This window comes from Macadamia integrifolia, chromosome 9 (assembly GCF_013358625.1).
Source record: "Macadamia integrifolia cultivar HAES 741 chromosome 9, SCU_Mint_v3, whole genome shotgun sequence".
NCBI classification, from domain to species: Eukaryota; Viridiplantae; Streptophyta; class Magnoliopsida; order Proteales; family Proteaceae; genus Macadamia; species Macadamia integrifolia.
This window is the reverse complement of record NC_056565.1, coordinates 20,157,103-20,228,401: the sequence shown is the minus strand read 5'-3', so window position 1 is coordinate 20,228,401 and position 71,299 is coordinate 20,157,103. Positions and strand designations below refer to the sequence as shown.

Here is a 71,299-nt window from a genome sequence, read left to right as displayed (position 1 = left end):
GACAGCTACAGCACCCCAACAAACCCTCTTCCACCCTACAGCCTCTGCGAGGGGTTTGGGTTTTATCTGTGGGAGAGAAGAGAGGAGAAGAAGAATTAGAAGATGACCAGAAAAAGCGACTGGGAGAGAAAGGGCATTTAGGGGTTATTAATTATCGTTGTTTAACTTCTGCTTTACAGTAAATGAAAGGGTAAAATAGGAATTAAAACTCATTTCGGCGGTAAAGTTAACAGGAACAACTCCGTTGCAAATTGTTTCACCATAATTATACTACACAACGTATGAGTGGCCCAAGAATTGCCTAATGGGAATCAAACTTAGCACGTTCGTACTAAATTCGTTGCTCACCAACTACGTTACCCCTTAGATTATATATATATATATATATATATGCTTGCTCTAATTAATCCATTTCTTTGAGATATTCTTTCAAAAGCTCATTCACACTTTCATCCTATTTGATGTTTGATATAGCCAAATTGACCTCTCGGTGGGGGCAATGACACGTGTCGCCTCTGAGACACGTGTCCTCCGCCGGACGAAGGTTCCAAGAAATCACTCACGCTCAAGCACGCTCACAAGATCACGCGGGATCACGTCGTCTGCATGAAGGGAATATTCCCCCCCAGAAGGATGGACGTATTCGAGTGGGACTCTAAGAGGGAAGAAGGTGGACCCGAGAAGGACGCGGGGAAGGAAAGGGAAAACCCTAAACCCTATGAGCTATATAAGGGGGGCTGAGAAGAAGGAAGAGGGTAAGATCTGATACCCTCACCATTACTCCCTTATTGAACTGTGCGGCCGACCCTGACTTGAGCGTCGGAGGACTAACCCCGGACAAAGTTCTGGGCCTCCGTCGTCTGTGTTTGTGTAAGTTCGACTAGCGGGGTTTTTTGGCAGCAACAGATTGGCGTCGTCCGTGGGAAGCGACGGTAATGGTGGGGAGAACCTACAACCGAAGGAGGACAAGAGCGACGTCCAACATAGACATGGGGGAAGAACCTTCAGGGGAGCTTCCTCCCTCGGCAGAGATAGGACGAGAAAGGGGCCATGATGACCGGGAAGTGTCCGTCAGATACCAGCGTTCGGCTGGATATTCAGTACGTGAAGGCAGTGACCATCAGCCTCCTGCAGCCCAAGAGTACGTGACGAGGCAGCAGTTCAAAGACCTCCAGGACAAATATAACCGGATGGCCGAGACTATGAGGGAGGTCTCTAAAGCTGTCTCCCATAGGACCGGTGGAGCACCCCCAGGTCCCCACTTCCAGTTTGAGAGAGCTCGAGATGAAGATCAAAGCAATACGGGATCGACAAGGGCCGATCGTGACCCTCGAAGCCGAGTAAGGAAGAGTCCCGCGCCCTAAAGTAGGACGCGACGCGCCGCCAGAGACCCACATGAGGATCCCCACCAAGGAGACAGACAGAGGTCCGAGGACTCGGGATTAAAGAGGATGATCCTAGACCTGAAGGACGAGATCAGAAAGGTGGCAGAAAACCAGACGGGAAACCGCGAGCCCGACCTCACCAATGACACGGCCTTAGCTAATGAGGTCATGAGGGACCTGCTCCCGGTCGGCTTTCGTCTGCCCAAGTATGACACTTATGACGGGTCAGGGGACCCCGTCGATCACCTGGAAGGCTTTAAGGTCACCATGCAATTCCATCGGGTCTCAGAAAATATCATGTGTCGTGCCCTTCCATTGACGTTCAGAGGAGCGGTGAGGCTGTGGTACAACCGACTGCCGACGAAGTCGATCCACAGCTTCAGCGACCTGAGTTATTTCTTCGTGAAGGGATTCTCTAGTAGCCAGCCCCTCCAGAAGACTACGTTGAACCTAACCAACGTCAAACAGCAAGAAGGGGAATCGCTGCGGAACTACATGAAGCGATTCCAACAAGAAAAGATCACAATCAGAGGCCTAGACCCAAAGGAGGAGTTCACGGACCTGTTAGGAGGCGTCAAGGACAAGGAGTTGAAGAGGTCCCTGGCAAAGCATACACCTAGGGACCTGACCGAGCTGAGGGCACGATGCGATAAGTACATCCAGATGGAAAAAACCCTCCAGGCTGATGAAGAAGCCGAAAGGAAGGCGGTGAGGAAGAGGCCCTCAAGGGTTGATGATAAACGCGTCGAAGAAGGAAAAAGACGAAAGTCCAAGCGCAGTCGGACCCCCAGCCCACCAAGGAAGTTTGAGAAGTACGCACCCTTGAACCGAAGGCGAACAGAGGTGTTAATGCAGATAAAAGATTCCCCAGATGCCAGAGCCATGAAGTGGCCAAGAAAGATGGGGCGACACCCCGAGAGACGCAATGTGGATAGATATTGCCACTTCCACAGAGACCATGGCCATGATACCGAGGACTGTCGGCATCTCAAGGGGGAGATAGAAGGAATGATCAGAAGGGGATACCTAGGCAGATTTGTAGACCGGGAAAAAGAGGTGGCTCCAGATGGCAATGGCCGAAGGGAAAACCGTTGGAGAGATGGCGGAGGTCGTTATGAGAGAAGGGGGCTCGCCCGCAGAGGCAATCAAGAACAGCGAAGGAACCAGACACCCGAGGAAGATGAGCGCCGACCCCGAGAGGAGAATAAGAGCCCGACCAGAGTTATACCGATCATCTGTGGAGGCCCAGCCGCAGGAGAGAGTTTGGTCTCTGCCAGGAAGGTGAAGGCCTACGCTAGGAGCGTACATGTGGCAGAATGGCCGAACAAGAAGGCGAAGACGGGGACGGTTATCTCCTTCTCAGAAGTGATCTGGAAGGGGTACATACCCCGCATGACGTTGCCTTGGTTATTACCATGACCATAGCAGATTGCAAAGTGAAGAGGATCTTAGTGGATAACGGCAGTTCAACTGATATCCTGTTCCTTGAAGCTTTCCGGAAGATGGGCCTAGACGAGGGAAAATTAAAGAAGGTCGAACACCCGTTGCAGGGATTCTTCGACGTCCCGGTGAAGGTGGAAGGGTCGATTGAGTTACCGGTAAGAGTTGGCACCGGAGATCGCCAGGCGACGGTCATGATTAACTTCCTGGTGGTGAGCATTACATCGGCATACAATGTCATACTAGGAAGGGTCGGGTTGAACCTGTTAAAGGCTGTCGTCTCCACTCCCCATCTCAAAATGAAGTTCCCTACCAAGAATGGTGTCGGGGAGTGTCGGGGCGATCAGGAGACGTCCTAAAGGTGTTACGCCACTACTCTATGGGGAAAAGAAAAGGCGGGCGAGGCGCTCCCGATAGAGGATCTACGTGATGATGCCAGTTATCAACAGGGGGAGCCGGTAGAAGATTTGGTGCAAGTTGGAGCTGAAGAAGGGGATGACACCCGGCAATTCCAGATTGGGGCTACCATACCGAGGTTGCAGCGAGAAAGACTCGTCTCATTCCTACGGAACAACGCTGACGTATTCTCCTGGTCGGCATCTGACATGCCTGGGATAGATCGAGAGGTGATAGAACATCATCTGAATGTTAGCCCAATGAAGAAGCCGGTGCAGCAGAAGAAGAGGACGTTTGCCCCCGAAAGACAAAAGAAGATAGACGAGGAAGTGGAGAAGTTACTGAAGGCCCAGTTCATCCGCGAGATCCAGTACCCGGAGTGGATATCTAACGTGGTAATGGTCCCGAAGGTAAACGGGAAGTGGAGGATCTACATCAACTTCACCGACCTGAATAAGGCCTGCCCGAAGGATGCATACCCCCTGCCGAAGATAGACCTCCTCATCGACGCCACGACGGGATACGAGGCGCTGAGTTTCATGGATGCATACTCGGGGTACAACCAAATCAAAATGTCTGAGGCCGATGTCCTGAAAACATCCTTCATAACCGAGGGTGGGCTGTACTACTATGAGGTCATGCCTTTCGGACTAAAGAATGCAGGGGCCACCTATCAAAGATTGGTGAATAAAATTTTCAAAGGGATGATCGGCAAAACCATGGAAGTATATGTGGACGACATGCTCGTGAAAAGCCTGAAGGGGGAAAGACACATCTAAGACTTGGAAGAGGCGTTCCAGGTGCTGCGACGGTACGGCATGAAGCTGAACCCAACAAAATGTGCATTCGGAGTAGCCTCGGGAAAGTTCCTCGGCTTCATCGTCTCGGAGAGAGAAATCGAAGCCAACCCAGTCAAAATACAAGCCATTCGGGACATGAGGTCACCCCAGAACGTGAAGCAAGTCCAGGAGCTGACGGGTCGGGTCACCGCCCTCGGAAGATTCATGTCTCGATCTGCAGATAGATGCCTCCCCTTCTTCAAAGCGCTGAAAGGGACCAAAAAGTTCGAGTGGACGGAGGAGTGCGAAAAGTCTTTTGAACAATTGAAGGTATACTTGGCCGCACCCCCGCTGCTGACAAAGGCGAACACCGGGGATGCCTTGCAGCTGTACCTTGCTGTATCGGCAGTTGCTGTAAGCGCAGTATTGACGAAAGAGGAAGGAAGGCAACAACGGCCAATATACTACGTCAGCCGAACCCTTCTAGATGCCGAGACAAGATACTGAAAGGAGGAGAAAGTGGCGTACGCCCTCGTGACGGCGGCAAGAAAGCTGAGACCATATTTTCAGTCACATACGGTATGCGTACTCACCGACCAGCCCCTGAAGAAGATACTGCAGCTACCAGATATGTCCAATCGCCTGGTAAATTGGGCCATAGAGTTGGGAGAGTTCGACATCCAGCACAAGTCGAGAACAACAATTAAAGCACAGGCCCTCGCAGACTTCATAGCGGAGACGACGATCCCCGATGACCCACGGGAATCTACCGAGGAACGAGGAGATGAGGCTTGGACATTGTATGTGGATGGGGCTTTCAACAGCGATGGAAGCGACGCAGGAATCGTGTTGGTAAGCCCCGAGGGTTTCAAAGTAGAATACGCCCTACGGTTCGACTTCGACGCCTCCAACAACGAAGCGGAATACGAAGCGATAATAGCCGGAATTAATCTGGCTCGGGCTTTGATGGTGAAGGAACTGGTAGTGCATAGCGACTCCCAACTCGTGGTACGGTAAGTGAATGGTGAATACGAGGCCAAAGAGCAAAGGATGGCCGAATAATTGAACACGGTGCGAGACAGGTTAGCGGCTTTCAAGGAATTTGAGGTAAAGCAGGTGTCACGAGAAGAGAATGCTAGCACAGACGCACTATCACAGCTGGCCACATCTGACTTCGTAGAACTTGGACGAGCGGTGTATTTCGAAGTACTACCACAACCAAGCATCGAAAAACCTCGCGAGGTATTACCCGTAGGTGAAAACGGCCAAAGCTGGATGGACACCATAACAGAATACCTCAAAGAAGGAAAGCTCCCAGAGAATAGGGACGAAGCAAGAAAAGTAAGAATGAGGTTAGCGCGCTTCTTCCTGAAGGACGACACGCTGTACAAGATAGGGTTCACCTCGCCATACCTCAAGTGCTTGGATTCTTTCGACAGCGAGTACGCACTCTGGGAAGTGCATGAAGGGATATGTGGCCAACACCTTGGAGCCCGGGCTCTGGCGCATAAAGTACTAAGGCAGGGCCTGTACTGGCCGACAATGAGGAAGGACGTAGAATCACTGGTCAGGAAATGTGTCAAGTGCCAAATGTTCGCCCCCGTGCCTAGGCTACATTCTACCGAGCTCTCGTCCTTATCTAGCCCAGTACCGTTCGCCATGTGGGGGATGGACATCCTAAGCCCGTTCCCCCTGGCCACGAGACAAAGGAAGTTTACCATGGTGGCAGTCAACTACTTCATGAAGTGGGCGGAAGCCGAAGCCCTAGCGACGATAACCGAAAAGAACATAAGGGACTTCTTCCAAAGGGCGGTAGTATACAGATTTGGAATCCCCCAGGTTGTGGTAACGGACAATGAAACTCAATTTGCCAATCCAACCTTTGACGCGTTCTGTGAGGCCCTCGGAATCAACCACAGGAAAACCTCCGTCGGGTATCCACCGACCAACGGGCAAACAGAAGTAACCAACCGTATGCTACTCCAAGGGATAAAAAAGAGGCTAGATGATGCCAAAGGACTATGGGCAGACGAGTTGCACCACATTCTCTGGGCTTACCGCACTACTGAGAGGTTAGCTACCGGAGAAACACCCTTCATGTTAACATACGACATTGAAGCTGTACTCCCAATAAAGATAGGGGCCATTACCCATCGGATTCGGTACTACAACGAAGACGAAAATGACAGAGGGCTCCCGGCGAATCTAGACCTCTTGGCAGAAACCAAAGAGGCTTCGCAAGAAAGGGTCGTTGCCTACCAACAGAGGGTCGCGAGGCACTACAACACCAAAGTTCGGAAGAACGAGTTCAGGCAGGGCGACCTTGTCCTGAGAAGGGCGGAAGTGTCAGACCCAAGACATCAAGGGAAGCTAGATCCAAACTGGGAAGGTCCCTACAGAGTCTCGAGGGTAATACGACCAGGGTCCTATCACCTAGAGACTACGGGGGGAGGAAGGGTACCCCGATCGTGGAACTCTCAGAATTTAAGAAAATTCCACCAGTAGTGAAGTGGCGGGCACGCACTCTTGTCGTTTGTAGTTTTTCCGTTTGTAGTTCTTTGTAATTATCGCCCTTGTGCACCTTTAAGTTGTAATTCATCTTAAAATCCGGAAGATTTCATTCATGGATAATACGAGAGCTGGTTTACGGTAATTGAGACATTCTCCAGGCTGATAACCTTTTACCCTGCTGAACGGATGACTGAAGGTCCACACCTCGGTCGAGGCACAAACAAGGCTGGGCTGACCTGGCCGAGTCCCCCCGTCGGTTGGGAGTTCGGTCAAAGCCGAACGGACCTGACCGAAGGTCACCGTTGACCTAACCTGACTCGGGGTCGAGGGAACTTACCAAAGGAACAGACCCTTTGGCTGGAGCCGAGGGTGCACACTTGGTAATTGCTTGGTGATTGCAGGGTCGGCCTCCGTCTGACTATCGAAGGGTCGGCCTTCAGCCAAGACTTAGATCCATGCGTCTAACAGACCCTTCGGCTGGAGCCGAGGGTGCACACTTGGTAATTGCTTGGTGATTGCAGGGTCGGCCTCCGTCTGACAGACCCTTCGGCTGGAGCTGAGAGGGAAAACACTTAGAAAGAGTTGCTTGGTGATTGCAGGGTCGGCCTCCGTCTGACAGACCCTTCGACTGGAGATAAGAGGGAAAACACTTAGAAAAAGTTGCTTGGCGATTGCAGGGTCGGCCTTCGTCTGACCCTTCGGTCAAGTCTCGGGGCCATGCGCCTAAGAAGGTCAACTAGGGTTTCGGCTCTTTGCACCTATCTACGAATTAAAGACAACATTAAAGGGACAGAAGAGATGAAAAAAGACTTATGCATTCATAAAGCCCGAAGGCAAGGATTACATTAAAAGCCCGAAGGCTAATTACATAAGGCATAATGCCCGAAGCTACAAGAAGCCCAAAGGCTGGTTATATAACAAAATGGGGGGCGGTCTGAGCTGAGGCCCGAGGTGACCTCAAGGGGTGTCCATCGGGTTCGCGGCCTCGTCTTCGGCTGGGAGGGTCTCCTGATCAGAACCTCCATGGCCGGGAGTCGGGGGGACTTCTCGATGCAGTTGGACCTCACCTTCCTCGCTGCAGCCTCCGCCATCGGTAACCTCGATGGCCGACGAGGCCACCTCCACATCGTTGTCCTCGAAGATGAGGTCGCTATCCTCAAAGGAGACCCCGGGGTAGCGCTCGAGGACCCAATCTCGGACCTCGGTGGCGCCCATTGTGTACCCCGGGGCGATGGCGCGTTTTATCTCCTCCTTAAAGTCCTCGGAGGACCGATACTCCTCGACCCCTCGGGCCATGACTTCCTGAATTCGGGCCTTCACCTGCGACTTCAGCTCCGAGAGCTTCCGATCGCACTCTCGGCGCTCGAAGACTAGTTCTTTCTCCAAGTGCTCCACCTTCTCGAGGAGGAGGGTGCGCTCGTTGTCCAGGGAGACCTTCTCCCTCTCGGTGACCTCAAGGTCTCGACACATAGCCTCGGCTTGAGCTGCCAGCTGACCCATCTGATTCTGAGCCTGCACGAAATACCGAAGGTCAGAATGCAAAAAAAAAAAAAAAAAAAAAAAAAAGAACAATAGAAGAAGAAGGTAGGGGGACCGAAGCTTACCCCCGCCATGAAGATGCATGCGGACGTGATCATCGCCGCCGTCCCTTGCTTCTGGGCCTCGGTGGCATCTCGGGGAAGACTCCCCTTCATCACCAACTCTCGAGCGACCCGTCTGACGGCCAGCGTGTCGTCTTCCTTCACTGACCATTGGGGGACGAACCCCACCTCAGCCCTCGTCGTCGCAACCCTCGGGCCTCGGGAGACAGCGGCAGGGGAGGGGTCTTAAGCAAGCCTGTCTCAACCAGGAGCTACAAGGGCCTGGACAGCCTCGGCACTCGACTCTTCGACTCTGGGCCTCTTCTTCGGGGTCTCAGAGGACGGTCCTTTCTTCTCCTTCCTCTTCGGCCTCGGCTGTTGTTGGGCGTCACGTGCCTGGGCCTCCTTGATCTGTGCCTGCCTCGCCGCGGCAGCTGCCTTAGCCTCGGCCCTGGTGACTTGCACTACAAGAAGAAGAAAGGAATTAGCGTGAAGAACCGACACTCGAAGGAAGCAGACGGGTGCTAGCCTAACTCACCCAGGCTAAGCCCGAACTTAAAGAGTATGGCGTCGAACTTGAGGCAGTCGACCTCGACTGGAGAACAACCTTCTTGCCGCCTCGCCATTGCCAACGACTCTGCGTCTGCCCCAAATAGGGCAGGGGCGGAGTTCACATTCCTAAGGTCCGGGATATCCCAGACTGTGCCGAAGGGCACCCCCTCGGTCGACTTCACGAAGAAAAACTTTTCCTTCCATCCGTGGATGGAATTCGGGTAACCCTTCAGGAGCCGAAGGTCCTTTCGGGGGCAAAAATAATACAAACCCGTGAGCCCCTTGCAGGCATGAAGAAGGAAACAGTTGATGAAGAGGGGAAGGGAGAGGGGCCTCTTGTGCCGTAAGAAGAAGATGACGAAGCTTAACGCTTGTCGCCACCCGTTCGGCGTTAGCTGGGTCGGGCATACCCCATAGTGCCGAAACACTTTGGTAAAGAAGGGGTGGAGGGGCAGCCGAAGACCGGCCTTGAAGGCCTCCTTGTACAAGCACAGCTCCTCAGAGTTCCGATAGTTGGCTCGGTCCGAGGGTCTGGGCAGACGGAGCTCGAAAGCGTCCGAAACATCGAAGGAGGCCCTCAACTCCTCCAGTTCTGGTTCGTCCATGGTAGAGACGATGTTGAGAGCCTCCACTTCTAGGGGCTCCTGGGTCTGGGCTCGGGAATCGAGCACCCTCTCCCTGAACCCCTCACCGTTGGAGCCACCCCTGGACCCCGACGATGAGGCAGTGGACGATGAGTCGCGGGAGGAGGGAGAGTCGGTGGAATCCGAGGACATCCCTCGGACTTCCCCAGGACTCCTATGCCTACGTTTCGGCCTTGACCTCTCGCGGGACGATGGGTTGTAGCCCAACGAGGAAGACATCACTTACTTGTGGGTGTTGCTAAACCAAGGGAAGATGAAGGCAAAGGTTCAAAGGGACACCGAGGCCGAAGGTGAGCTCTCCGAAGGGAAAAGAAAAATGCCCCACAAATGGGCCCCCACACTATATAGATGGGGGAAAGGCGGTACGACTTCCCGAGCATTAATGGCACCGCCACGTCAGGATACGAAGCCTCGAGGTTTGCGCCCGAATGGACCTAACAGAACGCCTCCCTTCGGCTGGGAGTTCGGCCAAAGCCGAACACACCTGACCGAGGGTCCCACCTTCGGTTGGGAGTTCTGCCAAAGCTGAATGGACCTGACCGAGGGTCCCCCCTTCGGATGGGAGTTCGGCCAAAGCCGAACGGACTTGACCGAGGGTCCCACCTTCGGTTGGGAGTTCGGCCAAAGCCGAATGGACCTGACCGAGAGTCCCTCCTTCGGTTGGGAGTTTGGCCAAAGCCGAACGGACCTGACCGAGGGTCCCTCCTTCAGATGGGAGTTCGGCCAAAGCCGAACGGACCTGACCGAGGGTCCCCCCTTCGGATGGGAGTTCGGCCAAAGCCAAACGGACCTGACCGAGGGTCCCCCTTGGATTGGGAGTTCGGCCAAAGCCGAACAGACCTGACCGAGGGTCCCGCCTTCGGTTGGGAGTTCAACCAAAGCCGAACAGACCTGACCGAGGGTCCCTCCTTCGGATGGGAGTTCGGCCAAAGCCGAACGAACCTGACCGAGGGTCCCCCCTTCGGTTGGGAGTTCGGCCAAAGCCGAACGGATTTGACCGAGGGTCCCACCTTCGGTTGGGAGTTCGGCCAAAGCCGAACGGACCTGACCGAGGGTCCCTCCTTCGGATGGGAGTTCGGCCAAAGCCGAACGGACCTGACCGAGGGTCCCCCTTTCTGTTGGGAGTTCGGCCAAAGCCGAACGGACCTGACCGAGGGTCCCCCCTTCAGTTGGGAGTTTGGCCAAAGCCGAAAGGATTTGACCGAGGGTCCCACCTTCGGTTGGGAGTTCGGCCAAAGCCGAACGGACCTGACCGAGGGTCCCTCCTTCGGATGGGAGTTCGGCCAAAGCCGAACGGACCTGACCGAGGGTCCCCCCTTCGGTTGGGAGTTCGGCCAAAGCCAACGGACCTGACCGAGGGTCCCTCCTTCGGATGGGAGTTCCGCCAAAGCCGAACGGACCTGACCGAGGGTCCCACCTTCGGTTGGGAGTTCGGCCAAAGCCAAACGAACCTGACCAAGGGTCCCTCCATCGGTGGGGAGTTCGGCCAGAGCCGAACGGACCTGACCGAGGGTCCCCCCTTCGGTTGGGAGTTCGGCCAAAGCCGAACAGACCTGACCGAGGGTCCCTCCTTTGGTGGGGAGTTAGGCCAAACCCGAACGGACCTGACCGAGGGTCCCTCCTTCGGTTGGGAGTTCGGCCAAAGCCGAACGGACCTGACTGAGGGTCCTAGCCTCGGCAGGGGGCTCAGTAAGGCCGATCCGAATCGACCGAAGGTCTTTCTCTTGGTCGACCCCAAGCCTCTGTCGCTAGTAATGCCAAGGCCGAAGGAACAAGTCAACCAAAAAAAAAAAAAGGGAAGAAGATGTTGGTTACTCCCACAGGAAGAAGCTCCTAGTGGGAGTAAGGGGGCTCCTGATATAGCCAAATTGACCTCTCGGTGGGGGCAAGGACACGTGTCACCTCTGCCGGACGAAGGTTCCAAGAGATCACTCACGCTCAAGCACGCTCAATCACTGAGGCACGCTCACAAAATCACGCGGGATCACGTCGTCTGCATGAAGGGAATATTCCCCCTAGAAGGATGGACGTATTCGAGTGGGACTCTAAGAGGGAAGAAGGTGGACCCCGAGAAGGACGCGGGGGAAGGAAAGGGAAAACCCTAAACCCTATGAGCTATATAAGGGGGCCGAGAAGAAGGAAGAAGATAAGCTCTGATACCCTCACCATTACTCCCTTATTGAACTGTGCGGCCGACCCTGACTTGAGCGTCAGAGGACTAACCCCGGACAAAGTTCCGGGCCTCCGTCGTCTGTGTTTGTGTAGGTTCAACTAGCGGGGTTTTTTGGCAGCAACAAGTGGGTTTTCTCTTATTTATTTATTTATCTTTTAATTAGATATGAGTAACGGTGCAGCAATACTGTGAATACTATTATCATGTGGTTAATCCATGGTCCTAGGTTTCGACTTATCGGCGATCTTTATCAATATCGGCCCATGCAAGGGTGTCGAAAAGCCTCGTCATCCCGAACATGGACAGGGTTGAGATTTTAGCCTATAAGTTGGGTTAGGGTTGAGAATTTCAGGTTTGAGGTCAGATTTGGTTGGGCTTGGACTGAGGGCTCAACTCAACCCAATCCCACCCAATCCAACCCATCCCAATCTTGTATATTAAGTACATAATAATATAAATATATTAATAATTATGAATAGGTATTTTATAGAAAGGTCTAAAAAAATTCTTTCATTCTCTACAATTACATATATACGAAAACATTGGTCTTTGACCTTTACAATGTATCAAGATCAAGCAGCCAAGTATAACCAATAACCAATAGTACTCGCACAAAAAAAAAAAAAAAGTAACCAATAGTACTAGGCCGGGATGGGCTTGGCTGGACTGGTCTAGTTAGGGTAAGCCTGGCCCAATCAATGTCTATTAGGGCTGAATTAGGTCGGGCTAATCCCTACAGGGTTGGCTTGGGCCAACCTAGGGCTGGGCTGGACTAAAGTTTTCAAAAACCAGCCCAACCTGGCCCATTGGCACCCCTAGGCCCATGACAATATCAATCGGGGATATAAGTTTGGCCCTGATGGCTTCAACTCGTCATGATCCAAATAGGGCTTGGCTAAGATTTCTAACCCTAAGGGTGGGTTAAGATTGAAAAACATTGACCTTAGATCAGGGTTAGGCCCGCCTAGGTTGAAAGTCTAGGCCCAACTTGGCCCTGACTTAAACCTTAATTGATATAATGTAATTTATGATTGTCATCTTATCCTTTTATTTAGAATGATGAAATCTAGGTCGTTGATTCTTATTAGGTGTCTTGAATATCTATTATGTATTGCATTTCATAATTTTAATTGTGTATTGATCAATTAGTACTTTTCATTTATATATATATATATATATATATATATATTTTAATGCATAGGACACAATTGATAAAAATAGGTTCACTCAGGGTTAATTAGGGTCGTGGTTGGGTTGGATTGGGTCTTAAGAAACCTAGCCCACCTCGCCCCTGTTTCACCCCTAATATCAATACTTGCCCGTTATTGGATTGATGCATAGTACAAATATGGGGGTATAATTGTCAAAAGACCCTACGGTATCGTTATCTTTGATGGAAAAACTATCTTACATGGCCAATATTGACCGACACCGTACCTCGTAGCTAATCTGATACCCGATAACCCATATGATCCAAAGTTTAATGATACACTCAGGGTTAATTTTTTAAACATTATTTAGTAATGATACATTTTACATGTAATTTTTTTTTGGTAGAAATTTTACATGTAATTTTTATCTTACATATTATAGCAAAGGGTTTTGGATGCAAATTAAAGTAAAAAAATTATAATCAAATATGGAATGATTTGAAGTCAATAGTATTGTCTCATGGGATAATGATTACATATTTTATTTTATAAGTATAAAAATTCCACTTCCCTTCCTTTTAATTCCCCTTGCAACCAAACATAGCCTTTTAAAACAGGTGGCTTAACATACCGTGTGGGAAATTGTAGGCCCAGGCTTGTATGGGTGATCGGTCAGGTAGGTGAAACCCAGATATTCCCTTTTAAAATTTAGCGTGCTATATACGGGCCACCATTGAAAGTTTTGACCAGTGATTACTTTTGAAACCTTATGAATACATGGTGGATTAGGATAGAATTTTCCCCTGTTTATCTTCTGAAAAACCGTGGCTTAAATATCCATTATGTGGCAGATTGGATGAGATCCAAAGTTTGTAGATAGATAGAACCTAATATTCACGTACGTTCATACGTAAAATTTCAGCCCAAACACAATTGAATTAGGTCCTAAAAGTTCACACTAGGCTAGAGAGAGAGGAGAGAGAGAGAGAGAGAGAGAGAGAGCAGGAAGGAAGCAAAGGGTTGCAACTGGCCATATGGTAAGATAGTGAGGAGACCCGATAGTGCTTCGCTCTTAGGAGGTGGTGGTGACAACTGAATCCTAACTCCAACAGAAAGACCACATCGCTTCCATTGGAGAAGGAGGTGGTGGTTGAGAGAGTTTTAGAGTGTGGTGTTATCGACAAAGTTGAAAAAAATAATACTCCAAATATAATAAGGGAAAATGTTTCATGGGAGAGTGTGGCCCTATAACCCTAATTATAATATATCAAATGCGATGCATAGTTTCTTGGACTGGGCTCTTCTACTGCACAATAGAGGCGGCAGCACCAATGTGTTGGGTTTTGCATCCCAGCACTTTAGGGCATTGGATCTGAGCTGCCGCCTCTATTGAGCAGTAGAGGAGCTGGGTGCCCATATGTAATTTACCCACAATAACAATGGGCATAAGAATGTTCCTTGTTCAAGCAACCTATGCCGAAATACAAAGAGGAGGGGGGTGAAATGACACCCCACCCTTGTGAAATATAAAAATCTTACCCCTTGTTGATGCCCGTGTCATGTTGGCACAGGAACCATACCCATGCGACAACAAGCATTCTTTTCTCCAATAACAAGTATGCCCTTATGTAAGGGGAAGTGATCTGAGCTCACCCCAAAATTGATGGAAGTGTTGTACAATAGCTGCTCCCATTTTTTCTGTGACCAGAGACTACCGTCCCCTCCTTTGCCATCTCGGGTATCTTGGATGATATTCGTTGATTGAGAACTCAATTCCTCAAACGCTCTTTTCTCTATGTTTCTAGGAAGACAAATCATGTTGTCAATACCATAGGAAGGCCTATCTATGGCAAGTAAGAGAGTATGGCCACTTACCATTTCTTGGCTTCTTGATATTTGTAATCAAGATGCCTTGTGCTCCTCTTGCCCGCCTTTGCAATAGAATGGTTTTTATACCAAAGAAAAAAACAGACCACCACCCTCTTTCAGACTTCTGTTCCAAACTTCAAATTCAAGTCCTTCGAGGCTTCAATTGAGTGGGGTTGAGAGCTAAGACCTGTGTCCCTTTATCATAACAAGACTGATGAAGCTCTTGATGGAACTGAATCCAATTGAAGGTTTCTACCCATTGGATTTCTCTGTTTCCTTTGATATTTCAAGAACTCAAGGTCCCACAAACATAATAGCTTGTAACCTGCTAGTCCAAGGAGCTTAGCAGTTGCAGGATTTATCAGAGGCAGCCAAGGATATACCAAAGTTCCTGTTATTGAATGGAGAACTAAAAGAAGTAGAAGCCTCAATTATGTTCTGATCCTCAAGAGAGGAGAATGGATCGTTCTAAAAGCAAAATCTGAAATGGGCTGTTTTGAAAATTTTCATCTGCTAGAAAATGAGTGATCCCATCCATGAATGAGAGGTGTTATTGTTTCTAAAATTTGGAAGAAAAAGGAGATTTCCAGGAAGGAAATTTCATTACTGTGAGATCACAAAACAGTACAACCAGTATACATTCAATATATAGATGAAAGTCTCATCTGGGTTTAAAATCACAAAATAGAACAGAAATCGGTCTTTAGTGTACTTTCTGTAAAGCTTCAAAGCGAGTAGAAGAAAAACAGAATCTCTGAGAGCTTGAAAGATCAAAGCTTACTTCGTTCCGCCTTGACTACAGAAACCCACTGCTTACCTAAAGCAACCATCTCTGCAGTCTCCTTCTTCCTGACCTCCACTATTGTTGAAGTAAGCTTTCCTCTATGATCTAAAACCTTGGCCTCAATCTCTACTTCTTCCTGAAATTTTATTAATTTCAAACATCAAATAGCACAAATAAATACAACCCAGTTAGATAATTTGGCGAAATCCAAAATGGACTGAGGTTAAGAAGAAAGACTAACCCCAATCTTAACAGTCGAAAGGAAGGATACGCTTAAATCGACAGTAGTCGTGTAGCCATCATTCCCAATTAACGACACATTAGCTATAACCCCAACATGGTCGATTAGGGTTGATAATGCTCCACAGTGCCAATTTCCGCTTCTGTGATCCTATTAAAGCCCCCAAAAGATCAATTTTTTTCTCTGTTGAGAGTGAGAGAAGGTTGGGAGACGAGTGATTATTTGAAGGACTTACAGCTAAGTGTTCAGGGACGACCAGGTTGCAGAGAATCGAACCCTTCTGGACACGTACGACCTGGAGTCCTTCAAGAGATAGGCTTCCTATGATATTACCGTAACGGCGGCCCTGCGACTGATCTTCAAGGCGTTTCCTTGCAACCCCAGTTGGGCCATCATCAACGTCATCATCACCCATTTCCTCCAGAATGTCTCGGATTTTATTGATTGGGGACAGAGCTCGGGGTGTCTTCATCATCTCTGTGATCTAACTCATTCGGTTCTTGCTGATCTCTCCTTAAGGATCTAAGAACATGGGCTACCTATCTACTCAGTGGCTTGCTTCTTTTCTGCCGATGACTGTTACCAAAATCGAGATGGGCATGGCTTCCATAGACATTCCACCACATAGCAGGCAGCAGCAGTGACTACCCTGAAACGAATTCGAAGTTCGAAATCTTCTGTTTGCCCAAATTTGCAGTAGCAAGTTGTAGGTAGCGTCGTCAAATAATTTCTTTGGCCGAGTTTTAAGGAGGAATCCCCTCACGACTGTCATGATCCTGTCTGATTGGACTAGGTAGGAAATCAAATCAATTTACCAATGGTGAAGGCATTGAGAAGAAGGTAAACTCTGTCAAATTTCATATGAATATATTTCTATTTTGAGATTTGATTGAACCAAAAGGTTTAAGTAATAAACGACTAAGTTATTTGGCTAAAACTACTGTTCTTTTATAATGCATCACATGGGACTGAAAGTCAAACCCAAGGTCTCATAGTTTTAGTTTATGGTATTGGATCCATATTGACACAGATGCCGTAGATGTTTTTGCACTCAAAGACATCGATACTAACATGAATTTTGACCATTTTATCCACTGTTCATACCATTCAATCGATCCAGTATTGATTAGGTATCAGTATTGATGTCGCCGATCTAATATCAACTCCCCTCCAGGTTGTGTTTGCACCAAAAAAAAAATCTCCTGACAAATCAAGTTTCGGCCAAAAAAGCATAAGCAAAATGATAAATAAAGGGATTATTCTTCATGAAACCATGTTTGTTTACATAAAACTTATAACTGCTGATGTGTCACTTATACGACAGATTTCTTTATTCTCATTACAAAAAATTGAGATGCTCAGTTACATTTCAACTGACTAAAAAGAAATATAGAAAACAAAGAGAGGGAAGGGGGAAAAAGGGGGGCTCTCCATAAGGTATTCTCATAGATTAAATGATTCAGATCAAGAAAACTCAAAGCATCAAAAGAGACTATTAATTCCATCAGTGCCCAAAATGTTTAGGGAAAATTACATGATTACTTACTTTTGGTTTTCCCTTTACAAAATTACTCACAAAAAATTTTGATTAACAAAAATACCCAAAATTTGATTTTATTTTACAAAACTATCCACCCAAAGTTTCAGTTAACAAAAATACCCAAAATCAGGTTTTGGTTTACAAAACTACCCAAAATAGTGAGTCTTCATCTTCCACATATAATCATGTATTTTTTTATTATTGAAATTTTGTGTGGGTAGTTTTGTAAACCCAAACTTAATTTTGGGTATTTTTGTTAACTTAAACTTTAAGTATGTAATTTTGTAGAGGAAAAATTAATTTTGGGTATTTTTGTTAATTGAAACTTTTGGTGGGTAATTTTGTAAAGAAAAACCTATAAGTGGGTAATCAAGTAATTTTTCCAAATGTTTATGACCAAAAGGACAGTATCATGTTTTCTCATGAATAGTGATGATATTGAGGAAGTGTTTTGACAAATATCCATTGAAGATTTTTGAGCTCACCCAAGTAGCAAGAAAAGGCTTGGACAAAAGCAGTGATGCTCATGTTGCAACTATTGACGATTTGACGCATAAAAAAGTCCCTAGTTTTTTTACAAAAATTAAATAAATCTCCCATAACAGGAACAAGTCTCGCTTTTGCATGCCAGGAGTGTATTCTGGTCAGTCCTAACCTTAGGGTGTGTTTTGAATGGAGTGGCAGCAGCCCTCAGACTCAAAAAACAGTTTCTTTAAGCTTTTACCATGCACCAAGCTAGGCCCCTATTCCAAAGGAATGGTGCTCATTTGTATAGATGTAGAAATCAACTCTAAATCTTATTCACTCAAGATTTAATCAACACAGTGCAAATCATATTAGAGCATGCCCCTTAAGGATATCTTTTGTTAACTGATAAAGCACCCAAACCTTCTCACTACTTCAACGTAGGTCAGCTCACTCTTCGGTCTTCCTTTCATCCTTTCAACTCTTCAAAGTTGCACCATATCTCTCATCACCCATTTAACATCACCAAACAATCTCAATCATCTTTCCCTCAAGTTGTCACCTATATGGTGAGTTCCCTTTTCTTCCTTGTCATGTCAGTGACCCATTCAAGATTCAAGATTTAAGATTTCAGTTGAAATGACCGAAATGTCACAATTTTTTCGGTTTCAATGAAGGTTGACACGAAATGCTATACTACTCAACATGAGTGCAATTTTTCCACTGAAATTTTGGTATTTCAGAGATAATATCAGCAAGTTCAATATTTTGGTGGGAAAAATGATACCAAATAGTTATATAAATACTAATAAATCGATTGAAATGGGTCGAGGTACGTTTCAATACTTTTTACCGAGAGTGAGAAAAGTTGTTGAAAACCCCAAGTTTGGTATTTTTAGCCAAATCCCAAATGACCTCTATTTCTTGGTGGAACAATGTGTTGGGGACCATTTCAATGCATTTGCAGTGATGAGTTTCCAGATTTGAGCAAGATTTGCACAAGATTCAAAGTTGGAGGTATATTATTTTTCTCCAAAATTTATTTTTGCAAAAAATCGGATAAATATTTAGAGGTTCGCTTTTAATTGATTAAATGTTATACATTGTAGGTTGATCTATGATTTCACAAAGTCGGATATAATTTTAGGCCTCTTAATTATTTTTATAATTTTATAGTTTAAAAATTGATTTTCTTGAAACAAATTTAAAAAAAATAAAAATAATGATTAATATACATTGGTGGGGGATCAATTTTATGTATGTTAGAAATCATTGTCTGATCTATTGCTCAAGGTGTCACTTCTAATTATCTGCCCCAAATTCACCTTTTCTGTTTATTTTAAATTAAAAATTTAAAATTCCACTAAATTAAGAAAAATAGGTGAAAATATTCTCTCTCTCTTTTTTTCTTTTTCTTTTTTTGGCATGTGTGTGTGTATTTTCTTATGTGGATAAGGGGCCTTAATTAAGAGTTTACCTATCCTCAAAAATATATGAATGGAAGGGATTATTTCCAAAAATATTTGCTATTTGGTTTGGAAAAATGATGGCCTTGGGAATAGAGAATTCCCAATCACTTTTCTCAGCCTCCCCAATAGACTTGTTGAAAGATTTAGCTAAAAGGTTGAAATTTTTTAGCTGTGTGTGAAACTCAAAGTGATTAGTCTCACTCATTTTTCTTGCAATTTCTTAGTAAAACTGAACACCAGTGTGATTTACCGGGGAAAAAAAAGTGTGAGAAAATATGTTATTTTATTTCACCTAATCTCACATATTCTAATATTTTCTAAACAAGCATAGACATATCCCAATTCCGATATTTCTTACTCTCCAACAGAACCAATAAATATCATTTTCCTGTCCCGCATTTATGACAATCTGAAGCTTTTCAAAAACCAGAGCTTATATTAGTCTTAAGACCTTAGTCTTATATCGTTCACAACTGAAACTGAAGTGCAGTATCTTCTGTGATCCAGGATTTCAAACCCAAAATACTTCTGGAGATGGAAGAAACAACAATACCTTTAAAAAAACTTCACAGCAGAGAATACAAGGGTCATAAGAAGAAGGTGATCGCCTAACTTCCAACTAGGTTAGGTTACCTAGAATATGTTGATGACCGAGCATTTAGATAGGCATAGCATGATATGGCCCTTTTTGTGACAAAATCAGAGGGAACGATTTCGTCAATGTCATGAGGCTCCCTAAAACTCTATGTGGTGTGGGTATAGAAATGGGGAACAATTTCATAGGGGTGTCAACAGCTGTACATGACTACTGGTAACAATTGAATTTTTACTGATAAACGTAGGGGATAAGCGTCTATTTTAACATTATATACTATTGAATGCTTTTTTTTCTTCATTCCTAATGCATACTTTAGTTGTTTTAATTGAATTTGTGTGTTCTAGTAATAAATTATGAGTAGAATAAGGTTATATTAGAGGAAATATTCAGCAGAATATGCTGAGGTGCAATGTCTTATATTCCGTCGCAATTTAGTTTAGGAAGTACTGGTGATCCTTTCCATATAACAGCGGTTCCACTTGCCAGTAAATGGGTTGTGGGGGTTGCAAAGGGGGTAGGAGGGTGTAGAGGAGCGAAACCCCCGCCCTAATTTTTTATCTGGGACTTCTTTACTGGGGTAATTCTATATTTTCTAGCATTAGGTTTTTGCTACATAGTTGTAGTAAGGATTCTTTATCTGTAAGAAATCTGAGAGAGGTGTGAGGACGAACATGTAATCCTATTCTCCATTGATAGTGAAGTAGAATCTCATCTCACCATAGACGTGTTCACTGTGTGATTGTTTATTTATTATTTTTTTTCCATTCTTTTCTGCATCGTTTTTAGGTCACGTTTCTGCAGGGTACAACGTACACTAACAACCTAGGCTCCAAAACCAAATTAACAATTTAAGTGTGTTGTTTTACAATCTCAAGTAGGGATGTAAAAAGATCAAATTTGAATAGCATATGTCACTATTTGTATCCGCATCCAATTAGCATTCAAACGAATTCAAACATTTTCTTAAAATCAATTTTTCAAATACGCATTCTCATGAAGGGATATGAAGATGAACCGAATGCAGATTTTCTACTATCCATTTACATCCATGGTGAAGACTGGAAAGTGGAGCTGCGACTTTGGAGAGAGCGGCGTAGCAATCTCACTATTTGTGTTAAGCAATGGAGAACTAGAGAAGATGAAAACTCAAGAGACGGGAAGGTGAGGGGCTAAATCTGTTACCCGACTAGCGTTGATGTAGAAGTGTCATACCTAAAATTATATAAATGTCCACATGAATCCTTTTTTTCCATTTAATTTCATGTTTAATTACTTGTAAGTTACCTGAATTTATAAAGGTATTTTACTATTATAAAATATTATTAAAACTACTATTTAATCATATTTTATCTGAGTCCAAAATTGAAATATCCGTATCCGCATCCAATTAGCTTTTGAGCGGATATGATAATTTCTAGAAATCGACTTTACATATACGGATTCCCCTAAATAGATATAAACACAAATCAAATACGGATTTTCGATTATCCATTTACATCCAATTTGAAGCTTCAAATATGTTTAAAGATGCTAAATTAGAGTTTCTGAGAAGTTTCAGTCCAAAATATGGTCATTTGACCACCAAAATGACCAACCAAAGGGCCAGCTGAAATGTGCAGGATTTCTACCAAAATCCGCAATATTTCGTTTCGACCTAGAAATTCATAACACTATTTCAACCTCCTCACGTCAGCCACACTCAATTATGGTATATGTTATTTTTATTTCCTCACATTTAAAACCTCCTCTCTCTTTCATCCACTCAGCTCCAATTCTACGGCCAACATCCTTTTCAATCTGTCCGCCTTACTTACGATTCAACCTAGAGAAAGCAAATGATCACACTCCTAGGCCTCTATTGGTCATCAATTTTAACCACTTGATTCCTTTTTATTTGTACAATTGCACTCCCTATCATATGTTTTAGTTTGGCTTATCTCAGTAAATTCTAATTTGAATGTACCCCACCCCCAGGCCTAACTTGGCATTGTTCCTCTAATCTCATCAACAATATCAGCAAACCAGTGTTCACCATGGGATTACTTAGATCAGTTCCATGGCCAACTAAAAAACTTTTGTGGAAGAGTAGAGTATACACATACCCGAGGCTGTTTCCAATATTCCTTGAACAGTGGACTTCTAACACACAGCTCACCTATCCCCGTTGTATTATTTTCATTCCCATCTTCTGCAAGGATTTTAACCTATCAATATTCCAGAAAAGAAGATTATGAGAAATGTTTACCATATCTTGCATCAGGTATTTGCTTCTTCACAAGCTGGCTATGTTTTTCAGGATTTATTGGCATATTCATGTATGACATTGATATATATTGCATTATAATCATTGAAGTCTTGCTACCCTCCACACCAGGAAGTGGTTTTCCAACTGTGCCACCCTTCCGCATGCCTCTTAAGGGATTAGAAAGTGCCGCTCCAATCTGCAAAGAGCCAATCAATTAATAACCATTGGAAGAATAGACAATAAGAAATAGAGATGAAAAGCTCTTTTATGTTAACCACAGAAGTAGAGGAGAGAAGATGGGAATTTCGACTATATGACCAAAGTTCACTAACCTGAGTCATCCCATACCGCTCCAGAATACGATGACCTGTTATCCTTTCCCATTATTGCATTATGGGGTAGGGAAGTGCAGAGGAAGAACACATCTACAAAATTAGAAATAACCAGTGATTTCAAAACACCAGTGACATTGATTTAGAAATAATACATAGCTTATAGAAGTTGAACAAACATTGCCAGATATCAAGAATTTTTTACATAAATCTTCATTCATGGCTTCCACTGACTTCAGCACATGGACCCAGAGGAATTTAAATTAATTTCTTTCTTGACATGGTTGAAATAAATGTGTTCAATGAAATATTTAGCAGAAGGGGGGAATGAAGAGATCTATGGCCAAAGATACGAGGTTAAGTTAATTTTCCACAAATGATCTTCACATGGAACAAGATTAATTGAGGCCCATGACCATAGAGGAAAGAGCTGCTGTGGAAATAAAAAAGAAACCACATACCTCCCTTCCCCAACAGGGCACTTCATGGTAAAAAGGCCCTGGGAAGGAGGACAGAAGGAATTAGGCATGCCATGTGGCAGACACATGGCACCTGCGTGAATTGCAGCAAGAGTACATTAATATTGACAGCAAATAAGACTTCATCACACAACACACTCCATTCTGTCACTAACACATGGCACCAACCAACACCACGAGGAAACCCCAGAGAATGAGGTTGGCCACATCGCTAGTTCATGTCATCAGTGGAGAATCAGGAAAACACAAAAAATTATGTGTAAGAGCATGTGCTAATCACTATGGTTTGAGAAGCATAATAAACAAATCCATGATGCAGAGGATCACAATCATAATGTAATTTTTATATTTCTGTTGTAAGTACCAAAATGTCGTTATTTTGGGAACAGATATGTTACTTAATAAGCATGATAATCATGTATAGGAAACCATTTTTGGAGAAAAAAAAACCCCCTTTCGGTGCCAATCAGTCAAATCAATTTCCAATATATCCACTAACCTATTGGAGCATCTGCAAAATCACAAGATTAAGGAGTAGTTCTTGATCAAGTGATTCTTTCTCTTTCTTAAATAATGGAACACTCACACACATATACTGACATTACCCAACTTTGCCCACACCCAGCTTGCCAATTGATTTTTCACTGAGCAAAAGTACCCCCTACCTTCAGGAAACATCTTTACTTATTTCAAAAGTGAAACAACAGTTTGGTTCAATACAAAACAATAACACAAGGTCTGAGAGAGGTGTTGGTGAAATAATTACTCCCTCCTATTGTGAATTCACTCTATTTACCATAAGGCGCAACTGGCTGGCAGCTGAGGCAGAAGTAGCTTGTAATTCTGAATCCACTGCTTCATAACCTTGTAACAACCGGGTATACATTGTTGGAACCTATGTATCACAAAAGCACTTGATTTAAGAACTTCGCAGGACAAGTACAAAAATGCTAATTGCATGAAAAAAAAAAAAATGAGTGAATATATTGGCATTCTATTGGAAATTCTAAGATTATAGCTTGCCAAATTTAATTAGCTGTTCATTTTGAGAAAGCAACACCATAGAAGGAGAATAGTTCTAAGTGCTTAGTGGAGAAAACTGATTGCGTACTCTACAATTATAGAAAGAAAAAAGCAAAGTTAGCCAGATTGTACAGCTGAAATACAAACAAAACCGAGCAGTTTATGAAATTCTGAGGGATCACAGTGATAGTTCTCGAGAAGCTAAGATATTCAAGGAATGAGAATCAAATAAAGCAAAAAAAGAGAACACAGATCAACAATTTAGGAGTGTATTCCCTAACTGTTGCCCATATATGATATGAGAACTCATGATTATATCATTCTAAATATTAAATAAAAGGGTAATGCGCAAAAATGCCACATGTCAAATATAATGGCCAACCATCTTAGAGTATTTCTATTGTTTTTTTCAATGACCACCAGTTTTCAATAAAAGTGAGCTTTTCAAGAACTTTGGAAGTCTTTAATACATCCAGCCAACGCCTTCCAGATTAGGAATCAAAGATCAGGTTGGCTGCTCCACAGGCCCAGATCTGAACTATTTTCCTGATAAAACATGGTCAAAAAGGCTTTCTGGTTTGTTGATTTCAGCACCCTGCGATGGGAGAGAATAAAGAGAAGAAGAGATGAAGTAGGGGTTGATCTGGGACTAAGTATCCGTTAAAAAGTACCGTGAATGGTAACACTAGGAAAAAAGGGGTAAGGGAGAAGATCTGACAGCTCAAAGAGTAAAAAGTAGAAGCCTAGTAAACCAAACACTTGAAAAAAAATTCTAACAGAATAAAATAAAAAAAAAATAACATAAGATCTTAAACACTAACTCTAACTCATAAAAGGAACCCTAATCATTCTCTCTACTGATTTAATTGAGTAGACTCAAAACAGAACTCGATTTACCTACTAAGTATCCCCCTCTAATTTACCACATATCACAATTCACAAATCAAATTAGTGCTTTGATCAATACGACCAAATTGGAAGGTGGCACAGGAGTGTGAGCAGAGGATGGAGTTTCGAAGCACCACATTTTAAAAAAGTGCAGCAAGTTTGGAGCACCTTTGGAACATAGAAATGTAATAGACCATGGCATATTTGTTCTATATTCCACATAAGGAATTAGGATAACAAATGGAAGAAAGAAGGGAAGAAATAGGTGCGCACATATATGTTAGCTATTCTAAAGAACATTACTATTTTTACATTAGTATTAAATGTAAAGAAGAGAGAGAGGAATAGATGTGTATATTTATGTCTTAAATGAGAGGGAGAAAATGTGGTTCTAATGTGGCAAGATATAATTACATGTGTTGGGAGAAGGAAAGAGGGCGGTGTAGTAATAAGCTGTGTACAAATGTTTTCTGATGTCATGTTTCACATTGCGACTGAATGAGAGTGAAAAAGATACATTTTGTCGATGGAAGAGTTAAAACAGTCTCAACCTTGCAAACTCAACTTAATCAACATCCCATAAGAGATGAAGGAAACCACCTAGTTGTGTGGCCGACTCCTGGGGGATTCGGTATGACCATGATCCATGAAATCAGGAAGAGCTGGTTCCAAAATTTGAAGTGCTTCAAGTGCTGTCCCTCTCAGATGGGAAAACCATGGTTTACAAATGAAACATTGGGTGTCTACACAAATATACAGTTATGCTGACTAAGGTCAATAAGCTACTTTGCTTTATACTTTGGAGAATGCCACCAGCTATGCATGTTTTTGTGGGACATTTTTTAAAAACAAATAAATAAATATAAACAAATGAAAACATAAACGACATGACATAACATAGAAGCTGCATCTTTCATATTGCACAAAGTATAATATTAAAAGCTCTAACATAATTTAACTCCACTTACTCCTGTAAATACAGTAATAGCATCATCAACCTTATTTCCATCTTTTGGGTATGATTCACGCCACCTATGCCAGACTCCTCGAACACTAAATTTTGGCATGATTTCTACCTTCAGTTGCACCAAAATATATATCATAGAAAATCTACGAAGTTCAAACCAACTATTATTATTAGGAAAAACTCATATAACAGAGCAGTAGACATAAGTTTGAAGCAGTTACCACAGCACCAATATAGAGTGGGGCAAGTAAAGCAACGAAAAGTCCATGAAAATGTAAGCTGTGTTTAAGGATCCAATACAAAATAGAACCTTCATATTCTTTAAAAAAGAAAATTAACAGGACAAATAACCAATAAATTTTGTGCTTAAGTGTATCTCAACCTACAAATCCACAAAGATCTGGGACTTTCTACTTTGGAAATATAAGGTTCTTTTAATAATAATAATAAAAAAAAAGGAAATGTATGCACTATGAAGCTCAGTCAGTGGATATGGTGTAATGGTAGACAATGCAGAAATTGATCAGCAGAAGTGTATTCCCATGACTCCGTCAAGATTTGAACCTGCAGTTGACCCAACATAGCAGAAAAATTCAATGTCAAAGAAGAATGGTAGATAAGGATTTGAGGTGAAATTGAGAGGAGAAACACATTTTGCATTTTATAAATAATAAATGCATTTTTAATGAACCTTGCATAGTTCTAGGTGTCCAGAGGATTTGTCTGGATTGGCACCTTGGTCGCCTAGGCGCCTAGCTGGTGTCACCTTAATTTTTGCACCCCCCCCCCAACCTTGACCTCCTTGGCACCGTGACAACTATGGAACCTTGCATCCTTTTAGGCTTTAAAAGGTTTGTAACATTCAACATGACATATCAATGAGCGTAACCTAAGGAAATGGAACTCCAAATCTCATCCACTCAAACAGATTTGGGATTCCATCTCCTTCGATGTCAAAGCCAAGATCTCTGGTGTTACTGCCTCTTGTATTACCTCTCCTAGGAATAGTCATATTGTTATGTCTTGGAGGCCTTTCCCCACTTTGATTTGGACTCCCTCCTCTGTTCCTTGAGGGCTGATCCTTTGATTTTTCTCTCCCCTTTTGGGGACCTGTTGTTCTTTCTTTTCTGGTAATGAATTATTTATTAAATATATATATATATATATATTCATATCAAAATGTTCACAAATATATGTCAACATGCTGGGAAACACTGAAATATGTCTACCTTTATGCATGGCATTTGCATGAGAATTGAATTGTTAAAAGACTCAGAACATTATCCATATCCACTGATAGCATAAAATTATGATACCCTAAACAATACCATATCCTTTTTTTTTTTTTTGGAAATAAATAATTGAAATTACTGAATCAAAAAAAGAGAAAGACCTTGCAAGCAGGGAAAACTACAAAACAAGCAAGTCCACAAGGGAACTCACAGAACAAAAACATCCCACCAAAACTAAATCACATCAGAGCACATAACATCTCTCATTAGCACACAGCTAGCCAACTCATAGCCCATGTAACAGCACTTCCATCTAACACAAATGACTGCTGTAGCAAAAATAATCAGAAGTAAACTTTAAGTTTTTTACCATTTCCACGTCTGCAAGTATATTAGATATACGAATGTAAGAATAGAATAAATGACTAAATCCACAGAAAAAATATGACCTGAAACTCATTGTATTTAGTGGTCAGACAAGTACCTGCGATAATATGCTTTTGTGCGTGTGAACAACGCCTTTGGTTTTGCCTGTTGTCCCACTAGTGTAAATTATCAATGCTGGATCTTCTCCTACACCACAATGAACATAGCCAAGGAAACTTGTTTTGGATCCTACAAAACACAAAAATTTTGGACCATCACAAGACAACCTTCCGCCATTTTTGAGTTTACAATTTCCTCCCCCATATTTTTCTCTGTTTCAGCTTCTTCAATAGATGAAACTGGGGGAATTAGTGAAAATTTGATGGCAGACTTAGCAGCAACATTTTCCATGAGTTCTTGATGATCTTCAGTGCTTAAGAGCACGGAGACATTCTGTGAATGAACCAGTAGAAGAAGTTTCATTTTACAACATTTCAGAAGAAGATTCCTGGACATTACTATAACGTCTAAATAGAGAGATTTCAGACCAGAAGTGGACCATGCAGCCTTGATACGGAATATATTTTATAAATAATTGCACAAGCTCAAGTAGAACTGACCACCTCAAACATAACCATAACTCATGAATTAGGAAAAACTTTTAGAAAATCTAGTATCAACATTACATGGATAATTCATAGAATAATGAAAAAAAATTGAACAGGAGGTAATATATGGGATTTAAGCTTTGAATCTTGAGGAAGTACTTATTTCTTTATGCAAATCATATTATTCAATATAGATCGTGGTCATTTGGGAAATGGAATTCAACATTTCAGCTCACTGAAAAAGATGCCAAGTGTATGTCCTGAGTAACCAAAAGCCATCAGGTGAATAAGAGACACCAAGAAATGAGAGGAAATACACCAAGGAGGTAGCTCAGTTGGCAAGGACGAACACCTCACAATTAAGAGGTCATGATTTCAACTCTCCTTGGAGCCCAACTATCAGGAAAAAAAAAAGGAAAGAGAGGTTACAGTAAAACTTATAAATGATAAAACAGTAAGGTAATGCTACAAATGTATTCTACTATATGCGGAAATTTCTATACTGGATCTTCCTATTTGTGATCAATGGAACCAGAAAACAGAAAATGTTCCCTAGACTGACCAAATCTTTCAGCACATGGAATAGCTCAGCTTCTGGGTAGCTCAATGCAAGTGGAACAGAAACTCCTTCACTAAGCCAAGTCCCAAGCATCCCAGCAACAAATTCTGCAGAAGGTTTAGCCACAATTCCTATCTGAGCTCCACCAAGCCCTTCTGTTCCTTGAACCATTTTTACTGAGGTTTGATGTTTGTCCACTTCAAATGTCTGGATGAGATAAGAATGTATTCATTAATTGGAAATCAAGAAAGAGATAGAAACATCAAGGTTGAAAATTATTTAAAAAAAAAAAAAAAAAAAAAGGTATCAGCAAATGCACCTGATATAAACAAAAACCTGTCCAGCGATGTTACACAAGCTATAATAAGAATAGTACATGTTTCACTGGTCAACCAATTCTATAACTACCAGGTAGTATAATAAGAATAGTCCATGTTTCATAGCTATAAATTTGCAGAATTTCCTACACAGAATGGACAGCTTCATATGCAAACCTAAGACTAGCAAAGAATAGCTTTCGACTCACTTTTTTGGAGACCACAGTCATAACAAGTTGGATATCTTGCATGCGCAAGAGATTATCTGAAAATAGCTGTAACTCTTCTGCTCCACTCTTACAGCAATGCTTTCACCCGCTGGGGATCCATGCCTCATGGCTGCTTTGAGAACCTCCATTACTGAACAAGATGAAATAACTATACATTCGGTGGACAAAAAGAAAAAGTACTCATTAAATCAATTTCATCACCATAAAATTCAAATAAATAAGAGACACTCAATGCTAATCCTACTAACACTGACACAACAGCTCATCAATAGGACATTCCATTACAATCAAGCGACCAAATCAGAAAAATGAAATGTCTAACTCCCAAGAAAATTCTTCCATTATTAGCAAGGTTAAAACCATTACGGCATTATTCTCTATATTCTTATAATACGATAGTCAGTATCACATTCATATTCCATGAGTCTCCTCTAATATGATTGGTAATGTACTTTCTTCTCTTCGTTTCAGTTGTTTGAGCTTCCATTTTATTAGGCGCATTTGCCCCTTCTCTTTTTTTCTGAACAAACTCCCTTTTCCTTTTCATTTCAAGAGTAACATATGATAGTGCGGACATTAATCAAATTTTTGCTAATTTATCTCAATAGTCTATCAAAAGATCATTCATTCAAAATATAATCAAGGGGACAGGAGAAAGACAAATTACTATTACATATAACAGAATTTCAAAGTTACCACATTCAATCGATAAACTTTATACAGTCACTCAAAAAAGGACAATAAGAACCACAAAGAATAAATATCATCAAAAGAATCTAAATTCCGACACAAAGCAACACAAATTAACCATCATAAATATCAGGAACAAGAAATTCATATTAAATCATCTTCAATTAAGCATTTGCAAGCTTAGAATCATTTTTAAATAAACTTAAAATCCACCTAAAAGTAATAAAACAAAGGAACATCCAATTCAAATAAGAAGCATCATTATAAGGGCAAATAAAAAGAAAACAAAAAAAAATCAACCAATTGCTATATGCGACACGATTTTATTTTATTCAAAGCTAATTGACTGTGATCCAATTAAGAAGACGTACCTGAAAACAAACAAGACAGAGAAAAAGAAATGTTGGGTTACTCCAAGGTTAGAAACCAAAGAACCCTAAGCGTCCGAAACCAAGGCAGTAGCAGGTTCTCGACACAAGCGAGAACTACAAAATTTTGTTGTGGCTGGAAGCTAATGGCATATAACTCTATTAAGTTTTCAAACAGGAACGTTAAGTCGTCACTTTGAAAAAAGTGCGGGTGCACGAGGCCCCGCCAGTGCTAGGTTTTAGGAGGGTCATAACGTATACAATTCTTATCCCTCGCGGAGGAGGGCTGTTTCGATCTCTATCGAATCCAGTACAGATGGTTCGAACTCGGCCAGAATCAACCAGGTTTCAATTAACTAGACTGAGTTCTAGTGAGGAATTAAAATCTCCGGAGTTAGATCGGTATTGGTCTCCATCAAGATGGATCTGGTTCAACCAAAATAAAGTAGAAAATCTCAAATCAGCTCACTCCACATATACGGAGGAACCGTTGAAAAAACTTCAGAGGTTCCATGAATTGCCCCTTTTGCTAGAAGGTCAACTACACAATTAGCATCCCTAAAGCAATTGGTGAGCTTTCACGTTGGCCAAGATAGGAATGACCTCAGGTTCCACCATTTTTTTTTTTCTCTAACAAAACTATATAACATAATATGAATAGATTGACTCAACCATTGAACAAGAGTCACATTCCACTAGGGATGAAATAAGGTCGGGTTGGCCCTGATTTTTATCAAGGTCAAGCTAACTCTAATTAACACTTTTTTGTCATTTGTATTATATTAAAAAATAAAATAAAACCAATACATCAAATAGTCAATACACAATTAAAATTATGAAGTGCAATAGAATAATTAATGTCCAAGACACATAATTATAAGAATCGATGACCCAAATTTCATTATTCTGAAAAATAGGAAATGATGATACCCTAAATTATATTATATAAATTACGGTTAAAATTAGGACCGCTTGGGTCAGGTTGGGCCTAGGCCTCAACCTAGACCTCACCAACCCTAACTTGCACTTAGGGTCAGAAATCTTAGATTAGACCTTGTTTGAGCTCAGGGTGGATAGGGCAAGTTCAGGTCATCAGGGCCAAACTTACACCCCACATTCCACCCCATATTTGAAAAAGCCCATCTTTTTAGCCTTCTAAAGCCGAAGCAAAATAGCTGAAGATTTGTCTGTTTCATACGTCTATTCCTACACCCAAAAAATGAATGTAAGTTCCCAATAATAGACCATCATTATCTCTAAACACTATGCAGCACCCACCCTTCCAGGATTCCCAAGAGAGCACTCATTCATCTTTATCGATCCATCCTACTTCTGGCTTGAACCATAGTGTTCCAAAAAAATTTCGAGCAAGGGGAGGGAAAGACAGAATCAAACTCCCAGTTGTAATGTAGTCACACAAAGAGTGATTAGAAACTACTGATAAAGGGGAAAAATCTGAGATGGCAGCTTGTATTTTCCTTTAAAACCGCGAGAGTATCTTCAATTCAAATATTATAAGGACCATCTGGATCTTAATTGACTAAAGTCCTATTTGTTTGCAGGAGAAAATAGGACCTTAGGATCGTAGTGAGGGACTGGGCGATGGGGTTACGTGATGAAGGCCACGGGCTAAAGATGCACATAAAACTTCATCTTTGAACAGAACCATCGCAACACCCTCCGGCCCCCCATCCACAGCCGCTACAATTGCTGAGCGGTCCTCGCTTCTACCGTTGTGGTAACTACCGAGCCATCCCCTTTTGCCACTGACATTAAAACAACCCCTTTGAACTTGATTGCCATGTTACCAAAATGGTGGACTTTGTGAAGGGATGGGAGGGAAAACTTTTATGCCACGTCAGTTAACATTTTCCTTAATTTAAGGACAGTTTGTTCATCCTCCCACCCCCGGTAACTAAAGAACCAGGGTTTTGGGCATCTTATGGAAAACACTCGTATTATCCCAACACCTTTTTCTTTTTCCATTTTTTTCTCCAACCAGAGAAAGTGGTCTAAAGGAGTGATCTAAAATCTCAACAAATGTGATCATGTATGTATTTGAAGTTGCTAGAAACCTAAGCGAGTCTACAACAACAACCACCCCATGCCAACTAAATAGGGTTGGTTACATGAGTCTTCGAGAGGGTAAAAAGAAAAATAAAATAAAATAAAAAACTCATGAAAATATCACTTTAAATGGATTGACTACAAGGATATTTGTCTTCTTAACAACTCTATTTGAGATCATATTATAGTCAAGACCTAGATATTGAATCTATTTTCTTACTTCTCCTATGATCATTTTACGACTGTCTTTTGCTCTTTTAGCTTCTTCCATCTAAGTCTAATGATCACTCCTCCTTACTGAGACATCCCAATGCCTCTATTAAACATGGTCATACCATCTTAAACTATATTTTCATAGTTTGTCTTAAATCGAGACAAATCCCAAATCAGCTATAATCCAATCATTCCTTACTCTCTTAAAAATCTAAGTAAATACTTTTTTTTCTTTTTTATTAAATTTACTTCAAATTGAAAAAATTAAAAGAAAAAAAAAAGTGATACATAATCAAAAAAGCTTCAAGGGAACAACTTGGGTATAATACAATGATTTTTAACCTAGTAATATATGGATTGACAAAACAAAAGAATTTCCATCAAAATAAAATAAGATGAAAGACAACAAAAGACCATTCCACTTGTGCGCAGTGTGCACATGTCATGCCTATGTGAAGAGGATAATTCATATTTTATTGGCTCAGGTGATAAGTATATTAAAGAAAATAACAATAAAATTAACTAATGTACAATCCAATTAAATGAGACAATGCATTAGAAGAGTTAGGTTTGCTAGTGTCACGTGAAAGTGCCAAGTGGGACCTTAGAAGAGTTAGGTAATTGTTGGTAGAGGAGAAGGCAACCTAGCTAAGCTATTAGAGGGAACCAGCTTGCTTATTATCTACGTATGTTTTGACAGTAAAATGACAAGGCCAAGACAGCAACACCAGATGAAGTCTAGTTTTGTTAGTACACTATAAGGAAATTTTCAGTTTGAGTCTTTTGGCTGTTATCTTCGTCTCTTCCTTCAATGTAATGTATCTATCTGATAGGAATTGCTCGAACTCATTTTACCTCGAAATTGACCCCAAAATTTCATTCCAAATTTTAAATTCAAGTGGGAGAATCATACCTCTTCAGTGATGAAGGTTCCCATCACCAACTTTTTTGGGGGTGGCAAATACGTATCACCAACTTGACTATTACCTACTACTGCTACCTACTCTCTTCTCTCATACCAATGGTTCCTCAGCCACTAAAAGAAAGAGGTTTCATTGCTTGCTTATCTCATAGTATTCCATGGTGTCTTAGTCCTTCACAAATGATATATCTATTATAGAAGCATAGGAAATTGTTTCTACTTAAATTTATTGGTGGGAGATGATTGAGATCTGAGAATGGCAGTTGGCTTGGTGCTATATATAAGTTCGGAGAAAGATCCTAGCCAGTCTAGTGTAGGCGACACCCAAACACATGTGAATACAAAAAGATCACACTGTTCCCTTCTTATGCGTTGAAGATGCTGCTATTGAACATGCACGCTGGTGTCTAGACCAAATTGACAGGGTTCTTTCTCCCATGTAAATTATATGAACTATTAATTTCACTTCAATTAGTTTCATTTATTTTTTTAAGAATTTTTTATTAGTTTCATATCCCAGTGCATTCCTTGTAATTTGACCTCGTGATGATCATCCCAGTGTAAGTGTAACCGATGTAATGGTGACAGCAGCTGTGTATATTCTCACTAAACCATTGTTGCTTTTTTTTTTTTCAGTAGAAAGTCATTGTTGCTCTTTAGAATACTTCAAGTGACAATTAAAGTTCTCTATTCTTTACTCGAGTAATAATTAAAAAAAAAAAAAAAATGCTACCTGATCACATGGTCATTGCATCATATTGTCTAGTTCAATGGGAGTACATGCATATGCATCCAACCAGAGGGGCAAGGATGTATTTTCACGATGTTTAATGTCTGGGCGTAGAGGGCACAATTGGATAGCATTCTTTCGCCCCCCCCCCAACCCAAAGAATAAAAAATTAGGGAGTATTCTTTTCACACCTAGCATGGTTCTTTTCCCAAAAAATTAATAATAAATTCATCATAAATGCCATTCATGATTTAATTTCATGATAATACTTCCATTCCTAATTTCAAACACTTACATGTTGATCCAATAAGCAAAGGCTTATTGTTGTTAAAGTAGTGAACTAAGAAGTTGTACTTTTCTTTTAATTGCCCTTTTTCGTATTCTTAAAATTTTATTTAATGCAATATTATACAAGGGTAAAAAATGTTTTCAAAAAAATTAAGTTATTTAGTGCAGTATTTATAAAGACAAAATTTACTCTCATTTGTTTTTTTTTTTTTCTTTTTTTTTCTTTCCCATTAAGACCAAATGTGTTATTTTATTGAGGCAAAAACTAAGGTTACATGCACAACTTCTTAGTTCATTAGTTTGGTTACAAAGAAGATTTTCTTTTAAATAAATATTATTGTTATTATATTATGGAAAGTTGTTTTTAGTTTGTGAGCATGGTCTACACCAATACTCCATGTGCCTATCTTTCTCCACAAACAAGGGATGGGGATTTTTTTCATCGGATCAAGGAGAGAGACATGTACTTGGGTAAGCTAGCATAGGCCACGCTCTTGGATAGAATTCTTTCCTCTACCCCAGACACAAGGAGCAGCGAAAAGAACACCCTACCCCCTGTTGTTTATATGCCTTCTTTAGCTGGTCTTTACATTGTCATAATGACTATGCGACCTGGTAGCGACCCCTAACCCTATCATGTATAATATATAAGGTCATTGGTTCAAGGCATGCTAGTTGGTGTAGAGCCAAAGAGGGAGGCTGGTAGCTAGTTGAGGGACTTGTAGCTAGGTTAGTCACTTAGATGTTAGAATTGACTGGTTATGGTGAGACTGCTACGTACCATGAGCTGATGACCACGAGCCATTAAAAATAAATAAATTAATAAATAAAACGATGAAAGTGAAATAGAAAGAAAGTTTTCGATTGGTAGTTGAGCACTAACTTTATCTAGTGGTGAGTGGTGATAGCTTCGGTTTGAAGAATCAATGTAGAAGGAAAAGAGGTTGTGGGATTGAACACTGTAACATGAAAGTGTGTGTGGATATATAGATGTGTGTATAAATAAATGGCCATTGACCTTACCACCATCATGTAGGCATGGTTTTAAGTATCGGTATATATCGTGCTGTATCGGTCGATATGTATTCGTATCGGTAGGCATCGGTATGATACATATCGATACGTTACAGGGAATTTTGGGCCTCTTTTTGTGTATCGGTGTATCATACGTATCGTATCATGTCGTACCATATCGGTACCGATACGTACGATACTCTACGATACGAACTTTTGAAAATCTGAAAATTCCCGAGAGTATCAATACGTATCGGTACGTATCGAAGGTATCGTGCAGTATCGAACCGTATCATACTGTATCGGTACGATACGGCTACTTAAGTGTGAATTTTTTGTTGTTTGAAACAAACACTTCACACTCTCACCAACAGTTTTCTAAATTTTTTATATGTTATGTAAAAACAAGTGTTTTACAACTTCCAAGAAAATTTTTTATTTTTCTCAAAAAAAAAATTTTTTTTATTTTTTTTACTTCGAAATTAATTTTTAAAAAAAAATCCCCAAATTTTTTTTTTTTTTTTTTAAGAAAATTTAGTTCATTCAACTCTTAAAAATAATGTCATAACTTATAATTACTAAATACATGATTTTAAATGAAACCCACATTTTTCCCCCCAAAAAAGTGAGAGTTTCAATTTTTTTTTTATTTCTCAAATCTACTCAAATATATTGGTCCACACTTTGTTGATTTTTTATATGTTCTTTAAAAACATTTAATCTACAACTTCTATAAAAAAATTTTAATTTTTCTACAATGAATGAGAGACCCACTACCATAAATATTTCGATTGGGGTAAATATTGTGCCTATATTCGACAAGTGCAGAATATCATCGTAGTTGATCCTATTGAAGAAGAAGGTCCTAGCCAAGGATTTGAACCATCACGACACTCTTCACGGCACTCATCACAGTGGCAATGGCAATGATGAAAGAAAAAACTGTAAGAAACTCAAACCTCATCATTTTGAACATTTTCAACTTAATATATTTGTCTATTAATACGATACCCTCTACTTAAGTATTTATGCATTCTACATGTTATATATAGCTTTTTTTAACTATTTTTTTAAAGCAAAAATGTATAAAAATGTGTTCCCTATCCATTTATGTGCGTATCTTTAGCGTATCTTAGCGTATCTCCGATACGATACGATACCCTCCGATACGTATCTTAATTTTGACCGATCGATACGGTGACCGATACCGATACTTTAATCCTTGCATGTAGGCTTGCTATTGACCACCTTGGGCTCAGTACGATAGAATTAATAAAAAAAAAAGCTGAAAAAAGAGTGGTGTAAGAGCTAGTGTTGGGAGTTGATATATATTCCATGAGTTAGGGAGTTGTTTATCAATATTTCCCAAAAGAAGAGAATGTCTGTTGATATGTACAAATTTTCATTTAGAATAAGAAGTTGTTTTTGTTTGTTCACGTACACTATTACAGATGAAGCGTGTGACTTATTTATTTATTTATTTATGTTTCATTACAATGAGAATCGAGATGTGAGAAACCTTAAGGTTGGTGGTTTCTTTGAGGAAGAAGTGCTTAATTTGAGGGGAATTTGTCTGGACAGGCCTCGAGGCCCAAAGGCATACACCTCCTCCAAGACGTTCCTTCAATGCTTAGGACCAATATAAACGTTTTTTAAGCCAACAAAAACACACTTTTTTAGAAACAAAACACCCCCACTCCCCTCTTATTTTATTTTATTTCTTTTATCTTATCATTTATGAGAGAGAGTGGATACTATATATGTGTGACTCAAACCATTATCCCTGTTTATTTCTGGGTAATCTAATAAAGAAATCTTTGATGGTTTTAGAGAGTTCAAAAAAATGGAGCCAAATGCAAGTAGAAATAAGAACAAAGGAAAAATTTACCCATGATTCCAGAGGGCAATTCTCTTCTTATATAAATTAATCTCAATTTTTTTTATATTATTTTGAAATATAAATGATAAAAGGACAATCATTGGTGTGGCATGTAGATTCCTTCTCAATTCGTATTGACAACACGAGAAATCTTCACTCTAAAAAAAATTGTTAACTTTCCCAAGAAGAGAAAATGCCAAATTGGCACAGCTATACATCAACTCTATCTAGTCTTATAGACTCCAATCTTCTCAAACGATAGAGAAAAATTATGTATAAATTGTTGTAGTATGTTTTTTCACATTTTCTCTTCTCTTCGTCACCCTTTTGACTGTGCATGTGCACGATAATGAGATTTCTATCGTCACGTGCATAAGTATATGCAAAGTATTATGCCATTATGTCCTTAATTATAATGTAAGGAGTTATTATAGGGAGAACTTATGTGGGTGAAAGAGTTATTCGAAGTTCCGTGATTAAGTAATCATGTGTGGAATATGGGAGGATTTATAGTAGTTATAGATAACTTTTTTTTTGGTAGAAAGTAGTTATAGGTAACTATTTCTTAATGTATTTATATAGTACAAAGTGGGAATAAAACATGGCAGAGATTTGAAACCCAATTAGTCTCTTCCAGGGTAAAGGTTAGCATCCTCCTAATTGTCCAAAATCTTTTATTTCTATTTCAACGCAAAAATCCTTTGTGGGGAGGCAGTGAGTGGCAATGAACAGCTAGGGCCCTCCCAACCGTTGGATCCTCATTACCAATCGCAAAGGATTTGAGTCTCCTACTCCTCCATCTAGAGTATCTCTATCACCTATATATGAATCGTGAGACAATCCTTTCGGTGAATCCATTGGTTTAAAATGAGTGGAAGATATCAATATATGGGTGGAGCATGTAGACACATCCCCCAAGCTAAGGTGGGCCATCACTATGGTGGCCCAGAGAGAGATTAGGCCTGAATTTTGGGGGGGGGGGGTGTGCTGTTGGAAGCCTGCCAGCATGTTGTGGGAAGGTGTCTCAAACATGAGACCATCCTCATGCCCTCCTGCCACAAGCAAAGCTACAAAAACGAGCAGAGCAAGCTGGGTGTCTGCAAAATCTTAATTATAAGGATAGTGGCTTACTGCCCAAGCCTTGAATCCTTTCTATCAACTTTAATATACAGTACTTTCTTTCTTTACTGGGGGCATTAACCAAAAGACAGAAAGTAGTAACCCGAGCCCAGAAAGAGCAGTTGCCGGGAGTTACTGGACTGCAACCTCCTTGCCAAAGAACCTTATAGTTCCCGTACTTGCATTACAGTTTCCTTTTCCCACTGAAGACTTTCATTTCAAGTCGGTGTAAAAGATTAAAAATTTAAAATGCCCTCCACCCATTAGTGGTGTAAATTTAAAGAAAAATTACATGATTATCTATTTTTGATTTTCTTTTACAAAACTATTCACTTAAATTTTCAGGTAACAAAAATACCCAAAATCAAGTTTAGGTTTATAAAATTATATATCCAAAGTTTCAGTAAACAAAAACACTCAAAATCATGTTTGGATTTATAAAGTTACCAAAAATAGTGATTATCCTTCATCTTTCACATAGAATAAGATATTTTGTTAACTGAAGCTTTGAGTGTGTAGTTTTGTAAATCCAAATTTAATTTTGGATTTTTTTAGCATAGGACATAGCCATTCTGGTCATTTTACGTTCCAAAATTAAATTTTGTTAACTGAAACTTTGATTGGGTAATTTTGTAAACTTAAATTTGAGTTTGGGTATTTTTGTTAACTGAAACATTGGATGGGTATTGGGTAGTTTTGTAAATTTAAACTTAATTTTAGGTATCTTATTAACTGAAACTTTAGATGAATAATTTTGGAAAAGAAAACGTGAAGGTGAATAATCATGTAATTTTCTCAAAATTTACCCCATAAAAAACAAAAAGCAAAGGGTTTGTCTTACAGGACATGGCCAGTCTGGTCATTTTACATTCCAACGGTCAAATTGAATTTAAAACACCCCCAAAAAAATTAGCCAAGAGAAACGGAAATGAAAAGCCACGTGCAGGAAACAAGCATGTGACCACACACGGTTCCACATGCGTGGGACCCACTCCGTGCGTGACATCACGCACTTTTTAAAGACAGTGGTGCTACAATAAGCATCCAAGAACTAATCAAAGGGAACTTGTATGGGTCTTCTTCTTCTATTAATATATAAAAGCTTAGTTGGATCCCAACAAAGGGGAAAAGGAAGAACAGAGTAGAATGCCGTTCGAAGAGTGGGTCCCAGCTCCAAGATTTCCACATGTTTCAAAAAATATTTCTGGTTAGATTTGAAATTTATTGAGAGGGACGAAAGCTGCAGTAAGACCCTTTGACTACGTATGCCACTCCTCTCCCTCTTCTGTCCCTTCTCTCTGTTTTTTACTATTTTTTATTTCTTCTTAAATATTTACTTGAACCCATTTGATATGAGAACCCCTCTAGTCTCTTTACTCTCTCAGTTTAAGCTCTCTGGCTTCTTCAATCTTTTATTCGAATTTGGAAAGCTAAGCTTCTGTTTCCACTAAAATAGCTACTAGATAAGTTTCATCTGCTTCTGCTGCAAAGAGCTACTGTAGAAGCTCTGCTGAAGTGCTAATCTTGAGGATGAGTGCTTCCAAGTTCATCAAGTGTGTCACTGTGGGAGATGGAGCTGTTGGGAAGACATGTATGCTCATCTGTTATACGAGCAACAAGTTCCCTACTGTAAGTTCCTTTATTAGTAGTGTTAACATGTCATTTATTTGGCTTTATTTTTTTAACTTAATCTTCTGTTCTTATTTCCTTTTTTGGGTGGGTTTTTAGTTTTGTTGATGGGTGTTCCTTTCCTGTCTATTGGTTCTCTGCCAAAAAAAAAATTTTGAGTAGGATTTCGCTTTTGTTCTTCATTATTTTCCATTTTCTTTGTTGAAATTTCATCCTTTATCATGTAAATAACCACATATTGTTTCAAATGGACCATAAGAAGTAAGGGTTCTCTTCAAAAATTTGAAAGTAGAATTTTTTTGGGGGGTTGGTGTTTCTTTAATTAACCAGGAAAAGGAATTCATTATTTCTGCCAAGTTGGTCAGGAAGAAGCTTAAAGTTTCCTCTCTCTCTAACATTTGTGTTTGTGGGCAGGATTACGTACCTACTGTTTTTGACAATTTCAGTGCTAATGTGGCTGTGGATGGGAACATTGTCAACTTGGGACTGTGGGATACAGCTGGTATTAATTTTTTGCTATCTGTTTCTTTCTAGTTTGCAGGCTACATCCTTTGCTGTTTCTCAAAGCGTTTGGTTTTTGGCAATGTTTTCTTATTTATAGGTCAAGAAGATTATAGCAGATTAAGGCCACTAAGTTACAGAGGAGCAGACATTTTTGTTTTGGCTTTCTCCTTGCTCAGCAGGGCAAGCTATGAAAATGTTCTCAAGAAGGTAGACAAACTTCACTGCTATTTCCTTTCCCCTTTTCAGCTTTCTTGCCTGTTCTTGTTTTAGCTTTGTCTTCTTTTCCTCTCTTTGGTTGTCTCTGAATATGGATTCCGTTGGAAAAAAGTGTGCAACTAAATAAATTCTACAAAGTATAGCAGGGTTTGAACTCCCCCACCCCCACCCCTTTTTTTTTACTAAAACAAAAATAATTTGATATTGATTCTGTGCCTGTGAACAAGTGGGTCCGCCATCCTTGTCCGAGTGCTTAGAGAATCATGGTAACCCTAGAAAGGCTATAGATTTGCACAGATATTGCATGGTCAAGTTGGCCAAGTGATAAGGACTGTCTTCTTAGCATTTCTCTCAAAGTTGAGCATTGATGACAGAAATTTCTATGCATCAATCTTTGTTAGACGATGACCTCAAGTGGAAGGTTTTGGTATTGGCAATTAGTTGCAATTTCATATACTATTTAATGACTGGGATAATTAGTTGCAATTTCATATACTATTTAATGACTGGGATTTGCTATGTAAAATTTTCACCAGTGGATGCCTGAACTTCGTCGATTTGCACCAAATGTTCCTATTATTCTTGTGGGGACAAAATTAGGTATGCATTGATCTGGTAACTATGCAATTAAATTAGAATTTTGTTTGTAATCAAAATTTATCTGTAATTATCAGAATTATTAACTTCTGTTTTTTCTTTAGATCTTCGCGATGACAGAGGATATCTGGCTGATCATATGGGCTCCGGTGCAATAACATCTGCTCAAGTGTATTTATTGCCTTCAATCCTTTTACCATATGGGATTTTCCATCTTATTTATCTTTCTGTCAACTGAAAAGAATCATTTTTTCTTTACTGTGTAATGTTTAGGGAGGGGAGCTAAGGAAACAAATTGGAGCTGCAGCTTATATCGAGTGTAGCTCTAAAACTCAACAGGTAGATAGATGATTTGGGAATATTGGAAATGTTTCTAATCTTACTCATTCTTTTTTACTTTTACTTCGTTTATTCCATTTCTAATTGAATTTGTTCTTGTATACAATTTTATTGCCTTGTAATGCTCTTTCGCTTTGGTTTGGACAGAATATCAAAGCTGTTTTTGATACTGCAATCAAAGTTGTGCTTCAGCCTCCAAGGAGGAAGGAGATAGCAAAGAAGAGGAAGCGTAGAAGTTATGGTTGCTCAATTGTGTAAGTTAATTTTGTTGAATTTTGTGATCCAACTAAAAGAAAGCATTTAATGCTATTAGCTGGTGGCTTATTTTATCTCATTAAATATTATGAATCCCATCAAAAACTACAAACGAATGGTCATGAATTTGTTGGTAGAGCTTAGTTGTTACTTTAAGGTAAATGAAGTACCTGTGGATGTGCACCAAACCAATCTGTGAAGCAGTAGATTTTAATGTATGTGATCCTGAGAGTGAGCATGCATGAACCAAGTAAGCTAAAGAACGAAGTCTGGTGCAAGCATAGTTGTCGCAGAATTTAGGTGACCCAAGGCGTTGAAGGGCCTGGATGTCAAGCTGACACCAACAAAAGGCGCCTAGATTACCAAGGTCACCCTTCCTGCAAAGGAGATGGCCTTGACAACTATGGGTGCTAGGGACTTCTGTGGATATAGAGGAAGGAAGGGAATACATGATATGGATAACTATGGTTTCTTAAGGGACATGGAGGAGATGGACCTCTCTCTATTGGTTGTGTGTGTATTGATGAATTTGGGTGAGGAGCTTGTTATGTTAGGGTTGCCTTGCTGGCTCCATTTTTAAATATATATATATATATATAACAGAAGCTCTGGATAATCAATTCAACACAGCCTTCACTCTTATATACTCCATCTATCCCCCTTTGCATATTGTGATTGTGGAGGGGATCCATTCATTTCAATTATCTCTTTGCATATTGTGACCACCGGGTATTGATTGCATTCTTTCTTTTATTGTCAATCTTTTGCAGGAGTTGCATCACTTGTGGAGGCTGTGCTGCGTAGGACACATGCAACAGGGGTTGTATTTGTAATGTGTAGTGCCAACCACTTTTTGGAATGTACTTATTGCATGTGTCTGTGAATTACGATTACCAACTTATGGGACAGAGGGAATTTTTTCGTTCTCTCAGGCCCCTTGGTATTGGTGGGAAACTCTTTTGATTTGTTATAGCTGTGAATTATGATTAGATTGCAAAATGAATGTGTGTGTTCCACAATTTCTTCTGTCAACATGAGATTTTGTGTGCAGAGATGAGATGGTGAAAAGTAAGCAAACTGAGTGTTCTTATCACAAATCACTAAATCATGGATATTCCTTTTTCATTAAGCCCTACAATTCTAGCGTGTAATTTAAAATTTTTCTTCATAAATATTTCATTCCTTCAATGAAGATATTGCAGCTACACCTGTGATTATGGTACAGTATATGATAGTCCTTTAACATAGCCTTTCAGAGGTTTGGAGAGGGACAATTTTTATCATCTAAAACCATGGCATTTAACTACCACCATTTCCAACAGACCTGTAAATAGCTATTGTTGAAAACAGAAGTAATCGCTGAAAATAATTCTCTTTTCCCTCTGAAATACATGAAACATGAATTATCAAGAAATGAGAAAAAGAACAATTAAATTATCAAAGAAAGGAAATAGCAAGAAAAATGCCTGAATTATTTGACATTTACCCAACATAGTAGTTGTGGGGAGGAGTTTCGAATTGGGCTAGGGGGATTCCTTTCCACCATACAAAGACATCCACAAAAGCATTGTGAGTTAGAATGACAAATTGAACAGCATGGACAAAAGACTAAGAGACATTTTTGAAAAACATTTGAACCATTTAAAATATGAAGAAAAAAGTTCCATTACTTGGGAAAGAGGTTGAGAAATGAAATGGAACTCAAATATTGACAAAATTGCCAGTTTAGTCCATAAGCTTTTATACAATGGGCATGCAGGTAAGGACCATGGTACGTCGTCAGCAGGTCTTGGGGTTGATTCCCACCTTCACATTGGGGGATTGGGTTGAGAGGGGGTGTATGAGGGGAGAGGCCGCAAATGTTGTAAGCAACAAAGAATAGCAAAATCAGCTGTCCGCGAGATGGAAAACCATGGTCTGTTGATAGAAGCCATCATATATACAGCTTGTAGGGAGATGTTTTTCCTAAAATGAACAGAAAATGCAAAAAGAATCACTTCTGCTTCACTCGTTTCTCTATTGTCCATATCTCTTCTATCTGCCCAAATGTGATGAAAGGTAGAAATGGCATCATAATAGCTGCAAGAACATATAAATAGATATGGAATATCAATTTCTACCTAAATGGAATATCATCAATTACACGTTTCCCCGCTAATTGAGTAGTATTATGAGCAATATGACCATATATCCATGAGGCTACGATATGTATTGATTAAGTACTAGTATGGTGTGAGCTGTTGCAGGAAGTTACTTCAAATGATTTGGTATTCCATGTTCAATCCAATTCAAACTATTGAGTTCAGAGAAGATAAAGCTACATAATCTATCTTGTAATGATTTGGAATTCAAGTTTTGGCTCTTAGAAATCAGAACCACGCCGAAATGGACTACTGGAGAATGAAATCAAATGCCAAGTTCACTAGGAGGTTCCAATGTTAATACACAGAATATTCAAGAATGAGAAGAAGAAGAAGAATGAGAGTGACAACATAAATAAACCAATTCTCAACATCTTTTACCATTTATATGGTACTCATGACAATCAAATAATCCTGTAGTCCAAGGATATGACTCAGATTCATTTAAGTAGGGTGACTTGATGGCCACTTGGGTCTCTGGGTCCTAACCCCTTTCTTACTCTGCTCTCATCCAATTCATCTTCTAACAAGACTTTGAAAATTCAGACTACTGGGGCATGCTGAATGAAAGAACTACAGTTTCAGACAAAACTGAGATAACATTTCTGATGATATATTTGAGTCAGTTTTAGAAATTCCCTTCCCTAGAGAGTTACACCCACAACATGAGAATAGTGCTCAAAATTTAAACACTTCAGGTGAGGTCATGGGAAACTTCCATATGCATTGAATGAAAGAAAAATGATCAATTTTGTGAAAATCCTAACAGTGAAAAAAGATCTGGCAGTGTTTTTGATGTGGGTCTTGGAGTTAATCAGAAGGACAGAGATCAATGCCCTGTAGATCTGACATTCGGTTAGTCTCAAGTTCTGATATCAGGTTCTCTTCTAAATCTGGTTTTTTTTTTTCACATGATTCTAGTTTTCTAATGAGCTTTTGAACCTAAATCCAAAAATATGAATTGAAACTCATCCAGTATCATGCATAGCTATTTAAATTTTATTTTCTTTTCTTGTTATGTCAACCAATCACCAAGATTTCTTTTCTTTTCTTTTCTTTTCTTTTCTTTTCTTGTCAATCAAACACCTGTGAAATCTTTATTTTTTCTTTTCTTTTCTTTTCTTCTCTTTTCTTCTCTTTTCTTTTATTTTCTAGATTCTTTTTTCTTTTCTTTTCTTTTCTATGCTACCAAACATAGCCTTAGAGTTTTGCATCCTGTAGAACAATAATTTGAAGAATTTTTTTATTTTTTTTAGATTAATAATTTTTCCCCTTCTCTATCGATCTTTTGATCTGTGTCCCTTTCAGACCTGAAGGAAATCACGCGTAGACTGGGAACGATGGGCTGTTTCAATCAAATTTGGATCTGGGTATTGCTTTGCTGCTTTATCTTCCCATCCGAAGATGGTTTCCATCTCCCGGGTAGTGAAAGTGAACTCTCTTACTTTGATTGATGCTGAGGTGCCCTTCAACTATTACAGTCTATCCTTTTGTAAACCTCAAGAGGGCGTGAAGGAGAGCCGAGAAAACCTTACGGAGATAGGATCGAGAATTCGCCTCTCAGGTTTAAGACGAACATCAATGAAACCGAGATATTTCTCTGCTAAACTGGTTCCTTATCAGCCGACGACTTCAGCGTTTTGGCGAAGAGGATCGATGAGATGTATGAGGTGAATCTGATCCTCGAAGACCTCCTTGCGATTCGTTACGCGAAGAAAAATGGTGACCTCATCCGATTGACTGGTTACCCCGTCGGTATGAGGGTTCAGGACGTTGACTTCGCGTTCAACCATTTGAAGTTCACGGTTTGGGTTCACAAGTATAACGAAACCAATATGGCCCGAGTGATGGGCACTGGTGACACTGGTGAGTTGATCCCTACATTGGAGAAGTCTGAATAAGGTGTGCCTGGTTACATGGTTGTGGGATTTGAGGTGGTTCCGTGAAGTTTCCAGCACGATGCAGAAGTGGTAAAGATATTGAAGATGTATGAAAAATACCCATCTCCTATTCGCTGCGATCCCTACACTGTGGCAATGGCTGTCAAGCAAGGTCAGCCAATGGCCTTCACCTATGAGGTGAACTTTGTGGAGAGTAATATCAAGTGGCCATCGAGATGGGATGTGATACAACCAAATTGATCTCTCAGTGGGGAAAGGACACGTGTTGCCCCCGGGACACGTGTCGCCCACCAGATAAGGATTCTAAGGACTCAATCATGCTCGATCACGTCGTTTGCATGAGGGGAATATTCCCCACAAGAAGGACGGCCGTATTCTAGAAGGATAGAGGGAAAAACAAGGAAAAACCCTAAACCCGAGGAACCATATAAGGGGGCCGAGAAGAAGGAAGAAGGTAAGCATTCAGACCCTTACCATTACTCCCTTACTGAAAACTGTGCGGCCGACTCTAACTTGAGCGTCGGAGGACTAACCCCGGACAAAGCTCCGGGCCTCTGCCGTCTGTGCTTGTGCAGGACCAACTTGGGGTTTTTGGCAGCAACAGATTGGCGCCATATGTGAGAACGACAGTAATGGTGGGGAGAACCTACAACCGCAAGAGGACAAGAGCAGCGTCCAACATGGACATGGGGGAAGAACCTTCAGGGGGGCTTCCTCCCTCGGCGGAGATAGGACGAGAAAAGGGCAATGACGATCAGGAAGTATCCGTAAGGTACCAACGTTCGGCTGGATACTCAGTACGTGAAGACAGTGATCATCAGCCTCCTACAGTGCAGGAGTACGTGACAAGGGAGTAATTCGAAGCCCTCCAGGAAAAATATGACCGGATGGCCGAGACTATGAGGGAGGTCTCCAAAGCTGTCTCTCAGAAGACCGACGGAGCACCCCCAGGCCCCCACGTCCAGTTTGAGAGGGCTCGAGATGAAGACCAGAGCAGTACAGGATCGACAAGGGCCGGTTGTAACCCTCGAAACCGTGCGAGGAGGGAGAGTCCCGCACCCCGAGGCAAGACACAACGCACCACCAGAGACCCACATGGGGATCCACACAAAGGAGACAAACAGAGGCCTGAGGACTCGGGATTAAAGCAGATGATCCTAGACCTGAAGGATGAGATCAAGAAGGTGGCAGAAAATCAGACGGGAACTCGCGAGCCGGACCTCACTAATGACACGGCTCTAGCTGACGAGGTCATGAGGGACCCGCTCCCGGTTGGCTTTCGCCTACCCATGTATGACACTTATAACGGGTCGGGGGACCCCGTCGATCACCTGGAAGACTTCAAGGCCGCCATGCAGTTCCATCGGGTCTCGGAAAACATCATGTGTTGTGCCCTGCCATTGACGTTCAGAGGAGCGGCGAGGCTATGGTACTACCGTCTCCCGATGAAGTCGATCCACAGCTTCAGCGACCTAAGTTACTTCTTCGTGAAGGGATTCTCTAGTAGGCAGCCCCTTCAGAAGACTACGTTGAACTTGACCAACGTCAAGCAACAAGAAGGGGAATCGCTGCGGAACTACATGAAGCGATTCCAACAATAGAGATGATCACAATCAGAGGCCTAGACCCGAAGGAAGAGTTCACGGCCCTGTTAGGAGGCGTCAAGGATAAGGAGTTGAAGAGGTCCCTAGCAAAGCATACACCTAGGAATCTGACCGAGCTGAGAGCATGATGCGATAAGTACATCCAGATGGAAGAAACCCTCCAAGACGATTAAGAAGCCAAAAGGAAGGTGGTAAGAAAGAGGCTCTCAAGGGCTGACGATAAACCCTCCGAAGAAGGCAAAAGACGAAAGTTTGAGCGCGGTCGGGCCCCCAGTCCACCAAGGAAGTTTGAGAAGTACGCACCCCTGAACCGAAGGCGAACAGAGGTACTAATGCAGATAAAGGATTCCCTGGATGCCAGGGCCATGAAGTGGCCAGGAAAGATGGGGCGACACCCCGAGAGACGCAACATGGACAGATATTGCCACTTCCACAGAGACCATGGCCACGATACCGAAGACTGTTGGCACCTCAAGGGGGAGATAGAAGGGATGATCCGAAGGGGATATCTAGGCCAATTTGTAGACCACGAAAAGGAGGATGCCCCAGATGGTAATGGCAGGAGGGATAACCGTCGGAGAGATGGCGGAGGTCGCTATGAGAGAATGGGGCTCGCCCGTAGAGGCAATCAGGAGTGGCGAAGGGACCAGACACCCGAGGAAGCTGAGCGTCGCCCCTGAGATGAGAATAAGAGCCCAACTAGAGTTATAGCGACCATCTTTGGAGGCCCAGCCACTAGAGAGAGTTCAGTCTCTGCCAGGAAAGTGAAGGCCTACGCAAGAAGCGTACATATGGCGGAATGGCCGAACAAGAAGGCGAAGACGGGGACGGTTATCTCCTTCTCAGATGATGATCTGGAAGGGGTACATACTCCGCATGACGATGCCCTGGTTATCACCATGACCATAGCGGATTGCAAAGTGAAGAGGATCCTAGTGGATAACGGCAGTTCAGCTAATATCCTGTTCTTTGAAGCTTTCTGGAAGATGGGCCTAGACGAGGGAAAGTTAAAGAAGGTCGAACACCCGTTGCAGGGATTCTCCGGCGTCCCAGTGAAGGTGGAAGGGTCGATCGAGTTGCCGGTAAGAGCTGGCACCGGAGATCGCCAAGCGACGGTCATGATCAACTTCCTGGTGGTGGGCATTACATCGGCATACAATGTCATACTAGGAAGGGTTGGATTGAACCTACTAAAGGCTGTCGTCTCCACTCCCCATCTCAAGATGAAATTCCTAACCAAGAATGGTGTCGGGGAGTGTCGGGGCGATCAGGAGGCATCCCGGAGGTGTTACGCCACTACCTTATGGGGAAAAGAAAAAGCGGGCGAGGCGCTCCCAATAGAGGATCTACGCGATGATGCCAGTTATCAACGGGGGGAGCCGGCCGAAGATTTGGTGCAAGTTGAAGCTAAAGAGGGGGATGACGCTCGGCAATTTCAGATTGGGGCTACCATGCCAAGGTTGCAGCGAGAAAGACTCGTCTCATTCCTACGGAACAACGCTGACGTCTTCGCTTGGTCCGCTTCGGATATGCCCTAGATAGATCAAGAGGTGATAGAACATCATCTGAATGTTAGCCCAATGAAGAAGCCGGTGCAGCAGAAGAAGAGGACTTTTGCCCCCGAAAGGCAGCAGAAAATAGACGAGGAAGTGGAGAAGCTGCTAAAGGCCCAGTTCATCCGCGAGATCCAGTACCTGGATTGGATATCCAACGTGGTAATGGTCCCGAAGGAAAACGGGAAGTGGAGGATCTGCATCGACTTCACCGACCTGAATAAGGCCTGCCCGAATGACGCATACCCCCTACCGAAGATAGACCTCCTCATCGACGCCACGACGGGATACGAGGCGCTGAGCTTCATGGATGCATACTCGAGGTACAATCAAATCAAAATGTCCGAGGTCAATGTCCCGAAAACATCCTTCATAACCGAGGGTGGGCTGTACTGCTATAAGGTCATGCCTTTCGAGCTAAAAAACGCAGGGGCCACCTATCAAAGGTTGGTGAATAAAATCTTCAAAAGGATGATCGGCAAAACCATGGAGGTATATGTGGATGATATGCTCATAGAAAGCCTGAAGGCGGAACAACACATCCAAGACTTGGAAGTGGCGTTCCAGGTGCTGAGACGGTACGACATGAAGTTGAACCCAGCAAAATGCGCATTCGGAGTAGCCTCGGGAAAGTTCCTCGGCTTCATCATCTCGGAGAGAGGAATTGAAGCCAACCCGGTCAAAATACAAGCCATTCGGGACATGAGGTCACCCCAGAACGTGAAGCAAGTCCAGGAGCTAACGAGTCGGGTCGCCACCCTCGGGCGATTCATGTCTCGGTCTGCAGATAGATGCCTCCCCTTCTTCAAAGCACTGAAAGGGACCAAAAAGTTCGAATGGACGGAGGAGGGCGAAAAATCTTTTGAACAATTGAAGGAGTACTTGGCCGCACCCCCGCTGCTGACGAAGCCGAACACCGGGGATACCTTGCAGATATACCTTGCTGTATCGGCAGTGGCGGTAAGCGCCGTACTGACGAAGGAAGAAGGAAGGCAACAGTGGCCAATATACTATGTCAGCCGAACCCTTCTAGATGCTGAAACAAGATACAGAAAGGCAAAGAAAGTGGCGTATGCCCTGGTGATAGCGGCAAGAAAGCTGAGACCATATTTTCAATCACATACGGTATGCGTACTCACCGACCAGCCCCTGAAGAAGATACTGCAGCGGCCGGATATGTCCGGTTGCCTAGTAAATTAGGCCATAGAGTTGGGAGAATTCGACATCCAGTACAAACCGAGAACCGTAATTAAAGCACAGGCCCTCGCGGACTTCATAGTCGAGATGACACTCCCCGACGACCCCCAGGAGTTTGCCGAGGACCGAGGAGAAGAGCCTTGGACGTTGTACGTGGATGGGGCTTCCAACAGCTCAGGAAGCGGCGCAGGAATCATGTTGGTCAGCCCCGAGGGTTTCAAAATAGAATACGCCCTACGCTTTGACTTCGACGCCTCCAACAACGAAGCAGAATACGAACCATTAATAGTCGGAATTAATCTGGCTCGGGCTTTGATGGTAAAGGAGCTGGTAGTGCATAGCGACTCCCAGCTCATGGTACGACAGATGAATGGAGACTATGAGGCCAAAGAACAAAGGATGGCCAAATACTTGAAGACGGTGCGAGACAGGGTAGCGGCTTTCAAGGAATTTGAGGTAAGGCAAGTGTCACGAGAAGAGAATGCTAGTGCAGACGCACTGTCACAGTTGGCCAGCTCCGACTTCGCAGATCTTGGACGATCGATGTATTTTGAAGTGCTACCACAGCCAAACATCGAAAAACCCCGAGAGGTATTACCTGTAGGTGAAAACGGCCAAAGCTGGATGGATGCCATAACTGAATACCTCAAAGAAGGAAAGCTCCCAGAGAATAGGGACGAGGCAAGAAAAATAAGAATGAGGTCAGCGCGCTTCTTCCTGAAGGACGAGACACTATATAAGATAGGGTTCACCTTGCCATACCTCAAGTGTCTGGATTCCACCGACGGCGAGTACGCACTCCGAGAGGTGCATGAAGGGATATATGGCCGACACCTAGGAGCTCGGGCCTTGGCACATAAAGTGCTAAGGCAGGGCCTGTACTGGCCGACAATGAGGAAGGCCGCAGAGTCACTAGTCAGGAAGTGCGTCAAGTGCCAGATGTTCGCCCCCGTGCCTAGGCTACACTCTACCGAGCTCTCATCCTTATCGAGCCCAGTACCATTTGCCGTGTGGGGAATCGACATCTTAGGCCCATTCCCCCTGGCCATGAGACAAAGGAAGTTTGCCGTGGTGGCAGTCGACTACTTCACGAAGTGGACAGAAGCCAAAGCCCTAGCGACGATCACCGAAAAGAACATAAGGGACTTCTTCCAAAGGGCGGTAGTCTATAGATTTGGAATCCCCCGGGTTGTGGTGACGGACAATGGAACTCAGTTTGGTAATCCGACCTTCGGCTCGTTCTGTGAGGCCCTCGGCATCGACCACAGGAAAACCTCCGTCGGTTATCCACCGACCAACGGGCAGACAGAGGTAACCAACCGTACACTACTTTAAGGAATAAAAAAGAGACTAGATAATGCCAAAGGACTATGGGCAGACGAGTTGCACCACATCCTCTGGGCTTACCGCACTACTGAGAGATTAGCCACCGGAGAAACACCCTTCATGTTAACATACGGCACTGAAGCTGTACTTCCAGTGGAGATAGGGGCCATTACCCATCGGATTCAGTACTACAATGAAGACGAAAACGATGGAGGGCTCCGAGCGAATCTAGACCTCTTGGCAGAAACCAGAGACACTTCGCAAGAAAAGACCGCCGCTTACCAACAGAGGGTCCCGAGGCACTACAACACCAAAGTTCGAAAGAACGAATTCAGGAAGGGTGACCTCGTCCTCAAAAGGGCAGAAGTATCGGACCCGAGACATCAAGGGAAGCTAGATCCAAATTGGGAAGGGCCCTACAAAGTCTCGAGGGTAATACGACCAGGGTCCGATCACCTGGAGACTACGGGGGGAGGAAGGGTACCCCGATCGTGGAACTCTCAGAACTTAAGAAAATCCCATCAATAGTGAAGTGGCGAGCACGCACACTTGTCTTTTGTAGTTTTTTACAATTTTCGCTCTTATGCACTTTTAAGTTGTAATTCCTCATCCTGAACTCAGGAAGATTTTATTCATGGATAATACGAAAGCTGGTTTACGGCAATTGAGAGGAATTCTCCTGTCTGATGACCTTTAACTCTACTGAACGGTTACGGCCGAAGGTCTTCACCTCGGTCGGGCGCCCAGACAGGCCGAGACGAGCTGGTCGAAGGTCCTCACCTCAGTCGGAGTCTCGGGCAAAGGTCGAGCCGAATTGGCTGATGGTGTTCGCCTTGGTTATGGGGCTCAGGCAGAGAACAAGCTTTGTAGGGCTAGCATCCACTCCTCGACCGAGGCACGGGCAAGGTTGGGCCGACCTGACTAAGGGTCCCACCATCGGCCTGTGACCCAACCCCAGAGCTGAAGGAACTTGACCAAAGGCAATCGACTGTCGAGAGCGACGACTGTCGAAGGGTCAGCCCTCGGCTAGATCTCTGATCCATGCCAGTCTAACAGACCCTTCGGCTGGAGCCGAGGGAGAACACTTGGTGAAAACCGCTTGGTATTCGTAGGGTCGGCCCTCGGCTAGATCTCGGATCCATGCCGGTCTAACAGACCCTTCGACTGGAGCCGAGGGAGAACACTTAGTGAAAACCGCTTGGTATTCGTAGGGTTGGCCCTCGGCTAGATCTCGGATCCATGTCGGTCTAACAGACCCTTCGGCTGGAGCCGAGGGAGAACACTTGGTGAAAACCGCTTGGTATTTGTAGGGTCGGCCCTCGGCTAGATCTCGGATTCATGCCAGTCTAACAGACCCTTCAGCTAGAGCTGAGGAGGGACACTTGGTGAAAACCACTTAGTACTTGCTCCAGGTCCCTCAAGTCCAGTCCTCGGACTCAGGAAACCTATCGGATAAGCCGAGGGGGCAGGACCGAGCCGTGCTCAAGTAGGAAGGCGGACCCTAAGGTAGGCAACGAAGGGTTTCGGCCTCTTCGCACCTAGCTACGGACTAAAGACTACCTTACTCAAGGACACAGAAGGCGAGAAAAATGAAAGTTGGGGGCAAAAAGAGTTCATTCATTCATTCATAAGGCCCGAAGGCCAAGATTACAAGACGAAGGCCCGAAGGCCGTAGCTACAGACGAAGGCCCGAAGGTCGTAGTTACATACGAAGGCTGAAGGCCAAGATTACAAGAAGCCCGAAGGCTGATAACAAAAAAAGAAAAGGGGGTTGTCTGAGCTGAGACCCGGGGTGACCTCAAGGGGCGTCCGTCGGGTTCGCGACCTCTTCTTCGGCTTGGAGGGTCTCTTAATCCGAACCTCCGTGGCCGGGAGTCAGAGGGACCTCTCGGTGCAGCTGAACCTCACCCTTCTCGCTGCAGCCTCCGTCGTCGGCATCGGCAACCTCGGTGGCTGATGGGGCCACCTCAACATCGTCCTCCTCTAAGATGAGCCCGCTGTCCTCGAAGGAGACCCCGGGGTAACGCTCGAGGACCCAGTCTCGGACCTCGGTAGCGCCCATTGTGAACCCCGGGGCGATGGCGTGCTTTACCTCCTCCCTGAAGTCCTCGGAGGATCGATACTCCTCGACCCCTCGGGCCTCGGCTTCCTGAATTAGAGCCTTCATCTGCGACTTCAGCTCCGGGAGCTTCCGATCGCATTCTCAGCATGCGAAGACGAGGTCCTTCTCCAAGTGCTCCACCTTCTCGAGGAGGATCGAGCACTCGTTCTCCAGGGCGGCCTTCTCTCGCTCAACGACCTCGAGGTCTCGGCATATAGCTTCGGCCCGAGCCGCCAGTTGACCCATCTGATTTTGTGTCTACATAAAACACCGAAGGTCACAATGCTAAGACAAAAAAAAAAAGAAGAGGGTAAGGGGACCGAAGCTTACCCCGGCCATGAAGATGCAAGCATTCGTGATCATGGCCGTTGTCCCTTCCTTCTGAGCCTCGGCGGCGTCTCGGGGACGACTCCCCTTCATCACCAGCTCACGAGAAACTCGCTCGAAAGCCAGCGTGTCGTCCTCTTTTACCGACCATTGAGGGACAAGCCCCACTTCAGCCCTCACGGTCGTCACCCTCGGGCCTCTGGAGGCCGCGACGGGGGAGGGGTCTTCCGAAGGCCCGTCACGGCTCAGAGCAGCGAGAGCCTGGACTGCCTCGGCACTCGGCCCCTCGACTTTGGACCTCTTCTTCGGGGTCTCGAAGGATGGCCCCTTCTTCTCCTTCCGCTTCGGCCTCGGTTGTTGTTGGGCGTCCCTCGCCTTGGCCTCCTTGATCTGTTCTTGCCTTGCCGTCGCGGTAGCCCTAGCCTCGGCCCTGGAGACTTACACTACAAAAAGAAACGATGGGAGTCAGTACGAAGCACCGACACCCAAAGGAAGCAAACGGAGGCTAGCCTAACTCACCCGGGCTAAGCCCGAATATGAAGAGTATGGCGTCGGACTTGAGGCAGTCAGCCTCGACTGGAGGATAGTCTTCTTGCCGCCTTGCCATCGCCAACGACTCCACGTCTGCCCCGAATAGGGCAGGGGCAGAGTTCACCTCTCTAAAGGTCCGGGATATCCCAAATAGTTCTGAAGGGCACCCCCTCGGACGATCTCACAAAGAAAAACTTCTCCTTCCACCCGTGGATGGAAGTCGGGTAACCCTTTAGAAGCCGAAGGTCCTTTCGGGGGCAAAAGTAATACCAACCCGAAAGCCCCTTGTAGGCCTGAAGGAGAAAGCAGTTAATGAAGAGGGGGAGGGAGAGAGGCCTCTGGTGCCTTACGAAGAAGACGACGAAGCTGAGCACTTGTCGCCACCTGTTCGGCGTCAGCTGGGTCGGACATACCCCATAGTGCCGAAACACTCGGGTGAAGAAGGGGTGGAGGGGCAGCGGAAGGCCAGCCTTGAACGCCTCCTTGTACAAGCATAGCTCCTCGGAGTTCCGATAGCTGGCTCGGTCGGATGGTCTAGGCAGACAGAGCTCGAAAGCGTCCGAGACACCAAAGGAGGCCCTCAGCTCCTCCAGTTCTGGCTCGTCCATCGTGGATACGATGTTGAAAGCCTCCACTTCTAAGGGCTCCTGGGTCTGAGCTCGGGAATCGAGCACCCTCTCCCTGAATCCTGCACCGTTGGAGCCACCCTCGGACCCAGACGGCGAGGCCACGGACGATGAGTCTCGGGAAGAAGGAGAGTCAGTGGAATCCGAGGACATCCCTCGGACCTCCCCTAGACTCCTATGCCTACGGTTTGGCGTCATCCTCTCGGAGGATGATGGGCTGTAGCCCGACGAGGAAGACATTAACTTACTTTTTGGGTGTCGCTAAACTAAGGGAAATCAAGACGAAGACGAGCTCTTCAAAAGGAACACCGAGGCCGAAGGTAAGCTCTCCGAAGGAAAAAAGAAAAGTGCCCCACAAATGGCCCCCCACACTATATAGATGGGGAGAAAGACGGTACGACTACCCGAGCATTAATGGTGCCGCCACGTCAGAGTACGAACCCTCGAGGTTTGCGCCCTAACGGACCTGACAGAAGGTCCCCCTCTCGGTTGGGAGTTCGGCCAAAGCCGAACGGACCTGACCGAGGGTCCCCCTCTCGGTTGGGAGTTCGGCCAAAGCTGAACGGACCTAACCGAGGGTTCCCCTCTCGGTTGGGAGCTCGGCCAAAGCCGAACGGACCTGACCGAGGGTCCCCCTCTCGGTTGGGAGTTCGTCCAAAGCCGAACAGACCTGACCGAGGGTCCCCCTCTCGGTTGGGAGCTCGGCCAAAGCCAAACGGACCTGAACGAGGGTCCCCCTCTCGGTTGGGAGTTCGGCTAAAGCCGAACAGACCTGATCGAGGGTCCCCCTCTCGGTTGGGAGTTCGGCCAAAGCCAAACGGACCTGACCGAGGGTCCTCACCTCGGATTGGGAGTTCGGCCAAAGCCGAACGGACCCGACCGAGGGTCCCCCTCTCGGTTGGGAGTTCGGCCAAAGCCGAACGGACCTGACCGAGGGTCCCCCTCTCGATTGGGAGTTCGGCCAAAGCCGAACGGACCTGACCGAGGGTCCTCACCTCGGATTGGGAGTTCGGCCAAAGCCGAACGGACCTAACCGAGGGTCCCCCTCGTGGTTGGAAGTTCGGCCAAAGCCGAACGGACCTGACCGAGGGTCCTCACCTCGGCTGGGGGCTCAGAGTAAGGCCGAGCCGAGCCGGCCGAAGGTCTTTACCTCGGCTAACCGCAGGCCTCGGTCGCAAGCAAGGCTAAGGCCGAAGGAATAAGGCCAAAAAAACAAAAAGAGGAAAAAAGGAAGTGATGAAGAAAAGAGCTGTGATTGCGAAGAATTTGGTTACTCCCACAGGAAGAGACTCCTAGTGGGAGTAAGGGGGCTCCTGATACAGCCAAATCGATCTCTCAGTGGGGAAAGGACACGTGTTGCCCCCAGGTCACGTGTCGCCCACCAGATAAGGATCCTGATACAGCCAAATTGATCTCTCAGTGGGGAAAGGACACGTGTCGCCCCCGGGACACGTGTCGCCCACCAGATAAGGATTCCAAGGACTCAATCACACTCGATCACGTCGTTTGCATGAGGGGAATATTCACCACAAGAAGGACGGCCGTATTGGAGAAGGATAGAGGGAAAGGCAAGGAAAAACCCTAGACCCGAGGAACCATATAAGGGGGTCGAGAAGAAGGAAGAAGGTAAGCATTCAGACCCTCACCATTACTCCCTTACTGAAAACTGTGCGGCCAACCCTAACTTGAGCATCGGAGGACTAACCCCGGACAAAGCTCCAGGCCTCTGCCGTCTATGCTTGTGCAGGACCAACTCGGGGTTTTTGGTAGCAACAGGATGCATATTTGAAGATGGAGGGAGCTAAGGTCCACTGGTTCTCGATTCTCATCTCTCTAAATGAGATCACTTTCCTTGCTGGTATTGTGCTCGTTATATTCTTGAGGACTGTTTGGCGAGCCCTTACTTGCTACGGGCAGCTCGACAAGGAAGCACGGGCCCAGATAAACGAGGAGCTATCTGGGTGGAAGCTTGTTGTGGGAGATGTCTTCAGGACTCCAAACAATCCAGCACTCTTGTGTATAATGGCAGGTGATGGTGTTCAGATTCTGGGAATGGGAGTTGTATCTTGTTTGCTGCGCTTGGTTTCATGTCTCCTGTTTCTCCTGGAAGCCTCCTCACTGGTATGCTGCTGTTCTACATGTTCCTTGGAATTGTGGCTGGTTATGTAGCGGTGTGGCTTTGGAGAACAATCAACTGTAATGATAACATGGGATGGATTTCAATAGCATGGAAGTCTGCCTGCTTCTTCCCTGGTATCGCCTTCCTGATTCTCGCCAGTCTGAATTTCCTTCTGTGGGGTAGCCACAGTCCTAACGCAATTCCATTTTCCATTTTTGTTGTTTTGATTTTGCTTTGGTTTTGCATCTCTGTGCCTCTTTCTCTTGTGGGTGGATATCTTGGGGCTAAGGCCTCACATTGAGTACCCAATTCGGACTAATCGGATCCCTCGTGAAGTCCCAGTTCAAAAATACCCTTCTTGGTTGTTGGTGATTGGAGCAGGGACTCTTTGCCTTTTGGGACCCTCTACATTGAGTTCTCCTTCATACTGTTGATGGGCCGTGCCTATTATGTTTTTGGATTCTTGTTCATCGTACTAATCCTTCTTGTGGTAGTATGTGCTGAAGTGTCCCTCGTCCTCACTTACATCCACCTTTGTGTGGAGGACTGGAGGTGGTGGTGGAAATCCTTCTTTGCATCCGGTACAGTTGCATTTTACATTTTCTTGTACTCCATCAACTATCTCATTTTCGATTGCAGAAATCTGATCGGACCTGTCTTGGCTACTATTTACCTGGGTTACTCACTCTTCATGGGTATAGCAATCATGCTTGCCACGGACACAGTTGGGTTCCTTTCTTCCTTCTGGTTTGTGCATTACCTGTTTTCTTCAGTGAAACTAGATTGAACCTCCCAACCTCAGGAAATGTCCTTTCCAAAATATTCGCAGAGATACACCAGAAAATAGAAGAAAGGGTGCACCTTGAACTTCTTGTCAACCTGTCCTGAATTTACTCTGTTCTTAAACTTGGTAAAGGTTGATATAGCCACATCTAGTTTTGATCAATTCCCTGGTAGTTGGTTGCTACATGATGCTGTTCTTCCATTTAATTTCAGCGATAGAGAACACCTTCAACTAACTATATAATTGAGTAATGACAGTAGGATGATTCCCTCCCCCTGGCCTTGGACGATGATGAGCTGCTGTACATGTTGAGGGGAGGAGGGGGGTGGACCACATAAATAAGAATAAAAATGCTGGGGATCATTTCTTACATGCCAAGTAGTCAAGGACTCCAGATTCCAGTCGATGAATATGGGCCTCACTCACACTGAAGACATCACCGACAATGAGGCTCAGCATCCAGTCCACTGGAATAATTTGGGTGGTCAAAATTTAGAAAGAACATTATCATGGGATTGATATTTGCTTTGGTGGCAACAATAGAAATTTTTTATCCCCACAAGGTGATTTCGGTTTTCAAACGCTGAATGAAGATCCACATTGGATATTGGGAAAAATACCATACAAAATCTACCAAAATTTCCTTTCTTTTCGTTTCTACCCATTTCATGACAAACAAATACACCCCCAAAGGTCTTGTTTGTTTGTGAGGATTTTAGTGGGAGTGGGAATGAAGAATGAGAAGTCTCACAACTTTACTAGAAACATGTTAACATGTTAAAATGAAATTGTGAATGTTTAGGGTGGGAAAGTGGTCAAACAAGCTTATTACATCAGGTTTTCCTGCCCGAGGACCTGTCTTTTCCACCCATCATTTTCATACGAAACTGAAAGGGGGCGTGGTGTTGATTCAAAAACGGAGTCTAGATCTAAATCAATGGGTTGAGAAAGGCAGAAAAATAGAAACTTTCGAAGAGAATGCTTTTTCAAAAATCTCATAAACTGGAATATGTTTCAAATATATATGCTATGGTTCCTTACTTTGACCTACTTTGATAAGGTACAAATATCTAAATTTCACCATTTCAAATACATTTTTCAGATGACACAATGTTATTTGATGGGGGCGATGATTGAAATGGGAGGTGGTGGTGGTTGAGCAGCTTGAAAGGCTCTCTCTCTCTCTCTCTCTCTCTCTCACACACACACACACACAAAAACAGTAGCTAAACCTCGACTGTGGAACACCCAGCAGAGAGAAGGAAAAGAAGAAATCCATGAGATGGGTAAGCATTACTTTTCAGTTAGACCAACATACCGATCAACTTGAGAGGTGATTTTCTTCCTAAGCACACCATCGGGTTTCTCTGATGTATCTTCCGCCTTTAATCTTCACACATCGCAATCTCCTTCAATTACTTGACTGTAGGAGAAAACCGGTTTACGGAGCTGTAGCTGGTCTTTGGCTCTTTGTTTTCTTCTCCATCCCTGCTACAAGTTTGTTAAATTGTTATGGGTTTGCTCTAGCAACTCAAGAACTGGGAAGAAGAAGGTAATAGTAGGAGTAAATCGCTCAACATGCAGAAGACAAATCTTTCTCACCATGAGATCTTTGGTTGTGGCAGAGACATCAGGAACAAAACCACCCCTTCCAACTACTATTCAATTCAATGGGTTCGAGAGAGCCCAATAAAAGAACATCAAAGAAAATGTGAAATCTGCTCGACAGAAGCAAGAAGAAAGAAAGATTACAAAAAGGAGAACTCCATTGCAGAGCAACCAACCCAAAAATTTGAAGAAGATGAGATTCTTGTCATAGGAAATGAGAAGCTTTCTTCACAAAACAAAGGAAAACTGATCATTTTGCTTATTGATCCCTTCCTCTTTACATATATATCAATCAATCTTTCTCTTCTTTCGTGAGCTTCTATTGTCTTCGCTCTGCTCTGTCCCTCTTCATCTTTATACCCCGTTCTTCCCTCCTCATTTTCCCTCTCTAGAATATCTCTAGTAAAAAATAACAAAACGAAATGTTGAAATGATGAATGGTGATTTTCTCTGCTTTTGATTATTCATATTTCAACTCATAATACATGGGAACTACCTCCAACCTTCAACACCTTATACTCCTCCAACAAAAAATGGGGCCTAAGGGGGAAAATGATAGCAGCATTGTAGTGAGACTGATAGATAGAACCCTTAAGAGGCAGTATTAATAAAGTTTTACTGGGAGGATCCAAGAATTTACCAATAATGCAGTGCAAATTCTGGAATACAATGTCAATCTAAGTATAATTCATTGGATAATTATACTTTCAAAATTCACAAATTAGGGAAGGAGAAAACTCTACACCCAATTTTTATTAGATGTCTATGAAGAGACTGGGAAACATCGTTTCCACTAAGTAGGGCTAACTGTCCACAACCCAACACCCGTGCCTCAAGAAAAATTCCCTCTGCTTCTTAGTGGAAACAAACTCACCTGGTGGGATTAGCTTCCTCAGCGATGGCCTTGTGATCACCATCCAAGGTATGACATCAGAAGCAACATTGCAACACTTCTTCAAGCTAATCTCTTTTATGGCTTTGCAATTCGTCACTACTTCCTTCACTCCTTCCGCTGTTACTCCGAGACACCCTTCCAAGTTCAAACGCAGAAGCCAACGACAACTATGTCTTATCATCCGTAGTCCATCATCATCGATTCCTGATTCTGAAGCATAAAGAACTTCCAATTTTGAAAACCCAGAATTCATTCCGAGGTTTCTCAGCCTGCTGCATCCATTCACTTTTAACATTTTGATCTCGCAGCAGTTCATCCCAATGTACCCAATTCCTTCTCCTGTAATACCCCAGCAGTGGCTTATATCAAGTGATCTTAAGTTGGGACAGACCATTGCTATCTTCTGAAGGGTTTTGTCGCTTAGACTCTTGTTCCAAGACAATTTCAAGTTTTGAAGTTGGGAGTTCATGTCGGAAGGGCAATCTTCTTTGCCTAGATTTGTTCTCTCCATCCTGATTTCCTCCAGATAAGGACACGCTTTCACCAACAAGAAGAAGGCTGAATTTGAAAGATTGGAGCAAGAATTAAGGTTTATGAACTTTACATCATGAAGATACTGGGATAATTCCAACATGGACTGGTCGGTCAGGAAAGCTGCTCCTTCTATGTCTAAGTAGTTTAAAGAACAGTATTTGCACAAAAGTAAAGATAATCCGGCAAATGTGAATCCTCGGCAGCGGGATAATGCAAGGTTTAGCAAAGGAAGACCAGCTTGGATGATCGAACTAAGAAGATCGTCTGAAATGCTCATTTGAGAGAAATCAAGAGTGCACAACGCTCTCCCACAAATAAGAGAGCTTTCGATAGTAAAAGATGAAGAAGAAAAAGCAGAAGGGATCTTGCTTCCATTTACTGATAAGGAAATCAAATGAGGATTGTGACGTATCGCCAAAGCAATGCCAATTTCACTAATAAGGCTGCAATCACGAGCCGCAATTTCTCTCAGAAAGACACACTTGGATGAAAGAGAAAGAAGAGACCGATCCGTAATGAAATGATTTCCCGATACATCAATTCTGCAGAGTCTCTGAAACTTCGAGGACAACATCGCAATCCCTACATCGGATACAGTACCTGGAAATGAACCTGAGACTGCACATTCATACTCTATAGAATCTATCTTAGTCAAAGAACCGAAATCCTGCTCTGGATAACTAATATCAAGTTCCTGGAGTGACGGGAACGAATCAGCGATTGCAATCAAATCACTGTCCTGCAAGGAACACTGTCTAGAGCAGATCAGAACCCTCAAAGTCTTCACCTTGGCTCCCAACTCCTTCATACCTTGCACAGGAACACGCCTCTGCTTCGAGAGATTGAGGACTTCTAGATTCAATCCAGAGCGCCCGATCTCCCGGAGAAGCAGATCCGCATCGCCATGAAATTCGACGAAATCTATACGCTTTAGCAGATGAAATCTTCGAATAAGACGAGAAATATCTTCGTGGAGTAGAACTGTAGGATCAGATACTGTTAAACTGGATCGAAGTCGATTGCAGATCGAAAGAAACCGTTTGCAGACTAAAGATGGGGCTTCCAAGTGTCGATTATGTCCGAGGCGATTGAACACCGATTCCCAGCACTCTTCCGGCAAATATTCCCATTGATCCGCCATTACACGACGCAGAGCGAGAGAGCGAGAAAGCGAGAGAGAGTTAGAGTTAGGGTTTCTAGTAGAGGGAGCAAGAGAGAATTATCGGGAGAGATGGGAAAGTTGTAGCCGTTAAAGGCTCCGTCTGGTACCGAAGGAAAGAAAGGAGGGTTCTTTTATTTGTCCCGTTACTTGCATTCAGACGGAGCCTAACCGATTGTTGGGGAATGGTAGTTATTTCGGGAAAGGATCGAACATTAATAGAGTGATTAAGTTTAAGAGAATCTGTTTTGAGCTTTATAATGAATTTAAAACATAAATGGGCGGGTGTTTTTTATCCAGATTGCTAACGGTACCAACCAGCACTTTCGTCGTGTCGTTCTGGATGCTTCATGCATGCAAAGACTCATGTCCCATGTGGCTACGGAGAATGGCCTTCCACGTTCCAAACCGGTTCTTCATTCTAACGTAGTAGTACAATTATAATCCTGATTTTTTCACTTGATTTTGAAGTTTCCAACTTGGCAATGTAGACTTCTAAGACTCGTGCACGAAAAGTGTAAGAATGTACCAGGAGACTGAAGTGACTCCTTTATAGCCAACATCCTCTTTTTCCTGTGACTCCGTTTGGTTTCAAGAGAAGTGGGAAAGGGCTGTGGAAGGGCATTTTATTTCCTTTTGCGTCATTTGGTTGCAATGAAAGTAAATTGAGAATAATTTAGTAAAGTTGTTTGGTTAGATGTAAAATTGATATAAATTCTTTTCAATAATTCAACCCACTTAACTAACTTATTAAGGCCACTTCTTAATAATATATTTAGAAAAAAAAAATACATTGAAATTCTGAAATTTAGAAGAAAATAAAGCGTAAAAGCATAAATTTAAAATTTTATTGAATCATATAGAGATACAAATTTTTATTATAATGTTTGTAACCACATCAAACTACTCCGTTGTGAGAACCATGAGCTATATGAACCGCCACCCCCAAAAAAAAGAACCATGGGTTGTGAATCACCACCACACATCCTCCACCTCACGTCTCTTTTTTGGGAAAGATTAGGGAGGGAAAATAAATTTACAGTCATCACCTAGAATCAGGGTTACGGTCTACGACCCACACAAAAAAAAAAAAGACTTCACGTCCACGACTCATCCAATGGGATTTGGCCGAACCATTAGTCTATGAACGGGTCGAAGTTATGATCCAAGTAAGGTGTTAGGTGTCCCAGCCCGTCTAGTGAAAACTAGTATTCCTCTTGATACGCACAAATTAGTCGCCCAGTGAGACAAAGACATGTGGCATCCAAGATAGGGACACGTGGCGCCCAACCGAGGGATACCCACTACGACCAGAACTCTGAAGATCAGAAGAAGGGGGAGACTTGAGTCCCCCTCAACCGATAGAGGCGTGCAAGGACTCTAACTACGTGAGGCAGAGGAGATACCTGAATAGGGAATATTTCCCACAAAGATAGAAGGACCTATCCCAGTAGGACTCGGAAAGACGTAATCTTATAAGAAAGAACCCTAAAAGACAGAACAGGTAAGTAAAAAAAACATTCACACCATTACTCCTAAATAAAGACTGTTCTGCAAGTCTCTAACTGGGGCATCGGAGGACTAATCCCAGAGCCACCTCCGAGCCTCTGCCTTTTGTGCTTGTGCAGGATCGACGCTCAACCTCATATAGATTCTCGGTAATAACAGATTGGCGCCGTCTGTGGGAACGACAGAGTAATGGTGGATAAAACCTACAATCGTAAAAAAACAAGGGCAACGCCGAGCGTAAATATGAATGAGGGAGAGCCTTAGAATCTCTCCCCCCCTCGGCGGACATCGGTGAAGAATGGAGAAACAACAATCGGGAAGGTTCTGTGAGGGACCAGCGCTCGACTAGACATTCAATGTGTAGAGACAGTAATCCCGCACCCCCTCCCAGGGCGTAGGAATATGTGACTAAGGAGCAGTTCGACGCCCTTCAGGAGAAGTACGATTGAATGGCCGAGACGATGAAGGAGGTCTCCAAGGTCATCACTCAGAAGACCCATGGAGCCACAAGAGGCCCCCATATCCAGCCAGAGAAATCTCGAGACGAGGAGCAAAGCAGTTTCGGGGTCGGTGAGGTCCGGCCGAAATCCTCGAAACAATGAGACCAGGGAAAGCCCCGCACCCCAAAAAAGGGAGCGATGTGCCATGGGGGCTAGGCATGAAGAACCACGTCAAGAAGATGGTCAGAGACTTGAAGACCTAGGGTTGAAGCAGATGATCCGTGATTTGAAGGATGAAATTCAGAAGGTAGCAGAAAACCAGACAGGCACTCGCGAATCGGATCTCACTAATGACACGGCTTTAACTGATGAGGTCATGAGAGATCCGCTCCCGGTTGGGTTCCATCTGACCAAGTACGACACGTATGACTGGTCTGGGGACCCCGTCAATCACCTGGAAGGCTTCAAAGTTGTGATGTAATTCTATCGGGTTTCAAAAAATATCATGTGCTGCACCTTGCCTTTGACATTCAGAGGAACGGCAAGGCTATGGTACAATCGCCTGTCGATGAAATCAATTCACAGCTTCAGTGATTTGAGCTACTTCTTTGTGAAGGGATTCTCTAGCAGCCAACCTCTTCAAAAAACCACATAGAACCTGACCAACGTTAAGTAGTATAAAGGGGAGTCACTGCAAAATTACATGAAGCGCTTCCAGTAGGAGAAGATCACGATCAGAGGTTTGGACCCGAAGGAAGAGTTTACGGTCCTGTTGGGAAGCGTCAAAAACAAATAGCTAAAAAGGTCTCTGGCGAAGCATTCGTCAAGAAACCTAGCTGAGTTGAGGGCTCGGTGCAACAAGTACATTCAAATGGAAGAAACCCTTCAAGCTGATGAAGAGGCTAAAGGGAAGGCGGGGAGGAAAAGGACCTCAAGAGGTGATGAAAACCTTTCGAGAGCAAGAGATGAAAGTCTAAATATGACCGAGCCCCCAGTCTGTCAAAGAAGTTTGAAAGGTATACACCCCTAAATCGGAGGAGGACGGACGTGCTAATGCAGATAAAAGACTCCCCAGATGCCAGAGCCATGAAGTGGCCAGGGAAGATGGGATGACATCCCGAGAGACGCAATATGGACAAATATTACCACTTTCATAGGGACCACGGCCACGACACCGAAGATTGTTGGCACTTGAAGGGAGAAATAGACAGAATGAGTCAAAGAGGATATCTGGGCTGATTTGTAGACCGCGAAAAGGAAGACGACCAAGACAGCTATAACCACAAGGACAGTCGCTGTGAAAGAAGGGGTCAGCTCACGGAGGAAATTAGGAGCGGTAAAGGGATCGGACACCCAAGGAAGCTGACCGTCACCCCCAGGATGATCATAAAAGCCCAACCAGGGTCATAGCCACTATCAGTGGAGGCTTGGCTACTAGAGAAAGTTCCATCTTGGCCAGGAAGGCAAAGGCCTATGCAAGAAGTGTACATGTGGCCGAATGGTCAAATAAGAAGGAAAAGACAGGGACGGTTATCTCCTTCTCGGATGATGATCCGGAGGGGGTGCAGACACCACATGACGACGCCCTGGTAATCACCATGACCCTATCCGACTGCAGAGTAAAAAGGATCTTGGTGGATAATGGCAATTCAGCTGATATCTTGTTCCTCAAAGCTTTCCAGAAGATGGGCTTGGATAAAGAAAAGTTGAAGAAGGTTGAACACTCATTGCAAGGGGTCTCGGGTGTCCCGATCAAGGTAAAAGGATCAATCGAATTACCAGTAAGAGCTGGCATCGGGGACTACCAGGTAACAATTATGGTAAACTTCCTGGTAGTAGATATCACTTCGGCGTACACCGCCATCCTAGGAAGGGTCGGATTAAACCTACTAAAAGTTGTCGTCTCCACACCACACCTCAAGATGAAGTTTTCAACCAAAAATGGGGTCGATGAATGCCGAGGTGATCAAGAAGTGTCCCTGAAGTGCTATGCCACAACCTTGTGAGGAAAAGAAAAGGTAGGCGAGGCACTCCCGATAGAATATCTACGCGATGACACCAACTACCAAAGGGGAGAACCGGCTAAGTACCTGATCTAAGTTGACGTCGAAGAAGGGGATAATGCTCACCAATTCCAAATTGGGGCCTTAATGCCAAGGCAACAAATGAGAAAAGGTCATCTCATTCCTTCGAGACAATTCTAACTTCTTCGCCTGGTCAGCCTCGAACATGCTTGGAATAGCCCGAGAGGTAGTAGAGCATCGTCTAAGTGTCAACCCTACTAAGAAGCTAGTACAAAAGAAAAAGAGAACTTCACCCCCGAGAGGCAGTAGAAGATAGATGAAGAGGTAGAGAAATTACTAAAGGCCAAGTTTGTTCACGAAATCCGATACCCTAAATGGATATCCAATGTGGTGATGGTCCCGAAGGCAAACGGGAAGTGGAGGATGTGCATCGACTTCACAGATTTAAACAAGGCCTGCCCAAAGGACAGCTACCCCTTGCCGAAGATAGACCTGCTCATCGACGCCACTTCAGGACACAAGGCATTGAGCTTCATGGATGCATACTCAGGGTACAATCAGATCAAGATGTGTGAGGCCGATGTCCCGAAGACGTCCTTTGTAACTGAAGGGGGGCTGTATTGCTATTAAGTGATGCCCTTAGGGCTAAAACATGCAGGAGCCACCTACCAAAGGTTAGTGAACAAGATCTTCAAGGGGATGATTGGCAAGACCAAGGAGGTGTATGTGGATGACATGCTTGTGAAAAGCCTGAAGGCAGAACACCATATCCATGACTTAGAGCAGGCATTCCAAGTACTGAGGCAATACGGCATGAAGCTGCAACAAAGTGCCCATTTGGGGTAGCATCGAGAAATTTCCTTGGCTTTAGCATCTCGGAAAGGGGGATTGAAGCCAACCCGATGAAAATACAGGTCATCCGAGATATGACGCCTCCATAAAATGTGAAGCAAGTCTAAGAACTGATAGGCAGAGTCGTCGCCCTAGGACGGTTCATGTCTTGGTCAGTTGACAAGTGCCTTCGTTTCTTCAAAACCTTGAAGGGATCCAAAAAGTTTGAGTGGATGGAGGAGTGCGAGAAGTCCTTCGAGCGGTTGAAGGAGTATTTAGTGATGCCCCCGCTACTAATGAAGTTAAACACTGGAGATATCTTGTAGTTATACCTAGCTCTATCAGCAGTGGTGGTAAGTGCGGTACTATTAAAAGAAGAAGGAAGACAACAACGACCAATATACTATGTTAGCCAAACCCTGTTGGATGTAGAAACAAGATACATAAAGGTGGAGAAGGTGGCATATGCCCTCGTGATAGTGGCAAGAAGCTAAGGCCTTATTTTCAATCACACACGATATGTGTGCTCACGGACCAACCCCTAAAGAAGATACTGTAGAAGCCGAATATGTCTGACCGATTGGTAAATTGGGCTATAGAGTTGGGAGAATTTGACATCCATTACAAACCGAGGACCGCGATAAAAACATAAGCCCTAGCGGATTTCATAGCCGAGACAACACTCCCAGACGAACCCCAGGAGCTTGTCGAGGCTCGGGCGGTGAAGGCTTGGACATTGTATGTGGATGGTGTTGGATCAAGCGCTTACCAGTCATCCAAAAGCTTAGACTTGTGGAGAAGGCGTAACTTTATTTTCTTAAAGTCCAGCCAGCACGACAGTGGTTTGAGTCGAGATCTGGGCAGAGACTTTAGGCCATCTGTGCGATGCCCAATACTAGAGCTCCCATGCGCACCGATCCCAACAATCCCCCCTCAAAGCAACGCCCAAATACCAGAGCACCCATGCACTTAGGGAGACTCAAACCCGTGACAACCCGGCTTTGATACCACTTGTTATATCAAGCTCTTACCAGTCATCCAAAAGCCTGGACTTGTAAAGAAAGTGCAACTTTATTTTCTTAAAGTCCAGCCAATGCGACCGCAGTTTGAGTCGGGATCTGGGCAGAGACTTTGGGCCATCGGTGTGATGCCCAATACTAGAGACCCTGTGCGCACCAGTCCTAACAGATGGTGCATCCAACAGAATGGGAAGTGGCACGGAGATCATACTAATTAGTCCCAAAGGATTCAAAATCGAATATGCCCTACGGTTCAACTTCAGTGCCTCCAATAATAAAGCTGAATACGAAGCACTGATAGTTGAAATTAATCTAGCGTAGGCTTTGATGGTACAAGAGTTTGTGGTGCGCAATGACTCGCAGTTTGTGGTGCGACAAGTGAATGGAGATTATGAAGCAAAGGACCAAAGGATGGTCAAATACCTGAAGACAGCGTGAGAGAAAGTGGTAGACTTTAAGGAATTTGAGGTAAAGCAGGTATCGAGGGTAGAGAATGCCAGTGCAGACGCATTGTCACAATTGGCCACCTCAGACTTCATGGACCTAGGACGTTTGGTATATTTTGAGGTATTACCCCAACCAAGTACCAAAAGTATCCAGGAGGTGTTGCCTGTTAACGAGAACGACCCAAGCTGGATGGATCCCATAACAAAGTATCTGAAGGAAGGAGTGCTCTCAGAGGATAGGGATGAGGCGAGGAAGGTACGTATGAGGTCAGCACGATACCTATTGAAGGACAAAATGCTCTACAAGATAGGGTTCACCACACTGTACCTTAAGTGCATGGATCCCATCGATGCTGAATATGCCCTCCGAGAGGTGTACAAAGGGATATAAGGCCAACATCTAGGAGCCCAGGCCTTGGCCCATAAGGTATTTACAACAGGGCCTATTTTGGCCGACAATGAGAAAAGATGCTAAAGAATTCGTTAGGAAGTGCATGAAGTGCCAAATATTCGCCCCCATCCCTCGACAGCATTCCACTGAGCTTTCCTCACTGTCGAGCCCCATATCGTTCGCTATGTAGAGAATGGACATCTTGGGGTTGTTCTCCTAGCTACGAGGCAAAGAAAGTTTGTTGTGGTGACAGTAGACTACTTCACAAAATGGGCAGAAGCAGAGGCACTAGCCACCATAACGGAGAAGAATGTGAGGGATTTCATCGAGAGGGCAGTGGTCTATCGATTCAAAACCCCCCGATAATGGAACTCAATTTGTTAACCCAACTTTTGGTTCATTCTGTGAGGCCCTAGGCATTGGGCACATGAAGACATCCGTCGATTATCCATCGACCAATGGATTGATAGATGTAACCAATCGCACCTTGCTCCAAGGAATAAAGAAGAGACTAGATAGTGCCAAGGGGCTGTGGGCAGAAGAACTACACATCATCCTTTGGGCTTACCGAACAATTGAAAGGTCGACCACCAGAGAAACACCCTTCAATTTAACTTACGGCATCGAAGCTGTACTCCCAGTTGAGATAGGAGCTATGACCCATCGAGTTCAGTACTACGATGAAGGAAAAAATAGCGAAGGGCTTCGAGCTAATCTGAACCTCCTAGATGAAGTGCAAGAAGACTCATAAGAAAGAAATGCAGTCTACTAGCAGAAAGTTGCAAGACATTACAATTCCAAAATCCGAAGGAACGAGTTCAGATAGGGAGACCTCGTCCTAAGAAGGGGGGAGGTATCGGACCCGAAGCACCAAGGAAAGTAAGCCCTAAATTGGGAAGGGCCTTACAGAGTCATCAGGGTAATACGACCAAGGCTCCTATGTTCTGGAGACTACGGGGGGAGAAAAGGTACCCCGATCATGGAACTTGAAGAACTTGAGAAAATTCTATCACTAGTAATAACGTGCCTAGTAGTAGTAGTAGTAGCGTGCACATTTACTTAGTCGTTTTTTAAATTCTTCATATTTGTTGCTTCTTAAGCACTTTCAATTTGTAGTTTTCCATCTCAAGCTTTTCGGAGGATTTTTATTACAAAATATATAAGCTAGTTTATGGCAATTGTTTCCAGATAATGGCTATGAAACAAACATCCCTCGGTTGGGTGCTTAGGCCAAAGCTGAGCTAACCTGATCGAAGGGATATCCCTTGGTTGGGAGCTTAGGCCAAAGCCGAGCTGACCTGACCGAAGTGATACCCCTTAGTTGGGAGCTCAAGCCAAGGCCGAGCTGACCTAACCAAAGGGACCTCCCTCGGTTGGGAGCTCAGGCCAAGGCCCGACTGACCTGACCGAAGGGACCTCCCTCAGCTGGGGGCTTGAGCCAAGGCAGAGCGGGACTCGAAGTAATAAGAAGAGGAGGGCCACCAACAGCGCCCCTCATCCTTCGGTCATAAAGGAAGCCCCCGCGGTTGGGGCTGAAGGGAAACACCACTTAAGAGATGTATTTGCGTAGGAGCTTCGGCCTTCATGCTCCCACCATCGGACCAATAACACACCAAGACCAAACCTTGTAATTAAGGTTGGCTGAAACACACTACGCTTAGACAAAATCACTTGCATAAGAGCTTCGGCCTTCACACCCCTACTTGTGGGCCAAAGATCTTTGGCAGTCCTTCATGTTCGAAACTAATCATCGGGATTGCAAAGGAAAAAAGCGAGAATACAAGGGAATCTGAAGGAAGAAAGAAGTTGTTTCATTCATCCAAGAGGCCTGAAGGCCAAAATTACATAAAGAGGCCTAAAGGCCAAAGTTGCAAAAAAAAAAAGAGAAAAAAGCATATACATAAAAATACCCGAAGGCCAAAAAGTGATAAAAAAGAACAAGGAAGATATCTCAAGGAGCTTCGATCGGGAGAATGGCTTCGTTCTTAACAGCGTCGGGGACATCTCGGTCGGAACCATCACAACCAAGAGTAAGGGGAACTTCACAGGGCCTCTGAACCTCCTCCTCGTCACCACTCTCCTCGAGCTCTGTCACCTGAGTGGCCACAGGGGGGCAGGGGCCAAGGCTGCTTCACCTCCCTCCTCAAAAATCAGGCCACTATCCTCAAAGGATACCTCAGGGTAACGCTTAAGAACCCAGTCTCGGACCTCAGTCAAGCCCATGTTGTATCCTAGAGCAGCAGCCTGCTTAACCTCTTCATAGAAGTCCTCGAAGGCCTTATACATCTTGACCCTCGGGCTTCGATCGCTTTAAGCCTTGCAAACATTTGGGCCCTTAGCTCTGATAGCTCCCGATCATGCTCTTGATGAACCCAAAGGAGCTCAGTCTCCAAATGCTCCACCTTCTCAAGAAGAAAGAGCGCTCTTTCTCCAGGCTCACCTTCTCTAGCTCAGATCTCTCCAAGTCCTGAACCATGGCCTCAATTCGGACGATGAGCTGGGCAAGTTGGTTCTGGGCCTAAAGAAAAGCATAAGTTACAGAAATGAAATACATCGATTAAGAAAGAAATCTGAAGATCG

The 71,299-nt window shown here is 43.6% G+C and overlaps 4 protein-coding genes and 2 pseudogenes across 6 annotated transcripts in view; 2 read left to right on the top strand and 4 right to left on the bottom strand.

Moving 5' to 3' along the window:
* LOC122088711 overlaps positions 1-106 on the bottom strand; it is a 2,638-nt gene extending 2,532 nt beyond the window's left edge. The window contains exon 1 of the mRNA XM_042658032.1: positions 1-106. This exon is cut by the window's left edge and continues 1,532 nt beyond it. The gene's annotated coding sequence lies outside the window, so the exon portion shown is untranslated.
* Positions 107-15,063: 14,957 nt separating this feature from the next.
* Positions 15,064-16,290, bottom strand: LOC122089848 (acyl-coenzyme A thioesterase 13-like). The gene is made up of 3 exons (XM_042659568.1): positions 15,741-16,290; positions 15,506-15,655; positions 15,064-15,400 (listed from the first exon to the last, which is right to left on the bottom strand). The coding sequence occupies exons 1-3, from the start codon at positions 15,978-15,980 to the stop codon at positions 15,251-15,253; spliced, it is 540 nt and encodes a 179-aa protein (XP_042515502.1). The 5' UTR covers positions 15,981-16,290; the 3' UTR covers positions 15,064-15,250.
* A 5,503-nt stretch (positions 16,291-21,793) lies between these two features.
* Positions 21,794-30,189, bottom strand: LOC122089601 (annotated as a pseudogene).
* A 9,166-nt stretch (positions 30,190-39,355) lies between these two features.
* Positions 39,356-42,672, top strand: LOC122088576 (rac-like GTP-binding protein ARAC7). The gene is made up of 8 exons (XM_042657886.1): positions 39,356-39,742; positions 40,157-40,244; positions 40,344-40,453; positions 40,999-41,062; positions 41,164-41,228; positions 41,333-41,398; positions 41,546-41,652; positions 42,424-42,672. Exons 1-8 carry the CDS (start codon positions 39,644-39,646, stop codon positions 42,455-42,457), a joined length of 633 nt encoding a protein of 210 aa, XP_042513820.1. The 5' UTR covers positions 39,356-39,643; the 3' UTR covers positions 42,458-42,672.
* A 2,978-nt stretch (positions 42,673-45,650) lies between these two features.
* LOC122087930 lies at positions 45,651-57,866 on the top strand (annotated as a pseudogene).
* Positions 57,867-58,845: 979 nt separating this feature from the next.
* LOC122088578 (F-box/LRR-repeat protein 2-like) lies at positions 58,846-62,226 on the bottom strand. 3 transcript variants are annotated; one of them, XR_006143100.1, is made up of 3 exons: positions 60,346-62,226; positions 59,466-59,870; positions 58,846-59,351 (listed from the first exon to the last, which is right to left on the bottom strand). XR_006143100.1 is itself a non-coding variant. In XM_042657888.1 (2 exons), the coding sequence occupies exons 1-2, from the start codon at positions 62,039-62,041 to the stop codon at positions 59,305-59,307; spliced, it is 1,743 nt and encodes a 580-aa protein (XP_042513822.1). In that variant the 5' UTR covers positions 62,042-62,226; the 3' UTR covers positions 58,846-59,304. The 3 variants fall into 3 exon arrangements, 1 of the variants encoding a protein (XP_042513822.1); XR_006143099.1 differs by having other exon boundaries at positions 59,466-62,224; XM_042657888.1 differs by lacking the exon at positions 59,466-59,870.
* Between the last annotated feature and the right edge of the window lie 9,073 nt (positions 62,227-71,299).

What these genes read in the sequence shown, in the direction of transcription:
- LOC122088578 (XM_042657888.1), bottom strand. Translation starts at nt 62,041, where the DNA reads ATGGCGGATCAATGGGAATATTTGCCGGAAGAGTGCTGGGAATCGGTG. An exon ending in GAGGAAGCTAATCCCACCAG is followed by an intron (nt 59,352 to 60,345) that starts GTGAGTTTGTTT and finishes AACTTGTAGCAG; the next exon opens with GGATGGAGAAGAAAACAAAG.
- LOC122088576 (XM_042657886.1), top strand. Translation starts at nt 39,644, where the DNA reads ATGAGTGCTTCCAAGTTCATCAAGTGTGTCACTGTGGGAGATGGAGCT. An exon ending in CGAGCAACAAGTTCCCTACT is followed by an intron (nt 39,743 to 40,156) that starts GTAAGTTCCTTT and finishes GTTTGTGGGCAG; the next exon opens with GATTACGTACCTACTGTTTT. An exon ending in GGGACTGTGGGATACAGCTG is followed by an intron (nt 40,245 to 40,343) that starts GTATTAATTTTT and finishes TCTTATTTATAG; the next exon opens with GTCAAGAAGATTATAGCAGA.
- LOC122089848 (XM_042659568.1), bottom strand. Translation starts at nt 15,980, where the DNA reads ATGATGAAGACACCCCGAGCTCTGTCCCCAATCAATAAAATCCGAGAC. An exon ending in TCGTCCCTGAACACTTAGCT is followed by an intron (nt 15,656 to 15,740) that starts GTAAGTCCTTCA and finishes GGGCTTTAATAG; the next exon opens with GATCACAGAAGCGGAAATTG. An exon ending in TTTCGACTGTTAAGATTGGG is followed by an intron (nt 15,401 to 15,505) that starts GTTAGTCTTTCT and finishes ATAAAATTTCAG; the next exon opens with GAAGAAGTAGAGATTGAGGC.